Source organism: Triticum aestivum, chromosome 1D, assembly GCF_018294505.1.
Source record: "Triticum aestivum cultivar Chinese Spring chromosome 1D, IWGSC CS RefSeq v2.1, whole genome shotgun sequence".
NCBI lineage: Eukaryota > Viridiplantae > Streptophyta > Magnoliopsida > Poales > Poaceae > Triticum > Triticum aestivum.
Genome location: NC_057796.1, coordinates 437,193,070 through 437,265,158, shown reverse-complemented (window position 1 = coordinate 437,265,158; position 72,089 = coordinate 437,193,070). Strand labels below are relative to the sequence as shown.

The 72,089-nt window shown below is 45.9% G+C and overlaps 1 pseudogene; it reads left to right on the top strand.

Moving 5' to 3' along the window:
• Nucleotides 1-55,126: 55,126 nt before the first annotated feature.
• LOC123160212 (putative leucine-rich repeat receptor-like protein kinase At2g19210) lies at nucleotides 55,127-58,172 on the top strand (annotated as a pseudogene).
• The last annotated feature ends 13,917 nt before the right edge of the window (nucleotides 58,173-72,089 follow it).

Below are 72,089 nucleotides of genomic sequence, written 5' to 3'. Positions count from 1 at the left end.
CTTTATGTGGCGTCGCTCAGACGCCCGACTGCGGCATGTTTGTCTTTTACTTATTATTCATAAGCCCTTTATGTGGTGTCGCTCAGACGCGCGACTGAGGCATGATTTATCTTATTATCCTTTCGAGGCGTCGCTTCAGACACTCGATCGGTGCATTCTATTTCTACTCCCGTATTGCATATTCACATTTTACCTGCATGCGTGCATCATGAATTTTTTTATTTCGTGACTGACGTTATGATCGTAGAATCTTTTGGAGCATGATTACCCACTATTATATTATACCCGTGTTCATAATGTTTGCGAGTACATTCAAAGTACTCACTAGCTTGTCCCTGGCTATTGTCTTGGCCAGATTTCTTACTTAGAGAGGAACATTGCGATGACAGCCCCGGAACCTACGCTACGATGATAGCAGCCTCGCGAAGATAGGAGTTATCCTGGTCAGCTGTTCTTGTGGGAAATGGAGTCCCATAGACGCAGATGAACCACAAACCGCTTCCGCCATCAACCACTAGAAACCAAGTGATGTACTCATAGGCCACAATGGTCTTGTACTACATATTTTGTACTTTTCTTGGAATTCCTGTATCAAGTTGGTGCCTCATCAGCTAACAGTAATCCTGGGGCTGGTGAGCACAAAGGCCATTTTCTGGGAAATTAATATCCCGAAAATCCGGTCCTGACAGAAACGGACGCGTCGGGTCTACACGGAGGGGATCTTGCTATGCGTCTTGCCCGGATGTTGCTCCAAAGTGTTCCTATAGTCTGACCTAACACAACCGGGTGGAGAGGTCCACTGGTCAAAGCCCGTCCGTGCAAAGTCAAAGGGCTAGATCCCATGGTCAAACGCTACAGGGTTAGGCGGGACGGGGCCCCTGGGGGGTAGCAATGCCACCGAAGCGTCGCACCGGATTGCTCTTCGCGTGTCTACGACTGTGACCGGCGGCCTCCGGGGGCTAGCATGCCGCCAAATCTTGCGTAGGCGGCCTCTCACAAGTCTGGAAGTGTTGTGGCGGGTGCAAACGCCCTGTGGCGGGTGCAAACGCCCGCCACGCGTCTCCGGGGTGTGCCCTCCCGCACGGACGGCGCCGCCGCCAGCACCTGGAGGGGGGAAACGGACGCGTCGGGTCTACATGGAGGGTATCTTGCTGTGGGTCTGGCCCAGATGTTGCTCCAAAGTGTTCCTATGGGCTGACCTAACACAACCGGGTGGAGAGGTCCACTGGTCAAAGCCCGTCCGGGCAAAGTCAAAGGGCTAGATCCCGTGGTCAAACGCTACAGGGTTAGGCGGGACGGGGGCCCTGGGGGGAGGGTAGCAATGCCACCGGAGCGTCGCATCGGGACCTCATACATGCGAGGTGGTGTGGTGGCATGTCCGAAGAGGCGGCACGCGTCTCCTGGTTGTGCCCCCCCTCACGGACGACAATGACACGGTCGTAGACGTTCTGCGGTAACGATGCGGCGTGAATATTATTAAATACTCGGAGCGCGATAAAATCATGAGTTTTTTACACGACGTGGGCACATGTGTTGTAGGACTGATGGTAAATTTTCATAATGTTTCGAGATGAAGAAGTATCTGAACAATTCCCTCTATGCATATTGCTCTTCTCGTGTCTACGACTGTGGCCGGCGGCCTCCGGGGGCTAGCATGCCGCTAAATCTTGCGTAGGCGGCCTCTCACAAGTCTGGAAGTGCTGTGGCGGGTGCAAACGCCCGACACGCGTCTCCGGGGTGTGCCCCCCCTCACGGACGGCGCCACCGCCAGCACCTGGAGGGGGGAAACGGACGCGTCGGGTCGACACGGAGGGGATCTTGCTGTGGGTCTGGCCCGGATGTTGCTCCAAAGTGTTCCTATGGGCTGACCTAACACAACCGGGTGGAGAGTTCCACTGGTCAAAGCCCGTCCGTGAAAAGTCAACGGGCTAGATCCCGTGGTCAAACGCTACAGGGTTAGGCGGGACGGGGGCCCTGGGGGGAGGGTAGCAATGCCACCGGAGCGTCGCATCGGGACCTCATACATGCGGGGTGGTGTGGTGGCATGTCCGAAGAGGCGGCACGCGTCTCTGGGTTGTGCCCCCCCTCACGGACGACGATGACACGGTAGTAGACGTTCTGCGGTAACGATGCGGCGTGAATATTATTAAATACTCGGAGTGCGATAAAATCATGAGTTTTTTACACGACGTGGGCACATGTGTTGTAGGACTGATGGTAATTTTTCATAATTTTTCGTGATGGAGAAGTATCTGAACAGTCCCCTCTACGCGGATTACTCTTCGCGTGTCTACGACTATGGCCGGCGGCCTCCGGGGGTTAGCATGCCTCCAAATCTTGCGTAGGCGGCCTCTCAAAAGTCTGGAAGTGTTGTGGCGGGTGCAAACGCCAGGCACGCGTCTCCGGGGTGTGCCCCCCTCACGAACGGCGCCGCCGCCGGCACCTGGAGGGGGGAAACGGACGCGTCGGGTCTACACGGAGGGTATCTTGCTATGCGTCTGGCCCGGATGTTGCTCCAAAGTGTTCCTATGGGCTGACCTAACACAACCGGGTGGAGAGGTCCACTGGTCAAAGCCCATCCGTGCAAAGTCAAAGGGCTAGATCCTGTGGTCAAACGCTACAGGGTTAGGCGGGACGTGGGCCCTGGGGAGGGTAGCAATGCCACCGGAGCGTCGCACCGGGACCGAATACATGCGGGGTGGTGCGGCGGCATGTCCGAAGAGGCGGCACGCGTCTCCGGGTTGTGCCCCCCCCCTCACGGACGGCGATGACACGGTAGTAGATGTTCCGCGGTAACGATGCGGCGTGGATATTATAAAATACTTGGAGCGTGATAAAATTATGAGTTTTTTACACGACGTGGGCACATGTGCTGTAGGACTGATGGTAATTTTTCATAATTGTTCGTGATGGAGAAGTATCTGAACAATTCCCTCTACGTGGATTGCTCTTCGTGTGTCTACGAATGTGACCGGCGGCCTCCGGGGGCTAGCATGCCACCAAATCTTGCGTAGGCGGCCTCTCACAAGTCTGGAAGTGTTGTGGCGGGTGCAAACGCCCGGCACGCGTCTCCGGGGTGTGCCCCCCTCACGGACGGCGCCGCCGCCGGCACCTGGAGGGGGGAAACGGACGCGTCGGGTCTACACGGAGGGGACATAGCTGTGGGTCTCGCCCGGATGTTGCTCCAAAGTGTTCCTATGGGCTAACCTAACACAACCGGGTGGATAGGTCCACTGCTCAAAGCCCGTCCGTGCAAAGTCAAAGGGCTAGATCCCGTGGTCAAATGCTACAGGGTTAGGCGGGACGGGGGCCCTGGGGGGGGGTAGCAATGCCACCCGAGCATCGCACCGGGCCCTCATACATGCGGGGTGGTGTGGTGGCATGTCCGAAGAGGCAGCACGCGTCTCCGGGTTGTGGTCTCCCTCACGGACGGCGCCGCCGCCGGCACCTAGAGGGTGGAAACGGACGCGTCGGGTCTACACGGAGGGGATCTTGCTGTGGGTCTGGCCCGGATGTTGCTCCAAAGTGTTCCTATGGGCTGACCTAAAACAACTGGGTGGATAGGTCCACTGCTCAAAGCCCGTTCGTGCAAAGTCAAAGGGCTAGATCCCGTGGTCAAACGCTACGGGGTTAGGCGGGACGGGGGGCCTGGGGGGTAGCAATGCCACTGGAGCGTCGCACTGGGACCTCATACATGCCGTACGGTGTGGTGGCATGTCCGGAGAGGCGGCATGCGTCTCCGGGGTTTGGCCCCCTCCAACTGACGGCGGCACTGCCTTGGCCACACCCTCCGTGTCGACCGTTTCCCCCCTCCGTGACACGGCGATAGCGACGTTCGTAACGGGGGGCAATCGATATACCATCGGGGTATGTTTTTTTAGATAAGGCATAATTATCTTATGCAAAAACAAAAACTAAAATAAAGTAAAAATAACAAAATAAAGTAAAAATAAAACGGAAAGTTAAATAAATGTATGACTACGGCAAGGCCGTCGGCATATCTGTGCGCACACGGAGGTGCAGTCCCACGGATCGATGACGTGGCATGGCACACGGATCGATGACTTGGCAGAGGGGCATGGGTCAGGTCTATGCCGACGGCTATGCCGTAGGCATACCTCCACCATAGATATGCCGACGGCCGCCGTTACCTCCCGTCGGTGTAGTTTCAACGCTGTCAAACGGTCAGCGCTGACCGGGTAGGTGGGCCCGGGCTATGCCGACGGGCCCCGTAGGCGTATCTCGAGCGGTCCTGACGGCCTCGTCTATGCCGACGGCCCCGTCGGCATAGATGGATGTATGCCGACGGCTTTTCTATGCCTACGGCCTGTCCTTGGCCGTCGGCATAGGTCCATCTATGCCGACGGGGGCCGTCGGCATAGATGAGGCCATCGGCGTAAGCAGTTATTCTGGTAGTGCTTGGCGCAGATGACTAGATTTTGCAGATTGCATCTCTGATGTGTAAAGTACAACCATGTACTCCTTGGATGCAAGATACAACATTGGTTGTTTTTGTTCAGTGGAGAGTGCGACATGATTGATGATGTGTGTAGCACGATTGCGACAGTACCCTCCATGTCCATCTATTTTCATGTTTATGGAAATTATACTGATGTGATGGTTGTTGGCTCTAATTGGGATTGAGGGGCTTAACCTGTCAGCAGTATCATACTTGGAAGTACCACAAAAATGCATGTTTCATCGTATCTGCCAGCGGCTCCGTTTATGCTATTCACGACATATTGTTGATTTATCTCTGTTTTGCTTTTGCCCAGAATTACAGCAAAATCAGCAAACTGCCCACGACCTTGTAAAGAAACTGCCCATGATACCTGAAGAATATGAATCAGACAGGGCAGATGGCTACATATAATGGTCTTACTTACTGATGTTCAGTACATTTTCACTCTTCACTATGTGAAATAAGCAGAAAAGAGTGAAACTGATTATTACAAACTGAAATATTTCTACATATTTTAAATACAACTTTGACAGTAGTTCGCATTTTTTGGAGCCGTTCGTTTGTCTCGATCTAACGTCGCATACATACGTAGTACTCGAAAGTACGCGGATGAAAGTACTCGAAAGTATTCGAAAGTACTATTAGTCTAGGGGCATTTTTGTCCTAGGAAATATATGACAAGGTGGGGCCCTCTCGTCCAATGCAAAACCGCCGCCCGTCTCCTCCAATGCAAAACCGCCACCCCTCTCGTCCAATGCAAAGCCGCAACCGTGGTCCTTCCCCTCTTCCATCACCATTACAACTGCGGCAATCTCCTAGCTTATCCTCCTTCTCGCGGCCGCAACTTTGCTCTTCTCATCTTCCACATCCACCCCCTCTTCCATCCACGCAAGATCCTCGATGGAGCAGCAGATCGAGCACATCGGCGGCGGCGAGAACGCCGACTTCATGCAGATCGCCGGCGGCGAGAACACCGACTTCATGGAGATCACCGGCGGCGACCAGATCAAGATGGCCAGGTTGACGGAGATCCGTTCTTGGTTTCACAACATATTGCAGATGAATTGGATGGCAATGGCCACTTTGAAGCAAATGAAGAGGAGGGAGAGGGCAAAGCTTTCCCCCCACCCGCACAACCGATGCACGAGGTCGAGATCCTCCTCTGGGCGATGGAGCAGGCCGATTCGTCCAGCCCGTGGACCAAGCGGAGGTGGTGGGCGTTCAGATCCAGGGTAGAGCATCCACTGGATCAGGAACCCACGATGCACGAGGTGCCGTTGCAGATTGTGGAGCCTCCAACCGAGTCGGAGATGGCTCCGAAGCGCAAGAGGAGGAGGACAGTGGTCGCGACATCGCTTCCCCGCCGTTCTCCACGCTTCCCTCACCGCTCTCCTCGTCTGTTTAGGGTAATATTGCTGAATTTCATTCATCATTACTTGCCACTTGCTTAATTTGATTCTCTGCAATATGTTCTTGCTACCTGTGTACTTGAATCCGTAGCCGCTGGATGGCAGCTTAGTTTGATCGACGAGGCTGGAATGAGTCTGGGCATATAGCATTGCTATGTTTACTTGCTATGTTTTGATGTGCTGGAGTGGTATCCATGATAGGAAATTTTGTCTGTCACCTCAAGAGTTGTGTTCAAAATTACGTGATGCAATCTGTGTAAATTGAACTTGCAATATTTAGGCTGCAATAAGTGCCTCCAGACAAGTTCAGTACACAATTTTAGAGTGATAGACTCTGGGTTGACACTGAAATATGTCAATACTGCAAGTTCAGTAGATAGCTGTAGGCTTTGAAATATTTCAGTACTGACCGGTTCACACTGAAATATTTGAGTAGTGCAATTGCAGTACACACGGGTACACACTAAAATATCTCAGTAGTGCAATGCAATTTCAGTACACACGGGTAGACACTGAAATATTTCAGTACTGCAGTTTCAGTACATGCACACAACCCCTGAAATATTTCGGTGTAGCAGTTTCAATACACGCGCGTAGCCACTGAAATATTTCTAGGGTGCTGTTTCAGTACAAGCACGTAGCCGCTGAAATATTTCGGTGGTGCACTTTCACTACACGTAGATACCCACTGAAAGATTTCAGTGGTTCACTTTCAGTACACGCACGTACCAGCTGAAATATTTCAGTGGTGCTGTTTCAGTACACGCATGTAGCAACTGAAATATTTCAGTGGTGCTATTTTAGTACACACACACGTAGCCACTAAAATATTTCAGTAATGCACTTTCAGTATAGAGATGTAAACACTGAAATATTTCAGTAGTGCCCTGTCGGTGATCTTGCATCAAAATATTTAGGGCTTCCTAATGATTCAACAAAAAAAATAGACATAAGCAGTGAAATAATTTTAGTAGGGATGTTGGCTTACTCATATTGCCGTGCTATACAACCTTTTGCTTCACTTCCTGTAAGTGCTTCTTGCATGTGCTATGGCCTACATGCTGTTTACTCTCATCACAGTAGTTATTTTGCATCTTGCAAAGGTCTTATTAATTCAACATTGACTTCTATGAACTCTGTATTCAAATTCGTATCCTCCTACAGTTGTTGTGACAGATTTCCTTGGCATCTACATATTACCGCACTGTCATTTTTCCAATACCAACTGTATTCAATCTGAAACTTTCAGTTACTTATATGCTACAAGTGGAATCATGGATAGGTTGCTGAAGATGCTGCGCCTCACAATAAAAGTCCCTTGCTCAACCTCAACATCAGAAGTTGTTTTGCATTTCTAGTTGTCTCAGTATTTCATGTGATGTATTTGAATACCAGAAGTTGTTATGCATTACAAGTTCAATCTGATAATCATAGTACCTGCAGTCTGTGTGGTATCTATTTTGTATGTGTGGGATCAAAATCTAATAGAGTTCTGATTCCTGTTTTCATGGCCTTGATGCTAAGTTAAGTACATGCTGGTCAGAGTGATCGGAGGGAAGGGTTGTCAGGACCCCGATTCCAAGTCACACCGATCTAGCCGGTAACACCTCATATCACTTTGCGGCCTCACGCACGGTATTCCCACGGGTGTCGCCTTACCATGGCCCGGGACCGTTTGCGTCTTTTGGCTCACGTATATGATAGTGTCGCTAGCATCCATATGACAGAGAACCCGGGCCGACACGACTAGTCGTGAACCCAAAGTGGCACTAACTTACGGGGACATGCATACATGAATCAACATCGAGCATGTCAGGCAGCAGCGCGCGAATCCGGGCTGTAGCCCTGGGCTAACAGGACTGCGGTGAACCGGGCTGTAGCAGGCTAGGCAGGACTCCGGATGTCACCGCGTGACATTTCCCCGAAGGGACAGACACAGGAACGAAGTGAATCACATGCCGGCCAGTCAAGTGTTCCGGAGCAGTAGTGCTGGGCTAGCAGGACTCCGGTGAACCGGGCTGTAGCGGACTACTATGGCTCATGGAAGCACAAGACTACATTTCCCCATAAGAGAGGCTACCAAGGATAAACAACTAGGTTGTTGGATCCCACACATACCAAGCATTTCAATCATACACACAATATGCTCGATATGTGCAAATACAACATGGCATCACAACAAGACTCTACGACTCAGAGTATTTATTCATTAGGCTCCGAAGAGCCAGATATTACAAACATGGGTCTCATGACCCAACATTCAGAGCATACAAGCAACAAGCACATGCGGAAGCTTAACTTGTCTGAGTACAGACAACTACAAATGAAAAAGGCTGAGAAGCCTGACTATCTACCAGATCCTGCCGAGGGCACAAGATCGTAGCTGAGGTAACAAGCTAAACGTCGAAGTCCACACGGAACTACTAGCGAGACTGACGTCTCTCTGCAAAACATAAAATAAGCAAACGTGAGTACAAATGTACCCAGCAAGACTTAGATCGGAACTATCTACATATGCATCGGTATCAACAAAAGGGGGTAGTGGAGTTTAACTGCAGCAAGCCAGCTTTGACTCGGTGGCTATCCTGAACTACGACTGCAAGTAACTCTTTTGAGGTGGCGCACACGAGTCCACTAATTCACCATATCAATACTCCACTATGGATCCGCTCCCGTCTCCCTACGAGAACGCCATCCATAGCACTCACGCTTATCTTGCGCATTTTAGGGTATCCACTTTCACTTGTCTATGAACTGTTGTAGGCAACCCAGAAGTCCATTTCCGCGGACACGGCTATTCGAATAGATCATATTAACCCTGCAGGGGTGTACTTCGTCACACACGCTCTCGCCACTTACCACCATGTACACGTCGTGTACCTCGGCAACCTTCAAGCGGAAGCCTGGCGAGGGAGTCGGCCATGACCTGACTAACCACACAAGTCTCTCGTCCAGGTTTATCGCCTATTCAGGTTCCATCCGCAAGGAGATCCAGCCGGGGTGTCACTCGCGGCCCCAAACGATGTGTGCAGGGTTCCCAAGCCCACCTCGACGGATGGATCTACGCTTGGTACACCGTGCCACGGTGCCTAGTCTGTCCCAAGCCCACCTGTACCGGGTACCACTTGGTAGACTACTAACACTACCTACAAACACCAGAAACTAGTTGCAACTCCTGGACAGAGATCAGGTTGATTAATAAGTCGAGAGAGCTTGGAGCGCCCGGAGCCCAATGTGTGGTAGTAACTGTTCATGGATCACAAACACAGAACTCAGTTCCTGAATACGGTTTCAATGAGACAACCCACCATGTACTCCTACATGGCCTCTCACCGCTACCTTTACCAAATCGTGTTCACACACTTAGCTCTCACACAGTAGGACATGTTCACAACTCTCCAATTCATTCCCGATGAATCAGACCCGACACAACTCTAAGCAATAGCAGGCATGACAAACAAGCATGAATGAGTAGGCACATCAGGGCTCAAACAACTCCTACTCATGCTAGTGGGTTTCATCTATTTACTGTGGCAATGACAGGTCATGCAGAGGAAAGGGGTTCAACTACCGCAGCATGTAACAGTTGAATCGTTGTTGTCCTAATTTAGTAAAAGAGAGCAGGAGCGAGAGAGTGGGATTGTATCGGAATGAACAAGGGGGGTTTTGCTTGCCTGACACTTCCGAAGATAGCATTGAGTCTTCATTAGTGTCAACGATCACAACGCCGGAACATCATCTACCGAGAGGGGACAAATACCGGCAACAGAGAAGAAATACAATCAATGCAATGCACAATATGATGCATGATCATGACATGGCAATATGAATGTGTTTTGAGCTAATGCAACTAGCAACATATTAAATGGAGTTGGTTTGAATCCAAGTTTCAAATTCAAACTCCATATGTGGAAATTCAAATGCCATTTACATGATTTGTCCTAAACAGCAAGGTTGAGTTGCTCTAACATGCATGAAACCAGTGCAGTGGATAGATTGGATTTTTCTGATCATTTTTCATATATAATTTGTTTCATTTGGAGCTACGGTTGAATTTCTATGAATTTTAGAAGTTTAGGGCATTTTCTGGAATTTCTGAATTGTTTTTAATCCAGAAAATGATTTTCTACGTCAGCCTGACGTCAGTGTGATGTCAGCAGGTCAACTGACCCTGTCTAGGTCAAACCTGACGTGGGGGTCCTACCTGTCATTGACACGGTGGCTAAACAGGGATTAATTAAACCTAACAAAACTAATTAGCAGGCACTAGGGCCCACTGTCAGTGACTCTAGGTGATTAATTAGGCGCTAATGACGGTGGCACGTCATCATCGCTGGACTCTGGCCGGCGTTGACCATTCCGCACGGCGGAGCTGCAGCTAGGCGGCGCTAGGGGCTGCGGTTAGGTACGGTGCGACCACCAGGAGGGAGCCCATGCTCGTCCGCATCCAACGGAGTAGGCAGCAGCGGCTGGGGTGCACTATACTCGCCGGAGACGAGCTCGCGGCGGCGGCCGAAGCTCGGGTGAGCTCGGGCGGTGGCTGTAGGGCACATGGGAAGGATCTGGTGGTGGCTACGGCTCCTGGAGAGGTGAGGAGGATGACGACGCGTGCGGGAGCGGCTGGTTCGGGCTCTGGCCACGGCGGCGCCATGGCCGGCGACACGGAGCTCTCGGCTCGGGTGGCTAGGCTGGCTAGAGGAGGGGATTGACTGCGGGGAGAGGGGGGAAACGCTCGGGGGCTCACAGCGGTGCCGTAGGGATGTCCAGCGTGCTCGGGGAAGCCCTGTGGACGACGAATCGGCGGCGACGATCTCCGGTGCCCGACGGTGAACACGACGATGCCGGCGACGTTTTCGGGGCTTCTGGCGTTGGGAGGCTCGGTGAGGAGGAAGAGAGGAACGAGGCGGAGCTCGTGGGCAGCTCCAGGGGCGTGGGAGAGGTGGTGGCCATGGCTACGGCGAGCGGCGGCGGCGAACGCGCTCGGTGGTGCTGCGGGAGAGAGCAGAGGAGGGGGAGGGGGTCCAGGGAGAGAGCGAGGGTGTCGAGAGGGAGTGCGTGGCACTCGGGGCTGGCTCCAGAAGCGGCGGAAGCAGGAGGTGGCTCGGGCGCGTGCCCGCGCGCGGTGGCCACACGCCTCGCGTCCTTCTGGCGCGAGGTGGGAGACGGTGGCAGCTCTGGTGGGCTGGGCCAGGTAAGTGGGCCGCCAGGTAGGTTTGGGGCCAGGTAGGTTTCCTGTTGCCTTTATTTTTCTTTCTATTTTCTATTTCTTTTGCTCTGTTTTGATTTAGTAATAATACTAAACCATTTCATAAAATCCTGGAAATAATTATGGGTGACTTCTGAATTATTCCAGTGACCCTTAACAATTTCCAACATTTTTGGAGCATCTGAAAATATAGATTATAGCCAATCAATTTAATTCAAAGACCATAAATGCCTTGGAAAAATGTGCATGACCTCTGGTAAAGGTTTTAACCTTTTTGCATAAATAATGAACATTTTTGAAGGGCATTTTGGGTTTAATGAAAATATTTTTATTTTGAACCTAGTTGAATTCAATTGGTGCTAGGGTTTGGTCATCCCCAATTCAAATTCATTTGAATTAAACATGATGACATGAATGCTTTCATGCAATTGACTACAAGCAATTCTAGGGCTGTGACAAGGGTGGCGCTGGTGGGAAACATTTTAGGGTTTTATCGTCGTGATAACCCTAGAAAATTAATAAAAACATCGAAAATCAATGGAACTAGTCATGGATGCTTCTCATGTTGGTACAAGGGTGAAGCAAGAATATAGATCCATTTGAAGCAAGTCGAGAAAAACCCGTCCTTCCACACGGACCCTTACCTCCTACGGGAACGGCCGCCGGTGAAGGATTGACAACGTGCGCTTCTCGCGTCACCTCCGAGACGTATTTTAAGCATTTAATTGTATTAGAAAATCCATATAAATGCTGACAACCTTACCAAACTAGTCATGCTTCCTTCTCATGTTGATGCAAAGAACTAGAAATTTTTTGGGTCCATTTACATCATGTCCGGCAAGTTTGTTTGTACGTGTTCTTCGTGTGTGTGAATGACATGTGGGATCCACATGTAAAAAACCCATAGGCAAAAAAGAGGCCCAACCAAACTGCCCGACGGAGTTTCGAACCAAGGGCATTAGTTTGTGATCTGGAGGGTGTTACCGCTGGGCTGATGATGCATTTTCATACAAATTACGTGCCCTCAGATTTAAGAAATTCATTTACCATATCTATCATGTGTAATTACTGCTGGTGTCCACGTGTCAGCAGTTTGAAGGACGGCGCGGGGCAAACCGCACGTGAGGTGCCCGGCGCGGGGCAAACCCCACGCGTCCTCACTATGGAAGGCCCTAGTAGGTGAGACAAATCATCCCCCTCGACCCCTCGGTAACTCCAAGAGGCAGCCGCATTCATTTTCTTCCCCAAATCGGGTAGAAAACCCTCGTCCTCTCCCACTCCAGCCATACCACCTCGTCCTCTCCCAAACCCTCCTGGCTTCCTCAGCAATCCACTCCTCTCCTCCCTTCCAACACGTCCCTCCTCCTCTCGTCGACCGTCGATGAAGCGCGGCCGTGAAGATGCGGCGGACGAGCCAGAGGCAACCATCAGTGGAGAGCAGTCTGCTGCCGTGGCTGCCGCCGCGGTTGCAGCGGCTGAGTCTGCCGTAGCGGCGACGGCTGGCGGTGCAGCAACTGCTGTGCCTCTTCCCGCTGCCATCCCAGCCGTCGAGCTACCAGTCGGAGAGCGTGTGCACGAGAAGGTGGGGGAAGATCTGGACGAGGAGACAGCGAGGCTCCATGAGAGAATCGAGGAGGAGTTCTACGGGGGGGGGGGGGGGGGGCGACGTGGACGAGATAGAGTTCGAGATGGTTGTGGATCCCAGGAAGGGCAGCGACTTCGACGAGGATGTCACCGACAATCTCTCGGAGGTACTACTCTTGTTTTTTTCAGATTTATTGTTTCTTCAAGTACTTTGTTTTTTCATGGCATTGGGGTTTTTCTTGTTAAGTACATGAGCATCAATTTCATATGGGCTTGCTAGTTGAAAGGATCTAGCATAGATTTTCTTGCATCTCGAATGGTGGTTTTTGAATCTGAATCATTTTCTTCACGTATTGATGATGTATTTGTAATCATGTACTGGCCCAGCCATAATGTTTGCGTACATATAGGATTGTAGGGATCTAGCATAGATTTTCTTGTTGGATGGTGGTACTTATTTGTAATCATGTACTGGCCCAACTTTGCGTACATATAGGATTTGTAATCATGTACTGGCCCAGCCATAATGGTTGTTCCACCATGTGTTACCTCCAGTAAAAGCCTGAACAACTTGTAAGCAATCCCATTCTACAATAATTTGATGATAGCCTACAGATGCTACCAAAGATAGGCCTTCTTTCATTGCCACCGACTCCATCAAGCAGGCAGATGATGCATTTGGAATATAATGGCAATTTACTGAATTGACACAAAGTTGCCACACTGATCTCTTAAAACACCACCCGTCGACTCATCTCCTTCTTAACTATCATATGATGCATCTACATTCAGTTTTAATAGGTAAGAATCCTGTTCTGACCACTTGATTATTTCTTTGACTCCATTTCTTGTTTTGGCAATTGGTCTGCCTTGTTGCATGAGGACAGAACAAATACCTTGACCTGATGCATCTGTTGTGAAGGCCTCAATTTGAGCATCTGACCAGTGGAATGAATCTTTTTTAGACAACATGCCCTAAATACTCAACTTGTATTTGTAAAACTAGAATTCAATTTCTGAATCTTTTTTTAGACCACAGGAATGAATCTTTTTTAGCATATATTTGTAAAACTAGAATTCAATTTCTGATTCCAATAAATAGACAAAAAACACTTTGTTTTGCATGACTACATTTCCTTTTCGTAGTTAAGTTGCTCCAAAGTATTTTCCTCACCGGTATCATCAGAGTCACAAGATAAGGGATAAAGATAGTAGCCCATAGCTCCTTTATCAATTTCCTTCTAAAACTTATCAGGGGCTAACAATGTTGGAGAATTAGTATTGCTGCTCTCAGAAACAATAATGGTTTCTTGATTCCAGTAGATAGAAGAAACCCCCGAAGCCTTTTTTCTGATTCCAATCAGAATTACACCTATGACAAGTATCAAGTGTCATTAAACCAAGCCACATCATGAATTCTTTCATGTGTTAATTATGTACTTCTTGTGCACTAATCTATCAATGCAACTATTCCACCGTCCATATTTATGCTTGTCAAATTATTTGGGTCAATTATGTATGTGCATATACGCCTTATTTCAAGCAAATAGATGGTTGTCATGTTACACGTCTGTACTTTTCAGACATTCTAATTAAGAGCAATGTAGCAGAATAGATTATCCGAGTTCTTCTTTGTGTACTAATTCACAGGAGGATGACGATGATGTGGGGTATGACATGGACAGCAGGCACAGCAAGAGCCGCTACATCATGAGGCAGCTGATTGCTGGAAAATTCAAGTACCGTTTCTATGGTAAACTTGGCTGCCCCTTTTGTGGCAAGGCGATCAAGGGCGGCATAGATGGCTTGATGTAGCATGTCGTCTCCACTGGCAACTTCTACAGTAGGAAGAAAAAGGCCAGTACTCTGCCAAAACATGCGGCCTACGGGCGCTTCCTCAAGATTGTCAAAGTCAATGAGCCCTACTACATCCCGCCGCACCGCCGCTGAACAAGGGAGACAAGTGATGTGCTGCTAGACTGCTGCTGCTACCCCAGGACTGCCGTGTCCTTTTATGTTATCGGTATTCGCTGGTCGACTCTAAAACTTATGGTCTATGGTGTGTAAGAACTTATGTCCTATGGTCTATGGTGGGTGTGAACTTATGGTGTGCGGTCTGCCGTTTAACTAAGTGTTTGCTGCTAATCTTCTTAAGTGGTCTAAGTTGTTATTAGTGCTATTTTGCTGATGCATGTTAGGCATTGTACAATGGTAGATGCTAAGGGTGGTGCTTAGAAAAATAAACCGGGTTTTTTCTGAAGCACCATTGCCTATTTCTACAGGACAGACGCCTAGTTAAGCGTCTACCCTGTACAAATAAGCACCGATGCTTAAGAAATGCCTGGTTTATCTCTCTAAACACCTCGCCTAATCACCTTGCATTGTACAAGGCCATAGCTACTCAAGTATCGTACGGTGGTGTATGTTATGTTTGCTGTGTTATTCTTCCATTCTAGAATCGTACGGTGATGCATGCTAGGAACTCTACTACTATGACTATGGTAGTTATAGCTTGCCATGATTATGTTCAGTTTATAACTCAGGATGTTCCAGCCATATCTATGACCAGTTACAACTGAACTATGCATTAGTTTTTGCCAAAAGTAAAGCATGCAAATGATTGCCAATTCTACCTATTGCCATTTGAAGCTTTGTACTGAGGATGCATTGGTTATTGCAATAAGTAGAGGATGCTCATGTTTCCCAGAAGTGCCTGTTTCCACTTTCTGGTAAGAACTGAACATGTATCTGTATCAAATTATGCTAAAAGTAGACCATGAGCATGAACATGTATCAATTGCTGCTTCCTATTTGTGTTTGAATGGCCTCAACATATCTGGTGATGGTTTAGGGTCTCTGCGTGACCGTGATGATAACTCAAGATGTTCCAGCCATATCTATGACCAGTTATAACTCAACTATGCATTAGCTCTTGCCAAAAGTGAAGCATGCAAATGATTGCCAATTCAATTTTTGTACTGAGGATGCATCAGTTATAGCAGGAAGTAGAGGATGCTCATGATTGCCAAAAGTACATATATCCACTTTATGATAAGAACTGAACATGTATCAAATGATGCTAAAAGTAGAGCATGAGCAAGATCATGTATCAATTGATGCTCCGTTACGAAGACTTTTATCTGAAACTGACATTGTTGGCTCGTATGCAATGATGCAAACGGGGTCAAGTAATCTGAAGACAATAATTCAAAGATGTATAACAAAATTATCAGTCAACTAATATTAAACAAATTAAGTGGATCGTTTAACATAGGGAGTGCCTACAACTCATTTAGATGAGATATAATTTAGTCTCATTCACCTTGAAAACAAAAATAGATACAATCCACGTCAGCACACACGCATCTTATAGCATCACATCCAATGGCTATAAAAGATGAATGAGACCAAATTATATCTCATCTAGATGAGTTCTAGCAAAACCGTTTAACATATGATCCACTTATGAGTTTAAGCACACAACTTATTTGGTCGTGCATAAAATAAGCACAGTTTAACAAGGGTATCCAATTGCTTAACCACGTGAAGTTGTGCAAACCCTATGCGGGTTCAACTACTAAAAGAGCGGCCGACAATGATTAAAAAAAGCTACGATTAGGAAATACCTTCTCTCGGAGACGGCGGCGCCGAGTTGATGGCCGCGGATAGTGCGTGGAAAACTAGAAGTGCCCCTATAGCACGGTAGACGGCGGCAAGGATAAACGGCGCGTTCATGCGAGGAGGGGGCGGCGAGAAGAATACTGAAGTCCGACCCCTCATGGCGGTGGGCGGTGGCCGGCAACTCCTGTAATCTGTGTGAGCCCACGTCTCCGATCTGATCTTGCAGCGGTCGTGGGAGCTGCGGATGGCACGGCCTGGTGGTTAGAATGAGGCGCTGTAATCGCAGGATTTAGGGAGGGGTGGGCCGCGTTGAGTGATGTGAGATTTCAATAATATCACAATGATATCCCAAAAGATCTAGAAAATATTGTCCTTGCTTTTTAAGTATTAACAATGGTTTCTTCGTGTCCCATATGCCCGAAAAATGCCATACGTGGCAAAACTTGCAATACATGTTGAAAATGGTCCACATTGTACTAATGACCGAAAAAATCACGCATGTGACGAAACTTCGAAAATTTGTTGAAGATGGATGATTTGGAGATGGTCTACAATTTCACTGCAGTATTTGAAATTTATTTTATAATTAAAATTCAATGATGCAAGGTTTTACATGTTTTTCAATTGTTTTCAAACTTAAACTTTTTACACATGTCCAAGAAAGGCAATCTGGCAAGGTTTTACATGTTTTTCATTGTTATCAAACTTAATCTTGTCACATAAGACATGTGTACCTAAAAAAAGGAAGTGTTATTTTAGTATAAGTCAACATGTCACATAGGCAAAAAAAATGTATAGAAAAAAAGCCCACCTACCTAACATGATATTTCACACACCACAACCCGCATACGACTACAAACCCAGTGATATTGGCCAGGATGCAGGCCCGTGGTGGGACTAAACTCAGACGCACGCGCACCCAGCAGTGCATAGAGCGCGGTTGCCACGATGGACTGCAACTGCGCCCCACCACAACTACCCCCACGTCCTAGACGAACCGCCTCCCCCGCGTCCCCATCGCAGGCGTGAAAAAGCCCCAAATCGACTACATCACTGCCTCATTCAGAGAACCTCCATTGCTGCTTCCTCATCTCTTCTGCAAACAACCCATAAACATCTCTCTTCGAAGCCCGCAGTCGTAGGAGGAGGGCAATGGCGGAGGAAGCGTCTGCCAAGCATCATTGTGGCCAGACGTCCGACCAGAGCGGCAACCTTGACGTCGTTTACGTTCCCGGTCAGAAGGGCGAGTACACCGTAACCCTCAAAGGGGTTGCGCTCCACGGCAAGGAGATGATGGAGGTCGTCTGCACCAGCGAACCGGATAAGTCCGACGAGATGATTTATCTTTAGGATGAGGAGGAGCGCCTGCGGCTCGTACACCCACATCATCGGCGTTTGTGTGAAGTTTACCAAAGATGATGAACATCCGCAGATAGCAACAGTTCCGCAGATCAGCGTGGAGGGTCTTTGCCTCGTGTACCACATCGCTGCGGCCACAAAATGGTGAAAAATCCTACTCATTCACCCTCTTCCATTCATCAATACTGCTCCCTTGAAATTTCATTAGACTAGTTTCATACTAGATGTACTAGTGTAGTTTGTGAAAATGGATGCACTAGTGCAGTTCCTCAAAGTAGATGCACTAGAATATATTTTGAACCTGATGCACTTGATTAGTATCTGAAATTGTTGCACAAGATTAATTTGTGAGCTTGATGTACGAGTGTAGTTTCGCATATTGATTCATTAGTGTAGTTTCTGAACTTGATGTAGTGAAGTAGTTTCTGAACTTGGTCTGGTGTTATTTTCACCACCAAAAAACTTAAGAACTTGGTGAAGCAGAGGTATAAGTTATTTTCACCACAAAAAAACTTAAGAATCTGGCATGTACGACTTATTTCAAGCAAATAGATCATTGACTCAATTATATATTCCGAAAAGAAAAATAACATGGTGTACTTGATTTTAATTTCACAACTTTGTGTACTAGTTTCTGAACTACATTCATGCATGACTTATACTATATAAGCATCTACTCCATGTATTATTCACTTATAAACCGTAAAAAACAGAAGATTAAATCTTGAAAAATAAACACTAGTACTCCATGTATTCATCACTTGTCTCTCCCCTAGCAGGCCAAAGCGCCTCAAAGAGCTCCTACAGGAGGAGAAGTTGTTCACCTTTGCCGGTTTTAGCATTAAAAATGACAGGGACAAGCTGAAGTTGTCTGGTTTGGAGATAAACCCCAACAAGCACATCGACATTCAGCGCAACTGGAGAGTTCCATACAACGGAAAACCGTACGACTCCTTGGCTGATGTTGCAGCCAGCGTCATCCACCCATTCTATAGCAAGATGAAGAAGAAGATCGACAGGCAGGCAGACCATAAACTGTGGGGGGACAGCCCACTTTCCAGATTACCTCGTCGAGTACGCAACAATAGATGCGTACGCCACCTACAAGTCGTGGAAGATAATTGACAACATCAAAAGAGGTCTGGAAATTTCAAAAGAGCAGGAAGCGGAGCCCTACTACCACTGCCACTATGCGGGATGAGGAAACATCAAAGTCTGCCTTTGTGTTGCTTGTGCTTGTGCTTGTCCTTTATCTTGCTGTTTGAAATTTGTAGTTTCCTTTTCTTGGGTTAAACCAGCTTGTTTATGTCACGTGTGTCAGAGTTGAACCAGTTTGTTTATGTCCTGTTTGTCAGGGTTGAACAAGTTTGCTTATGTCACCAAGTACATAGTTTGCTTATCTCGTTAAATAAGTTTGCTAGCTTCCTATTTTGTTTATCCATCAAAACAAAAATTCAAGTAAACTGTGAATGAAACTCTGTGGCTGCTCTTCAATACTCCCTCCGTAAACTAATATAAGAGCGTTTAGATCACTATTTTAGTAATCTAAATGCTATTATATTAGTTTACAGAGGGAGTACTAGTTATCAATGGAACTAATCACAGAAGGTTGTGCCATGTGTAGTTTTGGTTCAGAATTGTATGGAAAAGAAAACAATTACTACAATTAGAACTAAACTCCATTAACCGAACCTACGAAAAAGGGTCCCCCAACCCCCCCAGCTTTATACTATAAAGCAACAGCACCAAGCATCCAACAACAAGTCAAGATAGATTCAAGTTCAAGGAAGTCTCAAATAACCGCTGTGGCAACAGCAAAACAAGCCCCAAACATAACAAGTTCATTTCACAGCGATACATGGCCCATTTACTGAACCTAGATATATGTAGATAGGTACGGTAATACACGACAAGTACTCGGAAACAAGAGCTAACATACCAAGTTCATTTCACATCGAAACATGGCCCAGCCAGTTCTAAATGAGGTTGATGGTGATCATCATCCTCAAGTCACGGCGAAGGGTGTTCGCAATAGTGAGTAGGATGCGCTGACCTACCCGAAGATTCTTGCCATGAAGGAACTTCTTCCACCCCGCCCGGTTGAAAACAGTGCGACCGTCCGTGTCCACTGCGTAGGCACAGGTGGTGATGGAGCCTGTTCTGGTAAGGCGTAGTCCAGCAGCCATGCCTTCTTCATGTGGCTCGATGCCACAGCTAACAGATAACCTCTTAGGTAATTTCTGAAAACAGTTGATATGATATATGAGCATGTCACGCGCAATTATCAACAAATCATACACATATATCATTGGATTCAACACTAAGCATATATATCATCACATAGCTACACTAGACGCTAATCATCAAATTACTACAGTAATTAAGCATATCATTAGTTTACTACGTACACTAACCATATCATCGCATATTACTACAGTACATAAGGATATATCTCATTACTACAACACATGCATACCATAAATAATTCTGCACTAATTGAATTCTACACATGGCATATCATCACAGTACTACAACATGCATATCATATCAACTAGTACACTAATTAAGCATGCATATCATGTAATTACCATAGTAAGTAACATACCATGAGATGCTATTTAACATTCGTCTTTGTGAGGCGGGTCACGAATGGCATCCCGACGTAGTCTTCACGTAGCGGAAGCATGTCCCAGAGGTTGCACGTTTCCTCGCTGCTCAGCCTCAGTCTTTGGGCATAGAGTGCTTCATCAAGTGGGTTCTCATCATCATCTGAATCCTCACCATCATCCTCCTCATGAACTTCATTCTCACTATAATAAATCAAATTCAGATAGATAACAGAAATCCTGGGCCTTTCTCCTCTGAAGGAGAAGCTGATCAATTCTCCTCCAATCTGGGTTAGGATTAGTACTAGTTGTTTCGTACATTTGGAAGGAAACCCCTTCAATCTGAAACCTGGCATGGAACAGTAGACATGTAGGCCTAAAATCCCCCTGCGCGTGCAACAGTAGTCATAATCAGTTCTGCTGTAGAAAACGGTGTATTTGTTAGGTATCACCTATTTGATTCGTACGATTTCCAAAATGCAGGAATAGGGAAAATGTGGGATTAGAGTGGCATGTCATCTTGAATCCTATGGGATTGTATGAGTGTTTGATTGTGCATACTAAAAACGTAGGATTCTTTCAGACAGGTTTGAGTGGATGGAAAATTTCCTACAAATTTGTTTATTTCATGACAGTGAACAAGAGGATCAATGATTAATATCTAGAACATGAAAAGTTGACATGCAATAGTAAATTTTTATCAAGGGTGCTTGAGCTTCTATAAATGGTAACTTTTAAAACATGTACTTTGGAAACAACTTTGAATATTTGCTGTTGGAGAAGCCAATCCAACGGTGGACAGATGGGAAATCCCAGCATTTTCAGCCATTCGATATCTTATTTACTACAAAAGAAAAATTCCAAGCATGCGTACTATATAGAACATTCCATTTGTAAGCTCAAGCACAATGCTACCTATGCACAAACAACCTCATAGCACTATGTTTCTCCATTGTTCTAGAATCTTGGATACTTTAACAGCGCAAACTCTTTTCTTCTATGTCACAGCCCCAGATCAGCCCTTGTCTGACTTTGCTTGTTCCTCATGCATCATGTTTAAATTTTGCTTAAACTTCAAATAGGGGTGACCAATCCCTAGCAACCAAAAGAACTCAACTAGGTTCAACTTAAAAACATTTTCAATGAACCCAAATGCCCTTTAGAAAAGTTCATGATTTTTGATAAAGGTAAAAAACCTCTGCCAAAAATGATAAACATATTTCTAGGTCATTTCTGGATTTTTTTTGGATTAAATCATAAGTATTTGAATTGGAGCATTTAATGGCTATAAATATTTTAAATGCTCTAATAATTTTGAAACTAGTTGAGGGCTGTTGGAAATATTTTCAAAAGTGCCCACAATTATTTTCAGGATTTTACAGAATGAATTAGTATTTTTACTAATCCAAAACAGAGAAAGAAAATAGAAGACACGAACTAAAGACAGAAATATAAGAGAGATACCTGGACCTTACCTGTAGCCCAAGTGGCTAGGCCAGCCCACCACTGTGGCGGCCCAGCCCAGCTAGCCCCCCCCCCTGTCGTCTTCCTCGCGACAGAAGGACGCCGGGCGTGTGGGCACCGTGCGCCGGCACGCGCCCGTGCCACCTCCACCTTGCCTGCGTGCCCCCTCGGCGGCCTGGACGACCCTGGAGTCGCCACGCAGCCCCCGACCGCCCTCTCACTCTCCCCGTGCCCCTCCCCTCCTCTGTTCTCTCTCTCGCACGGTTCGAGTGCCACCGTCGCCGCCGGCAAGCACCACCGCGGCCACTGCCTCCCCCTCGCCCCCTGGACATGCCCAGGAGCTCCACTTCCATTCTCCGCGCCTCTCTGTCAACTCGCGCGACGCCGAACCCTCTGCATCACCCTCTGCACCGCCATCTTCGCCGCCTCTGCCCCGAGATCGCCGGTGACCTCCCGTCGTCGTCAGCCCCTCCCCGAGCTCCCCGAGGCCACCGCCGCAACCGCCGTGAGCTCCTCTCTCTTTAACCCCTAGACACGCTGTCCAAGTCGCTCTCTAACCCCGCCTGCCACCACGGCCGAGAGCTCGGCTCCGCCGGCCAAATCGCCGCCATGGCCACGTCCACCCGAGCGCAAAACGGAGCTCATCATCTCGCTCAGTGCATCACCAGCTGCCCGTAGCACCCATCCATGCCTCTTTCATGCACCATAACGCCGACTCGAGCACACCCGCACGCCGGCCGCTGCCGCGAGCTTGATTCCGGCGAGCCCGGTCGACCGCAGCTCCTCCCGCTTGCTTAGTTGGATGCGGCTGAGCGCTGGCTACGCGTAGTTGATCGCCGCCGCTGTTTTGGTCGCCGGAGGGCGTTTCCCGAGCCCCTCCGCCGCGTCCGTCGCCGCCGGCGTCAAGCCGCCGGCTCTTTTGACCTTTTGACCAGGGGTTTGACTTCCCCTAGGTCACTGACAAGTGGGCCAGGCCCTATTTAACCCTAGGTTAGTTTCTTTAATTAGTGACTAATTAAAAGTGTTAATTAGTTATGACACTGACGTGGGGGACCCACAGGCCAGGTTTGACCTGGAGGGGTCAGTTGACCTGCTGACGTCAGCATGATGTCATGCTGACGCAGTATTGGTTTTCTGGATTTAAAATAATTCAGAAAATTCCAGAAAATAGTATAAACTTTTAAAATTCATAGAAATTCAACCGTAGCTCCAAATGAAATGATTTATATATGAAAAATTATCAGAAAAATCCAAAGAATCTGTTTATGGCATCCTCATGCATGTTTGAACAACATACAGCCACTGTATATGACAATTTGAATAAATGGCATTTGAAATGTCTTATATGGAGTTTGAATTTGAACCTAAGGTTCAAACCAACTCCATTTAATATGTTGCTAGCTGCATTAGCTCAAAACACATTCATATTGCCATGACATGATCATGCATCATATTGTGCATTGCATTGATTGTGTTCTTCCTTGTTTGCCGGTGATTGTCCCCTCTCGATAGCCGTGATTCCGACGATGAGATCGATGACACCGATGAAGAGCTATACTATCTTCGGAAGTGTCAGGCAAGCATAACCCCCTTGTTCATTCCGATACAATCCCACTCTCTCGCTCCTGCTCTCTTTACTACATTAGGACAACAACGATTCAACTGTTACATGCTGCGGTAGTTGAACCCCTTATCCTCTGCATGACCTGTCATTGCCACAGTAAATAGTTGAAACCCACTAGCATGAGTAGGAGTTGTTTGAGCCCTGATGTGCCTACTCATTCATGCTTGTTTGTCATGCCTGCTACTGCTTAGAGTTGAGTCGGGTCTGATTCATCGGGGATGAATTGGAATGGTGATGAACATGTCCTACTGTGTGTGAGCTAAGTGTGTGAACACGATTTGGTAAAGGTAGCGGTGAGAGGCCATGTAGGAGTACATGGTGGGTTGTCTCATTGAAGCCGTCCTCAGGAACTGAGTTCTGTGTTTGTGATCCATGATACAGTTACTACCACGCATTGGGCCCGAAACCAATGGACCCTCTCGGCTTCTTAATCACCCTTGTCCTCTGTCCAGGAGTTGCAAGTAGTTTCTGGTGTTTGTAGTATGCTGGAGGCCGTGGACAGCGCTGACCGAGGGGTGGGCTGTGATGCGGTAGGCACGTGGCACGGTGTACCGGGCGCCCGTTTGGTGTCTCGGGAACCCTGCACACATCGTTCGGGGCCGTATGTGGAAACCTCGGCCGGACTCCCTGCGGATGGAACCTGAATAGGCGATAAACCTGGACTAGAGACTTGAGTGTTTAGGTAGGCTGTGGCCGACTCCCTCGCCAGGCTTCCGCTTGAAGGTTGCCGAGGTACACGACGTGTACATGGTGGTAAGTGGCGAGAGCGTGTGTGACGAAGTACACCCCTGCAGGGTTAATATGATCTATTCGAATAGCCGTGTCCGCGGAAATGGACTTCTGGGTTGCCTACAACAGTTCATAGACAAGTGAAAGTGGATACCCTAAAATGCGCAAGATAAGCGTGAGTGCTATGGATGGCGTTCTCGTAGGGAGACGGGAGCGGATCCATAGTGGAGTATTGATATGGTGAATATGTGGACTCGTGTGCGCCACCTCAAAAGAGTTACTTGCAGTCGTAGTTAGGATAGCCACCGAGTCAAAGCTGGCTTGCTGCAGTTAAACTCCACTACCCCCTTTTGTTGATACCGATGCATATGTAGATAGTTCTGATGTAAGTCTTGCTGGGTACATTTGTACTCACGTTTGCTTATTTTATGTTTTGCAGAGAGACGTCAGTCTCGCTAGTAGTTCCGTGTGGACTTCGACGTTTAGCTTGATACCTCAGCTACGATCTTGTGCCCTCGGCAGGATCTAGTAGATAGTCAGGCTTCTCAGCCTTTTTCATTTGTAGATGTCTGTACTCAGACATGTTAAGCTTCCGCATGTGCTTTGACTTGTATGCTCTGAATGTTGGGTCATGAGACCCATGTTTGTAATATCTGGCTCTTCGGAGCCTAATGAATAAATACTCTGAGTCGTAGAGTCTTGTTGTGATGCCATGTTGTATTTGCACATATCGAGCATATTGTGTGTATGATTGAAATGCTTGGTATGTGTGGGATCCGACAACCTAGTTGTCTATCCTTAGCAGCCTCTCTTATGGGGAAATGTAGTCTAGTGCCTCCTTGAGCCATAGTAGTCCGCTACAGCCCGGTTCACCGGAGTCCTGCTAGCCCAGCACTACTGCTCTGGACACTTGACTGGCCGGCATGTGTTTCATATCGTTCCTGTGTCTGTCCCCTCGGGGAAATGTCACGCGGTGACATCCGGAGTCCTGCCTAGCCTGCTACAGCCCGGGTTCCCGGAGTCCTGTTAGCCCAGTGCTACAGCCCGGATTCGCACGCTGCTGACCGACACGTTCGATGTTGATTCATGTATGCCTGTCCCCATGCGTTAGTGCCGCTTTGGGTTCACGACTAGCCATGTCGGCCCGGGTTCTCTGTCATATGGATGCTAGCGACATTGTCATATACGCGAGCCAAAAGGCGCAAACGGTCCCGGGCCATGGTAAGGCGACACCCGTGGGAGTACCGTGCGTGAGGCCGCAAAGTGATATGAGGTGTTACAGGCTAGATCGGTGTGACTTGGAATCGGGGTCCCGACAGCGTTGGTATCAGAGCCTGACTGCCTGTAGGATTACCAAGCCAAACTGGTCGAAGTTGTGTCTAGAAATGCTTTAGTTATGTAAGGGAATTGATTGTGGAAGGGAACGTAAGGCTCTTTTTACTCCTTTACCTTATGCCCTTCTGATCTGAGTCACCCTCTTCTCTTCTACGGGGATTAAGAACTAGGCTTCTCATCTTTCTACCAGGATCACGTGTTACTAATCCGTAGACTCATAGGATTAATGGATTTAAGCCTCAGTTCAGTTCCTACTACTTCCGTATGTTGACCATTGATCCCGGAAGTTTATATTGTGATGTTGAGTGGTTATGCCACCATTTTGTAGGATGTCTCAAATCCTTTGAGCATTTACAGCCGTTATGCTGTCCGAGTCATCCCAGGTTTCTAAACAGTCTGATGCATTTGCAAATTCCTTCCTCCCGTACCTGATGTCCTTTTGGGCCGGATTAAGCACACTAATCGGTTGTTGAGGTACTCCGTTACCTCGTCATGTATGTTGGAGTTATTATTATGACCCTAGGTGTCTTAGAGGACCACTTAGTAATCTAGCAATGCTCGCATCCCCAGTGTGATGATTCTGGCCACTATTCTTGAAAGCATCCCGTGATGCCATTTAGTTAGTAGACATTCTATTTCTGGGTTCTTGAACCCAAGATTCACTCTACTTAACTCGTGTAGCTAGTGTTTGCTAGTTCCCTTAAGATATTAGTAACCTTTGCATTAGTCCTCGAGGTCCGTGGTATTTCATTCTTCCAATACCATGAACCATCATGGCAGAAGTTCTTTTAACCAAAAGATCACAACCAGGGCGCTCTTGAGGAGTACTCCATTCATATTGTGACTCCGCCAGTCCTACCTTTCTGCATGGGTTATCCGGAAGAAACTTGTTGGACTTGGTTCGACATACTAATCTATGCATCCACAACTGAGAAAACCATATGTTCCTTTGAGTTGTCCCTCTTTAGTTATTTTCTGGCCCTCATCTATCAATTGATAGTCAGGAGCAATGGTGCATTTGTGTTATCAATGCCTATTATTCTTGTGGTCCGTCAAGCCATTCTATTCCAGAATGACTAGGAGAAACAAACTCCAGTACCTCGCCATCTCTGGGATTGGGTCAAAGTAGTTGTATTCCACAGATCAAATGCCAATCTAGTTTTTGTTCTGTTCTACCTTGGAGTGTTACCATCTTTATGGCAAGAGTGTCATGAGAATTGCACCACCTCTTATGAATTCTTGATTTAGTGATACTCCTCGCCATCATCGTTCATTCCTCGGTCTCCGTGTTATTATAACCGGAATACCGACAAGTGAATCGTGGTGTGTGAAATCTATACTCCTAGCAACTCTGTTGCTTGGTAGTTAAAGGACAATAATTTCATCCTTAGCGTGTTGGTTATTGAATCACCATCCTGAGGTTGATCGTGCTACCTAGTCCATATTCCCGGTGTACTTTTCGATCAATGAGTTAGGATAGTGTCAGTCCTTGCTTATTCGGTCATATCGTCTTGCCCTGAAAAGCAAGATTGTTCTCGATCTTACTAACATGTCGGTGGTGCGTGATTTCCCGAATATCTTCTCGGAAGTATCACCAGGTTGTCACCTGACCGCTGTGTTGAATTCGTGATCATGTTGGTTTACCTCCAAACCACCCATTCTCCAAGAATCTGTGTTGGATACCCCTGAGCTAGTTGGTCAAGCTAAACAACAACTTGGAGAGTTGGAAGATAAAAGCTTGCCAGCTTAGTTCATTTCAAGGGATATATCTGCGTGTGTTGAAGATAGATGATATCTTCATCGATTGGTCCCTGTGATCAGTTGTTGGATCTATTGTCTTGTCCAAACTTTGGTTTGAGTATGGGCTATCGTCAAATCAAATCAGAGCCAATGGTGTTCGTAATGTTGTCTTACTCGTGGTTGATCCCTCGAGCATACACCATTATATCCTTTGGATCTGACCAATGCTATCACTTGTTCACATAATCATGGAATTCCATCTCCATGGAAACCTGGATGAATTGTTGTTGAGCCCATCAGCAACACTGCTACCTTCTCCATGACTCGTGTTGAACATCCAGCTAGTATTGGAAACTTTATAAGCATTATCATCGTGATCCGTTCATGAAGCCTATGTTTGGATGAAAGGAGTGACTTCCTCTAATTCATGTGCATTTGATGCAAGTTGCCGCCGTGAATCTGAGAAAGCATGTTTCTACCTCCTCTGGAATCGTCCCAAGTCAGTTATGCACGTGCGAAGTATTCCGTGGTCTGTTAGACTGATCATCTTCATTCCATATGAATTCTCTAGCACACTAAGCCACTGATTGATTTGTTCAAGGAAAAGGAGTTGTTGTGCAAATCCTAGGTCATGCACAAGACTTCGTTACCCTAGATAATAGTTCCCCACCTGAACTCGGTAGTATTTTATCATAAGACTACTATGTGGTCATGCTTGTCTGGGACAGCGTGTTCACATGTGTTTGTAGCAGTACCAGCTCATGTTTTGGAGCTTGCTATCGTAGTTCATCCCCTGAGAATCTCGCAACGTCATCTCGTCGATTTGTGTTGCAAACTTTCATTCTCCTTCTAGACTTGATGAGTCTGGAATATCCTGACACCAACCAGATCTGAATCTTGGGCAGATATGATGGTTGGAACATTTTCCAAGAATTATAATATTGGTCTCTCGATAACCGGTAAAGTGGATGTCGTGGCCAACACACCCAGCCGGAAAGACCTATTATGGTAGTATCTTGATTGAGTAAGTTGGCCACCTCCCCATAAGGATTTCTTAGGATTTATTCCACTAGTTATTCCTTATGGATTTCTGCGCACCCGAAGTCCGACCTACTACTTGATGTTCAAGATACCAAACCACATCTAATGGGTTACGCTAAAACATCAAGGAGAACATTAGAAGCGGAGTGCTAAATGTCTCTCGGTCGATCATCCAGATTTGCTTCTTTGGCATTGCTAAGGAAAAATCTGAGAAAGTGATGTCCTCCTTTGCACCTGCATCCTCCATCACCGTTCATCATGGTTGTATGATGTGTTGCCAGGATCCTCGGCACGGATGTTGGTAAAACCTTGATGAATATGGAAATGCTCAAGTTCTTGAAAGCACGCTCAGTCACTAGGTTATGTCCTTGGTATTAACTGGGATGTGCCTTCCATTTGCCGAGTTGTTCTATAACCATAGTTTCCTTTCCAAATTGAGTGTGCCATTCTTTTGAATTCTTTCAAACGATCACTTGTAAATTGCCTTACGCTGGTATAAAGAGTTTCAATGATCTTTATATCAAAAGTAATTCTTTTTGCCACTTAAGGGAAGAATTCTACGAGTCACCTTTCCTAAGGTGCCCCGTTATGGAGTCATGGCAATTAACTCCTCGCTGCTTTGGAACCCATGCACCATATTATCTAAGCATGGGATTGTTGCCCACCAAATCAAACCTCATCGTTTGTTCTTCCATCCCTCTCGATGTGTTTTGTGTCTCAACTCGAGATGTTTTAACATCTCATTCCGCAAGTTGATCTTGTATAGCTCGATCTTCGAGAAGATCAATCCTGTAGAGTTTCCCTCTCTTCCGTCATCATAGTTGGATGAAGCTCTCGAAAGAAATGATGTCAAGATCAAAATGATGCAATGAATCAACATCTTCGCGAAGAGCAATTGGATCATGAAGATCGTGTTAGCTTTGTGTCCCCTCTGTCCTCTTACCTCACGTCTTGAATCTCGGGACGAGATTCTTGTTTAGTGGGGGTGAGCTGTCACAGTCCCAGATCAGCCCTTGTCTGACTTTGCTTGTTCCTCATGCATCATGTTTAAATTTTGCTTAAACTTGAAATAGGGGTGACCAATCCCTAGCAACCAAAAGAACTCAACTAGGTTCAACTTAAAAACATTTTCAATGAACCCAAATGCCCTTTAGAAAAGTTCATGATTTTTGATAAAGGTAAAAAACCTCTGCCAAAAATGATAAACATATTTCTAGGTCATTTCTGGATTTTTTTTGGATTAAATCATAAGTATTTGAATTGGAGCATTTAATGTCTATAAATATTTTAAATGCTCTAATAATTTTGAAACTAGTTGAGGGCTGTTGGAAATATTTTCAAAAGTGCCCACAATTATTTTCAGGATTTTACAGAATGAATTAGTATTTTTACTAATCCAAAACAGAGAAAGAAAATAGAAGACAAGAACTCAAGACAGAAATATAAGAGAGATACCTGGGCCTTACCTGTAGCCCAAGTGGCTAGGCCAGCCCACCACTGTGGCGGCCCAGCCCAGCTAGCCCCCCTGTCGTCTTCCTCGCGACAGAAGGACGCCGGGCGTGTGGCCACCGTGCGCCGGCACGCGCCCGTGCCACCTCCACCTTGCCTGCGTGCCCCCTCGGCGGCCTGGACGACCCTGGAGTCGCCACGCAGCCCCCGACCGCCCTCTCACTCTCCCCGTGCCCCTCCCCTCCTCTGTTCTATCTCTCGCACGGTTCGAGTGCCACCGTCGCCGCCGGCAAGCACCACCGCGGCCACTGCCTCCCCCTCGCCCCCTGGACATGCCCAGGAGCTCCACTTCCATTCTCCGCGCCTCTCTGTCAACTCGCGCGACGCCGAACCCTCTGCATCACCCTCTGCACCGCCATCTTCGCCGCCTCTGCCCCGAGATCGCCGGTGACCTCCCGTCGTCGTCAGCCCCTCCCCGAGCTCCCCGAGGCCACCGCCGCAACCGCCGTGAGCTCCTCTCTCTTTAACCCCTAGACACGCTGTCCAAGTCGCTCTCTAACCCCGCCTGCGACCACGGCCGAGAGCTCGGCTCCGCCGGCCAAATCGCCGCCATGGCCACGTCCACCCGAGCTCAAAACGGAGCTCATCATCTCGCTCAGTGCATCACCAGCTGCCCGTAGCACCCATCCATGCCTCTTTCATGCAGCATAACGCCGACTCGAGCACACCCGCACGCCGGCCGCCGCCGCGAGCTTGATTCCGGCGAGCCCGGTCGACCGCAGCTCCTCCCGCTTGCTTAGCTGGATGCGGCTGAGCGCTGGCTACGCGTAGTTGATCGCCGCCGCTGTTTTGGTCGCCGGAGGGCGTTTCCCGAGCCCCTCCGCCGCGTCCGTTGCCGCCGGCGTCAAGCCGCCGGCACGTTTGACCTTTTGACCAGGGGTTTGACTTCCCCTAGGTCACTGACAAGTGGGCCAGGCCCTATTTAACCCTAGGTTAGTTTCTTTAATTAGTGACTAATTAAAAGTGTTAATTAGTTATGACACTGACGTGGGGGACCCACAGGCCAGGTTTGACCTGGAGGGGTCAGTTGACCTGCTGACGTCAGCATGATGTCATGCTGACGCAGTATTGGTTTTCTGGATTTAAAATAATTCAGAAAATTCCAGAAAATAGTATAAACTTTTAAAATTCATAGAAATTCAACCGTAGCTCCAAATGAAATGATTTATATATGAAAAATTATTAGAAAAATCCAAAGAATCTGTTTATGGCATCCTCATGCATGTTTGAACAACATACAGCCACTGTATATGACAATTTGAATAAATGGCATTTGAAATGTCTTATATGGAGTTTGAATTTGAACCTAATGTTCAAACCAACTCCATTTAATATGTTGCTAGCTGCATTAGCTCAAAACACATTCATATTGCCATGACATGATCATGCATCATATTGTGCATTGCATTGATTGTGTTCTTCCTTGTTTGCCGGTGATTGTCCCCTCTCGATAGCCGTGATTCCGACGATGAGATCGATGACACCGATGAAGAGCTATACTATCTTCGGAAGTGTCAGGCAAGCATAACCCCCCTTGTTCATTCTGATACAATCCCACTCTCTCGCTCCTGCTCTCTTTACTACATTAGGACAACAACGATTCAACTGTTACATGCTGCGGTAGTTGAACCCCTTATCCTCTGCATGACCTGTCATTGCCACAGTAAATAGTTGAAACCCACTAAAATGAGTAGGAGTTGTTTGAGCCCTGATGTGCCTACTCATTCATGCTTGTTTGTCATGCCTGCTACTGCTTAGAGTTGAGTCGGGTCTGATTCATCGGGGATGAATTGGAATGGTGATGAACATGTCCTACTGTGTGTGAGCTAAGTGTGTGAACACGATTTGGTAAAGGTAGCGGTGAGAGGCCATGTAGGAGTACATGGTGGGTTGTCTCATTGAAGCCGTCCTCAGGAACTGAGTTCTGTGTTTGTGATCCATGAAACAGTTACTACCACGCATTGGGCCCGAAACCAATGGACCCTCTCGGCTTCTTAATCACCCTTGTCCTCTGTCCAGGAGTTGCAAGTAGTTTCTGGTGTTTGTAGTATGCTGGAGGCCGTGGACAGCGCTGACAGAGGGGTGGGCTGTGATGCGGTAGGCACGTGGCACGGTGTACCGGGCGCCCGTTTGGTGTCTCGGGAATCCTGCACACATCGTTCGGGGCCGTATGTGGAAACCTCGGCCGGACTCCCTGCGGATGGAACCTGAATAGGCGATAAACCTGGACTAGAGACTTGAGTGTTTAGGTAGGCTGTGGCCGACTCCCTCGCCAGGCTTCCGCTTGAAGGTTGCCGAGGTACACGACGTGTACATGGTGGTAAGTGGCGAGAGCGTGTGTGACGAAGTACACCCCTGCAGGGTTAATATGATCTATTCGAATAGCCGTGTCCGCGGAAATGGACTTCTGGGTTGCCTACAACAGTTCATAGACAAGTGAAAGTGGATACCCTAAAATGCGCAAGATAAGCGTGAGTGCTATGGATGGCGTTCTCGTAGGGAGACGGGAGCGGATCCATAGTGGAGTATTGATATGGTGAATATGTGGACTCGTGTGCGCCACCTCAAAAGAGTTACTTGCAGTCGTAGTTAGGATAGCCACCGAGTCAAAGCTGGCTTGCTGCAGTTAAACTCCACTACCCCCTTTGTTGATACCGATGCATATGTAGATAGTTCTGATGTAAGTCTTGCTGGGTACATTTGTACTCACGTTTGCTTATTTTATGTTTTGCAGAGAGACGTCAGTCTCGCTAGTAGTTCCGTGTGGTCTTCGACGTTTAGCTTGATACCTCAGCTACGATCTTGTGCCCTCGACAGGATCTAGTAGATAGTCAGGCTTCTCAGCCTTTTTCATTTGTAGATGTCTGTACTCAGACATGTTAAGCTTCCGCATGTGCTTTGACTTGTATGCTCTGAATGTTGGGTCATGAGACCCATGTTTGTAATATCTGGCTCTTCGGAGCCTAATGAATAAATACTCTGAGTCGTAGAGTCTTGTTGTGATGCCATGTTGTATTTGCACATATCGAGCATATTGTGTGTATGATTGAAATGCTTGGTATGTGTGGGATCCGACAACCTAGTTGTCTATCCTTAGCAGCCTCTCCTATGGGGAAATGTAGTCTAGTGCCTCCTTGAGCCATAGTAGTCCGCTACAGCCCGGTTCACCGGAGTCCTGCTAGCCCAGCACTACTGCTCTGGACACTTGACTGGCCGGCATGTGTTTCATATCGTTCCTGTGTCTGTCCCCTCGGGGAAATGTCACGCGGTGACATCCGGAGTCCTGCCTAGCCTGCTACAGCCCGGGTTCCCGGAGTCCTGTTAGCCCAGTGCTACAGCCCGGATTCGCACGCTGCTGACCGACACGTTCGATGTTGATTCATGTATGCCTGTCCCCATGCGTTAGTGCCGCTTTGGGTTCACGACTAGCCATGTCGGCCCGGGTTCTCTGTCATATGGATGCTAGCGACATTGTCATATACGCGAGCCAAAAGGCGCAAACGGTCCCGGCCATGGTAAGGCAACACCCGTGGGAGTACCGTGCGTGAGGCCGCAAAGTGATATGAGGTGTTACAGGCTAGATCGGTGTGACTTGGAATCGGGGTCCCGACATTCTAAATGAATGGCTAATGCTTTGAACTTTGTGAATCTGAATGCATAATATGCACAAACATTATCGCTTTATTAAAGAAAACACACACAAAAATCCATTGCTACAGTAGCATAGCAATGTAGGTGGACCTGAAATAATTGACATTAACTGTTGCTTTCATGCACAATGCACGTGTGCCTCGCTAGTACCAACAAGACTATCAATGATGAGAGTTTAAATCAGTAGAACCCCTGTTACAGCTATGCTCTGTTTCTCAATTGTGCAACCCATTATCTGGTTTTGCTATTCATGAAACTATGCTTCGTTCTTCAATAGTGGCAACCCATTATCTGGTTTTGGTATGCATGAAACTGGGCCACATCATCGAGTCATGCATCAGGTCAGTAGTGATGCATGCAGTAACAATTTACGGCCATTGTCTGCCATTAACAACAAACATGGATTAGTTCTTCTCTTGCACAAATCAATCCATGAAACTATGCCACATCAGTAATCATGCATGCCAAGTCCATGCAGCAGTACATTTCTAGCAACAAGATTTTCTATTGCATTCCATTACTAAGCGTAATCATAATGCTCCATATGCACAAAGATGATACCACATTTTCTCCTTTCTTATAGAATCTTTCATACCTTAAAAGTGCAACCTTTTTCTATCTGCTTCATGATTTCCATATAATGAAGTGGACTCTGCATCTTATTTTCAATCTGATTAGCAAACCGTACATTTATTTAGTTGTCAGAAAAACTAGTTTATTTGATGAAAATCATGAAGCCATACAACTATATTGTGAATACATTTTCTGATTGCAGTCAGTAATTCATTGCAGAGTTTCTTATGTACGCACCCTATGTAATTATTAGCAACAAGGATGAGTAATTAAAACCATAATTTCTTATGTTCGCAACCGATGTACCTCAATCCAAAATTTCTCTTTTTTATACATAATTCTTGACCTGATTCATATGTTTTGTTGTCTTCAAAATATCAAGTGAGGGCAATCTTTTGTTTGTTGATGCGGTAGTTTTCCTTTGTAGTATGTACTCATCTAGTTTGAATATCCTTAAATTAGATATTGTCTGGTATCTCTTTATGATAAAACCAGATCATACAAAATATTGTTGCAAGAAATGGCAAGAAATGATCCTGTTTTTGGAATTATCTATTTTCAGTATGAACTAAAATATGTGCTTCAATGCAGTAAAGTGATTTGTTCATACCCTAAAACCTGAACCCTTTAGTTAATTGTCAACTTATATGATACAAATAGGAGTACTTTAGAGGGGAGAACAGCTACGCATGCAAAGCAAAGAAAAAAGAACAAGAAAGATAACAAATAATATGTAAACATATATTGCAATACATGAGGTACATGTTGTGTGAATCATCTGTTGATCATATTTTTGTATTCCTACTTTAGGAATGTACTTGATACTCTTATGAAATGCTACATTTCTGTATTCCTAATCTGACATATCTATCGATCAACTAACACATAGGAAGATGACGAAGACGTGGATGATAGTAAGGAGAGCAGGGACAGCAAGAGCCGCTACGTCCTCAGGAGGCTGCGGAATGGGGAAATCCCATACCGCAGCGGCTCCAAGAGGCTCTACGGCAACATAGCCTGCCCCTTCTGCTGCGCGAGTATCAAGAGCGACTACGACAGCCTGATCATGCATGTCACCTATATCGGCCGTGGTAATGGGAGGAACCGCAAGCCCCACGTCCGGGCTAAACATGCCGCTTTTGGTGCCTTCCTCAGGAAGTACGCGAAGGGGCATCTGCCATTCTACCTCCCGAGGCCTCCTCGTCCGGCCAAGATGCCGAGGATCTGATGCGCTGCTTGGTTGTTACTGCTGGCCCACCCTAGTTAAGACTGTTTTTATGTTATGGTTGTCGTGTGATACTCCTGCCCCACCGTACTGCTTGAACTTATGCGCCAGTTTATCTTTTGGGTTCCGACGGTTTAACATGCTATGTTTAAGTGTTTGGTAGTACATTGCTCATTTCTGGTAATGGCCAACTTCCAATGCTTCGTGCTTAGGTACATGCTAACAATAATAAACATGGTTTTCTGAAGCAGCAGTGCCAATTTGTACATGATAGGCGCCTAATTAAGCGTCTACCCTGTACTAATAAGCGTCGTTGCTTCATTAAACTATTGTTTATCTTGTAAGCACCTACCCTAACTGCATTGCGGTCAACCTTGCCTAATACCTCCACTATGGTGATATATGGTACATATATGTTATGACTCTAACTGAAGATGCTAATGCTATATCTTGCACTAAATTTGGTATGTTTAGAAATAATGACATTCAAGTTATTTCTATGGACAGTTAAACCATTATAAATGAGCTTGTATTAATAGCTGCCAAAAGTAGAGCACACAAATGTTTGCTAGGAGTACATACTGCCATTTGAAGGAAAACAAATAAGCATGCATTAGTAATTGCTAGAAATGTAGCATGCACATGATTGCCAAAAGTACCTATTGCCACTTTTTGACATGCATTTAGGTTGTACTATAAGATATTGCCAAAAGTACATCATGCAAATGATTGGCAGAATGACCTATTGGCAGTTCAACCAAAAGAACTGAGCATGCATCCCTAATTGCCAAAATTATATAATGTTCGTGATTGCCAAAAGTATGTACTGCGACAGCAGAGATTGCTATATTGTGGTATGTTATCATACCCTACTTTTTACGGTCTTAGCTGGTGTTAGCAAGCAATCTTTCACCGCTCGTCGATGCATGTTTGATAAAGTTCAATCACCAAATCGTAAATGGCAAATGTATCATAAGTAGTGCTAACTACAGTGCTACCCAGTCCGTACCTAAACTACCATTTGGTTAAATTGAATGGGCTCGATATAGCTTGTGATGGCTTGCGTGATCGTCTTGATATCGAAGAAGCCACTTGTTTAGCAATGGTCTTGCTATCAAATTTCACTCTGAGCTCTTCCATAGTTTTTGTTTTTTTAGCTTGCACTTCATCGACAAGCTTCCTCGGGCGTCCACGTCCTCTCCTTTTTTTTGGGGAGCTCGGGGTGTCGGGATCCTTTGGGGAGCTCGACGTATCTGATATCTTGCACTCAATAGTACCGATAATTTCTTGGACATCGTCTTGTGAATTGATAGGTTGCGATGCAACGTGGGCTTCATACGTCTCCGCCTGAACAGCAGACATCAGTGCATTCGGTAGCGTCATGACACATGTGAATAAAATAAAATATCCATGCTTTTTCGCTAACCGTTATGGGGTACTTGTATGTTTCCATGCGAAAACTGTTGCAATCTGAACGCAACAAGCTTGAAATTATTTTCCAGCTAAATATATCTAGCTGTGACTACATTTGATAAGCGACACATATGTCAGCACGGCGTTCAGTCATAAGATATTCTACAAGAAAATATAGTGTTTGGCTCACCTGCTCCACTTTGTCGGTAAATACTTCACCGTTCCATGTCAACATGTACTTCAGTGTAAAAAACGCACATGAATGCCAGCAGTGTTTAGTTTAGGTTTTAGTAAACTTGGATGTGTCGGCAAGGAATAATTTAGGAGGTCGTACGTACCCGTCATTCTGTTGCGGTATGTCATCATAGCGTACTACTTCCCAGTCAGTAAATTTGATGGGCTTAGCTGGTGTTACAAAGCCATCCTTCACCGCTTCATCCATGCAGGCCTGAATCGCCTCCACCTAGCATATTACGAGTATTACGAAGGGTTACGGTGATTTGGGAGTTCATGTGCCATGCAGCAGTAAAGAGGCAGCAAGATAAAGCTTACAAGAGTAGTTTCCTTGGACTCGTCAAATTGATTTTTCAAGGATTTTAGGATTTGAATCTCTTCTTTGTCGAAATTGAACACCATTGCCATCCAGTGGTTATCATTCACATTCAACGGGATGTGGACCTGCCGTAAAGTCAAAGAGGACTCATTCCATGGAATAATGTATATAAGGTAACAATTTTGGTTCGGGGACCCCTGAAATATTTCATCTACACTATCTATTACGATATATGAAAGTGAGGAAAACGGGTACCTTCCGGCGTCCCTACAAATTTATTTGCAATACGTTGAACCCACGAGATTCCACGGCCATTTGGAATAACCCCTTTTGTTTGTAAATGCTTTCTGGTTTCATTGGGGGATATGACTGAGGTAGTATCAGTCTCAACTCCGCTGATGTGAGCATACGCCATAATAACCTGCCAAATTTGTAATCATATAATGATGTGCCAACAATTCAAAAAGTTGATGTACAATGGAGTACAAGGGGCTTACATCACCACAGATGTATTTTTTATCGTAAATTGGCTTCAGTTGTTCCACTCTTAGGGGAATGTCTCCGATTTGAACGACTTCAACAGGGTCGTGTGTTCCCCGGATGAAAATGGCTGCCTCTTTGTCCTCAGCAGTGAGCACATAATCATTATTAAACAGAGGCTTCAATGGTGTGATTCGAGGATCGTCCTTGTTTGGCAGGACGTGTCTGGCACTTGGTGTTGGAGTCGAAGTACGTGGCGTGGATGCGTCGAACTTAGGAGTCGCCATGAAGGGATCACTGCACACATTGACTTGTTCCTACAACAACAAAAAATGGTCAATTATAATTAGTTTGGTAATACTACTTATGTGGTGGGCCATAATTATTACCTCGACGCCTGCTTTCTGTGACTCGGATTGTCGGCTGACTTTAGTTTGGTTTTTAAATTCCTGTAACAATTATAACAATAATGAATATCGAGGAACATATTAATAACAATAAAACATGCACAACATGACATACCTTCAGTTCCCTCCTTAAGTCCTTAATTTTGTCCTCGAGCAGCGAGAGCCTAGGATTACTGCCAGATTTACTCTTAATGTCGATTAACTCTTTGCTCAGGGTGAGGAATTTCGCGTCAAATCTATGCTGAAATTCCATTAACTGTCTGCCTATCTTCTTTACTTTCTCAGCACAACGTGCATTCAGGGCTGCAACTATCATTTCCACCTATACAAACGAAATAACACCCCGTTCAGAAGAAAGAAAAACAAATGATTTTCGATGCGACCTTTTACTGATCTTGGAAAATGAAAATTGTATTTGTTGGGCTTACCTGGTGGCTACTCATATTTTGACCTTGTGATTGTGCTCGTGATGAATCACCTTCATCCACACGTACAATTTTTTTGCTTCCTGGATCCTTTCTATTGTTGGCCTCTGTTTGTCGAGCACAAATTTCCATCACAACCTTTGAATCAGGTACAATGAATCAGTAGTAGCAAATAAAATAACCGGATATATACATGGGTCAAATCTAGAAACACACCAGTCCGTTATGAAGACCTCCTGAGGTGTAAGCTTCTGCTCTTATTACGCACGTGCATTCGTCCCATCGTGCGACCAACGGTGGGGGTATAGGAGTATACATCAATTTGCCGGAACGCAGGTGCTCCCAGTACCAAATCTTCACAATAAATTACTTCGTCAATATAGAGATACATAGAAAAGAAAAAGAATTGTACAATGTTAACTAGTGATGTTGCACTAACCTGAAGCAGAGGTAGATTTCCCTGTAGAGATACTTGATCAAGAGAGTTAAATTTGTGTATGGACTTGAACAAGTGTTTCATTGCGAAACATCCCCAGTTCAATCTAGGAAGTCTTTTAATATCCGCAACAAGTTTAAGGTATTTCGCGTCGACATAAGATTGTGTTGTTGGTGCTAAAACTGTGCCAATAGCGAATAGAACGAACCGCGCCAGGAAATCATTGTCCGAAGTTTTGGAACTTAAGATCTCTGTCTCAAGGTCAGCCAGATCAATGCTCCCATTTTTTTGAAATGTGTTAAACAAATCTGGATCCGCTGCGCTTTCCAGCTTTTTTTATCAATATCCTCCCCTTCTATCGCAAGGCCAAATATATGGTGCACGTCTTCTGCGGTGATAGGAATGGGTGTTTTACCTATGGTAATGGACGATGTCTCACAATCGAAGCTCTTTGCTAGTATTATCAACATAATGCGCCGGAGTTTAAATTCAGGAATCATGTTTAGACACCCAAGACCGGTATCGCTTATGATTTTCTCTATGTGTTCTGATGACAACAATTTCATGACTCTGGCGAGCCTTGACGGTGAGCACACTAACTTCATATGGCCGTGCTTCCTCAAGATTTCATGCAAAAGGGGCAATAGATTTTATCGAGTATGAAAGAAGGGTCTGCAAGTACAATTTTCAAACGAAATGTCAACTACGTACCTCCTCGGTCATTTCGGAGACGTGTTTTTCTCCATTAGCAGCACGTTTAACAGTAGTTTCCATTTTACTAGCACCTATGGAACAGAAGCAAAACCGGTTCAATTTATTTGACCTTCACGTTGAGAAATGTGTAACAAAAATAAAATCTTATACGCAGGCACGGATGAGTTTATTAAATAATATGAACTACATGTAACTTTAAGCACACTACAGATTTTGGTCATGCATAACATTGGGACAGTTCAACTAGGGTTTTGGGATTGCATAAACATACGACGTGTTATTTCATGAAAGAGATACCCTTGTTGTGGTATTACCTCTTCGGACGTTTGTGTAGTGTGGCAAGATTGATTACAAGATAGTTATTAATGAGAGCTATGATCAGGTAATCTTGACGATTGGAATAACTTGTGGGAAACCTATTAGGGCTTTACTAGTAGACGTGCGTGTCTTAGAAAGATTAAAAAGAGCTATGATCACGTAACCTTTTGTCGTCGGCGTGGCGGCCCAATGCTCCAGGCGGATAGTGCGTCCCACACTAGATGTGGATGTGTGGCGCTCGACGGCAGCAACAGGAGCAGCGGCGCGTTGACGCGCGTAGGAGGCGGCGACAACACCACTGCCGTCCGACCCCTCGGGCGACGTTCCCAGTGGGCGGTGGGCGGCGGCTACAATCTGATCTTGCAGCGGTCATGGGAGGTGGTAGGGGACCTGGATGCCGCGGGTGGTTACGAGGGAGGAGCTGTAATCGTGGGATTTCGGGAGATCTGGGCGGCGTGAGTTATGGGAGGTTGAAATATTAGCATGTAATTGGCCAAAACAAATGTAATGTTCCGAAGAAAAAACAAATGTGCCATCGAGAAAGGAATGCATTTTTAAGTGGTAAAATATGTTGTTTGTTCTGAAAATGCCCGAAAATTGGCCGTACGTGACAAAACAAGCAACTTTGCTGAAAAAGGTTGAAATTTGAAAGTACCCCAATAATTACCATGTCTTGCAACCCTGCAAAGTTTGGTTGATTTCAGGTAGGTCAACAAACCAGCATGTGATTTCGGAGGGTGCTAGTCAAGGCCGCAAGGGTGTGTTTAGGGGCACCCCCATGTTTAGTAGATCATCTACAATACAAAATGATGTCTACTAATTCCCATGGAATCCCATGACCAAAACAAGCTGTCATGCGAAATGCTTCTAAGTTTAGCCTAAGATTTACACATGAAAAAACTTGCAAACCTAGATGAAAATGGTTCAAACTTGGCACATGACCCTGACATGGCCATGGATTGTAACCCTACAAACTTGGCGGTCATTTAATATAGGTCAATAAACCAACATGTGCTTTCGGAGGGTACAAGGATAGCCCGGAAGGGCCCGTCTCGGGCCACCTCCTTCAATACACCATGTACATAGGATTCCAAGTTATTTTGATGCCATCCCATGAACCAAATCAAGCATGCATGCACAGTGCGTTCAAGGTTATACATGATTTTTTCATTTCCTCCCAGACAGTCTACCCGTAGACAACCATCGAAAGTGGTAGCACATGATGCCTTCAAGCTTCATTTCCTAAGGGTAGACCTAATTGACACCATACCAAGTGCGAACATTGGTTCAAACTGGATTCCATCCATGGAGTCGATGCGGTACACGCACAGCCTCCGTCCAGAACCTTCGTGCTACACTGTCGAATGTACAAACCAAGTAGATCATGCTTCATGTGGAATGAACCCAAGTTATGACATGCAATGGAAAATGTTACATTACAGGCTTCCAGGACAACATTAAAATGAGTTTCAACAAAATTTGCAAGTTTTGGCAATTGCGGCCACTTTTCAGGCATTTATGACCGAAAAATGGAAGAAAATGGAAAATCTAGTAGAAACTTACAACCATTGTTCATGCATGCTTCATTTGGTCATGGGAGGCCATGAAATATATTTGACAAAATATGAAGATGGTGTGAACATGGAGGTTCCCCGACACAAGCCCTTCCGGCCGAGCTAGGCGCCCTTTGAGAGCAGATGCTATAGTACTATCCTGACCTGTATGAAATCGACCCAACTTTTTGGGGTGAGTATTGAAGTCCATGTTAGGCCTCCATGCCATGTTTGAACCATTTTTTGTAAAGTTTGCAATATGATTCACGTGTGACCAGTTTTCGAGTATTTTCGGCCGAAAAAATTACCGTACATGCAAAATTTTGTGTAAACTGAATAGCATTTTTGCATGCTTTCTTGATTTTTTCATGAGATGCACTTTAAAAGCTTGGGGGAATTTCACAAATTTCATGTTGTACTTGCTTCACAAAGTTGACAGTGCAGTTCGAAGGTTCTAGACGGGAGCAGTTGATGTGCCCGAGCTTTCATACGACATGGAATCCGGTGTAGGCCAATGATCCAACAAGGCTTGGTGTGTCAACTAGGTCCACCATAAGACAAACAAAGTGTAATGCATCATGTGCCCCCTCATTTCGATATGTGGCTAGGGGGGTAGACCATGCAGGCGATGTTTCTTTTTCGCTTCAAAATTACAGAAGGATTATAAATGTTGGACAAATTAAAAACCATTGTGAATGCATTATTGATTTTCTCATGGGATATCATGAAATAAAGTTTGCATCATTTGTGGATATTGTAAACACGGAGTTGCTCCAATACGCGCCCTTCCTTTGGGCTAACATGGCATCCTCTGAGAAGACACATGCTAGTTTGTTGACCTTTCTTGAATCAACACAAATTTTTTGGGGTAGCAACTCATGGTCATGTTAGTCCTCCATGCCAAGTTTGATGTATTCTTAGTAAAGTTTGCAACTAATTAATGTCACGTGGGGCCAGTTTTCGGGCATTTTCGATATAAAAAAATCCCAATACATGGAGAAGTTGTCGAAACTGAGAACCATATTTGCATGTTTGCTTGATTTGCTCATGGGAGGGCATGAAAAAAAGTTGGAATCATTTGTATGTGGTGTTAACATGGAGGTGCTCCCGGACTCGCCCTTCCGGGCTAGCCTGGCACCCTCCGAAAATGCCCGATGGTTTGTTCACATATCTTAAGTCAACCGAACATTTCTGCGGTGACAATTCATGGCCATTGTACGCCTCCATGCCTAGTTTGAACCATTTTCGGCAATGATTGCAAGTGTTGTCACGTGCGGCCACATTCGGGCATTTTTGTCCGAAAATGAAAAACTTCGCTAAACTAAAAATCATTTTGCATGCTTGCTTGCATTGGTCATGGCATGTATAGTTGTGAAACTTATTTGGAAAATGGACAAGGCCAATTTTGGAATTATATATCGTTCATACTTGTTTCGAACCAAAATCCTAGTTCACCATTATGAAATGTATTTTTTTAGCACAACATAATGTTTTTTTATCTTGATGATATATGTTAAAAGATCCCATAACTCACGCACGCCACCTCTCCCGAAATCCCATGATTGCACTACCTTCCTCCTAACCACCCATGGCATCGGGGCCTCCTACCGCCGCCACGACCGCTCCAATATAAGATCGGAGACGCCGGGCGTACGCGCTTTTCGAAATCTCTGGACGCCGCCGCCGCCATCGTCAGCTTAGGGGTCGGAAGTGACTGCTCTTTTCGCCCCTCCTCCTTATGTCCGTCTCTCGAGCGAAAATGGTTAAGGAGATCAGCGCGGTATGTATTTGCACTATAGAATCCGTCAGATCTGAATTCAACTGGTAGCACTAATCTTTAAGACTGTACGTACTAGTAATGAGATTGATCTCGATTCGCAGTGTGGCATTTGTTTGGACACCAAGGGTTTGTGCCCCGGTGAGCATCGTATGAGGGAGTTTTGTACCATCACCCTGCGCGCGGGATTTGCAAACAAGACAGTAAGATCCAGTCTGACATGACGCGTAGCAAATATCTTGAGAAATTTAGTACTCCGTCTGATCCAAAATTAATGTGTTAGATTCATGTAGATACGCATGTATCTAGTCATGTTTTCTTCATAGATACATCCTTATGTAAAAAAAATTGTCCACAAATTTTTGGACGGAGGCAGTAATATTGAACGAATATTGTACTCGGACCCTTTGTACTCAGTCAGTTGTTCGTAATGTTTACTGCAAAAAGAGTTATATTGCATGTTCATTTCTTAGATGATAAAATGGTTTTGTGTACGTGCATCTAAATTTAAATCTTCTATGGGGTTATATGATAATACTGCTAAGAAGTAGTGAACTATACTATGCTAGTCATCTATGATTGGACAAATTCTTTAGATTAACAGCCAGTTCATATATATATTAACAATCGTACATATGCTATTCAGGTAATCCCCTGCTACGACAGATACAGTTTCACGCAGAAATTTGGAGTGCCCTTGGGAAAATATGGGAACTTTGAAGCAAGTTTCAGTACCAATGAGGGGTTTGAATTCCCATGTGAGATTACCAATGAAAATGAGTTCACATACATTTTATGGGAGTCTTGGAAGGAATTTGTTAGAGTTTACACGCTACATGTGGGTCAGGAGATTACGTTCAGTACTGACAATTTAGAAGTACCAAGTAGCGTTGTGACAACTGGGAATTTACCTGTCATACATCCGAGTAAGACACTTTTTTGCTCCTGCAAGTTTTATTACTCTAACTTTATCATATACCATATATAATAAATTAAATTGTCTGTGCTATAATATTGTAGCATACTACCAATTGTCCAATGAGAAAAGAGATATTATTGACAATGTCGCTGTAACTGAGGGGACAAGCTTAAACTGGAGAATGATGGAGTATGTCATACGCCAAGTGATGGACCTTGACAAGTTAGTGGAGCGTCATGACGCTGGAAACTATGATCAAGGAAGAGCATATGCATTCGTCCATACGTTGACATGGTCAGACTGCAACAAGAACTTCTCGGTAACCATCTTTCTGTTCTTCATTTACTTTGTGTCATTTCAATATGTTTTTAGCTTTGTTCCAAATTAATTGTTCTTCCTTTACTACATAACAATAAGTTGCCACGTGTTGATGTAACAAATATTGTTTTCAAACAGAAACTGCCTAATCGTGTTGTCCCCGATGAAATGAAGGAATATGGTGCCATAACCATTGTTTGTCATCCACACAGTACTGTGTCAAGTACATACACCATTTCTGATATTGACGGTCGTGTCTGCGTCAACAAATGGAACGAGTTCATGAAGAAGGAAAAAATCTTGTTGTTAGGACAGAAGGTGCTGATGTTGCTGTACCTGGGAGATCATGGGATTTATCTGTTTGTTTCCCATGTTCCTGATGTGCCTCTAGAGTAATTTTGGCAAAACGTAGTGTGCGAAAATAAATTAAGGGATTTTTAAGTCATTGATGTAATGGCGTACTTTATTTTTATATCATGATACTCTTGTGTTAGTGCACAACATAGTGGGCAAGAATTTAAATGGTCGTTTACGTTTTTCCATTCGATTGCCTTCATTGCAAGTCGGTTTATTCATTACTTTTTTTAGCAATTTTAACATGCTCTGTCTTACCCCTTATTTTCTCATAATAGTCAAGAAGGTAAGAAATAATCAAAACAACTATTTCATGCAATCATCGTGTAAGATTTATTTCTTACTCTTACGTGTCATGTTAAAAGAGGGGTGGGGGTGTAAGAGGTGTCATGTTAGAACACCTCTTCTTATTAAGCTGTTATTACATGTGACCATGATAATCGCCTTGATACGATCACAAATATATTATTTCTTCACAATCAACATCACACACAACACACACAACACCATTACACTAGCCGTCAACAGCTTCAGCATGAAAACAATTTGTCTCCCTAGTCCTAACATCGTATAAGCTTGGTGCTTTGTAATGGTTGCCACATTGCTCTGACTGTAATTCTTTTCCCACTGTTTTTTTGCGCGTTGTAGTTGTTCCCTTCTATCCTGTGCCGCAGCCATTGCATCAAGGGCATAAGCACCAACAAGGACACTTGTACCAACAAGATGATCCATGTACTCTAGTTCCCAGCGCCAGAAATCACATGGATCTTATGAATCAAGTGAACTCAAATCAAACCAGCACTAACGAAACAGTAGAAAAAATTACTCATGCAGTAAATCTCAACCCAAAGTGTAAATGGATTGTACATTGTGGTGCTTGCACTTGTAGAACACCCAACCATCGTGCTCTTCGGTACTGGAGAGATATAATCTAACCATTTCTCCACAGTCAGGGCAAGGGATCAGGGGCACATCAACTGATCGGCCCCTCAGCGCGCACCTAATCGAGCTCGACGACGACATGGTTGATTTGGTGTCACGCGACTGCGGCAATGACAGACGGTGGTCGTAATCCTTTGGTAAGAGAAGAACTAGGGACTCCTCCGCTGGGCTAACAAACCCTAACACCAGCACCAGAGCATCGTGCTCCCTCTAAATAGGCTAACTAACAAATCTTCCAACCGACTAAACCACCCTAAAATCACGGACGGACCATCCATGCGCATTACTTGTAAATATATCGTCAGATATCATGGGAGATATGTACCCTTCCATCGTACCGCATATCCCTCCATTCTTTTCTTTCTGCATATCGCTCCTTCCTTAACCGCCCAGAAAGTTTTGGTGTCCAGAGGTAGCCGTCGCTAGGATAATCGCCATCGCTCTGCGGAAGCCCACGCCGACGCCGGAGTAAAAAGAAAAAGGTATCATCCTCCACGTCTCTTCCCATCTCTTGAAACGTTCATACTTTTTTCCGTTGATTGGACCAAAAAGGAGGTTGTGATGAGATTAGAGATGCCATATTTGTGTGCAAGATCTTTGGTATTTGTTCCTGGCGGATTAGTTTTTCGTCGAAGGTACTATTTTGGTGCAAGATTGTGTGTGCTTGTCTTTACTTGGAGTAAAGGCTGTTATGAGATTAGATGTGACTGCAAGTTCACAGTAGTTCATAATACGATCTGGTTACGAAAATATTATGTTGGTGGAGCTAATTTTCTAGCTCTTTCTGCTATACTGGATTACTATGAATGATTTGCATAAGGTTGGAGTGAAGAATTTTATGCAAGAGCTTTGCGATTGGTTGTTAGGGGATCCTGATCATACGATCTAGTTATGGATATATTTTTTTGTCGTTGGATTTTCTTTACAAGACCTTTAGGCTATGTTCCATTAGTAGGAATGATTTGGATGATGTTTGATTTAGCCACTTAGATGTGGCGTACAAAGACTTGTTATCAATACTACAGTAAAGGAGGTGCTGTTGAAGGAGTTGCTGGATTATTTAGGACTGATTTGGATGAGGTTGTTCATACCAAATTAGGAATACGAATTTTAGGAGATTAGAGCGTTTGCTGGGAATTCATGACTCAGTTTGTCTCACACATACCATGCTATTCTATATTACGAGGTATTTAAATAGTCCTATGTTTCAGTGAGAATCGGTATATTTTGACAATCTGGATCTCATTAATCGCATTCTACTATCTGGTGTTGTAGGCACCATGGATTCACATGTGCATGGAAATAAGTGTGCGGAGTACGACAGGTTGTTGCGTGAAGCCCGCCGGGAGATCGACGCGAAGGTCCAACACAAACATGATGAGATGGACAGGGCACTCAAACAAGAACGTGTGTATGTCGATAGGATGCTTAAGGATGAGCGTGCTGATATGTCTCAAAAGATTAAGCAGTTGCGTGAAGAGATGGAAAAAAAGTTAAATCAGGACCGCGAGGTCATGGAAAAGAAATTCCAGCTGGCGTACAAGGAGATGCAGCTTAAATTGCAAAAGGACCGGAAGGTTGTCGACGGCCTTATACGGACAGAGCGTTTCAACATGGACGCGAATGTTTTGCAGGCACGTGCCAATATGGACATTAGGCTGCAACAGGAGCGCAAGGACATGGACTACAAGGCTATGGTGGAGCAGGTCATGATGGAAGGAAAGATGCTGGAAGACCATGCGATGTTTCAATCCCACGTTCAATGCCACAGCAGTCAACCGCAAGAGCATGTCTTCAGTACTCCCCCTGTGAGTGCCTTGCAACGATGCTATTCAGTCACGATCACGACCGATATTGTGTATGAATAGTTTTTTTGTGAGTAACTCTGTGTAAGCTATTCATATGCAGTCCAAGAAGCATTACCCGGCACAATCTCCAAAAACTAAAGGCCTAGTGATGTCGGTGTCACCCGTTGAATGCCACAGTTCTCCAGTCAAAGAACATGTCTTCAATTCTCCACCTGTAATTACCTCGCACCCATGGTAAACATTCACATCCAACATTTTGTATGACCATATTTAATTCGTGTGTAACTCTATGTCGGCGGTTCATACATAGGCTAAGCACATCCCAGTGACGGAACAATCCCGAATCCTCACAGATGAAGTTTACATCCCATATAATAATGAGGTAACTTTGTCGCGATGTTGCTACGCACATCCAAAATTATTTATGGAACTTTGGTGATTGCAATGTATTAAATTTGATGTGAGATACTCGTATGTAGGTGCTGGTAATGGAATTTTACATTCATAGGGATTGTGAGCTTTCGCATGTCCCGACAGGATACTTTGACGAAAGTCCCATTGAGATGAGATTGTTTGAACCCGGCCTATTGGACTATGATTATCTCATGAAAGAAGTGGCTGGATTTGGTTATAAAAAGGATTCAGATTTGTACCACTTCTTACCTGAGCATGCGTGCAACCTGCCAGAAGGAATGTTCCTGATTTCAGGACCAGGTGATTTTGCAAAGATGATTTCCGGTCTGAACGGCGGAAAGAGATGTCATTTTTATTTGGTGTATAATCGTCCACTAAAAGATGATTATGAGGGGTGGTCGGACATGCTTTCAGAGGTTCCTATTCTTCATGTTACATCAATTTTACGGCTTCATCATCCTTAAGTTTGTCCTAATACGTTTGTATGATTTTACAGGAACTGCGCATCCAAGACTTGCAGCATGAAAAGGCTCTGGCTAGAGAGGTTGAGGCAAAGGAACAACTGAACTCCTTAGGTTACATTGATGTACCGTGTAAAAATATGGGAGAAGGTGGGTCGTCGCAAATCCTGACGCGAACACCAACGACCAATACGAAGAAGTCACTGGAATTTGGCACCGGAGACGAGCTTCCGTAGGAGGGCTAATGTTATTGAAATGTTTTAAGCTGGAGACAACATTTTTTTGGTTTTTTTACGAATATTTGCAGTTATGGAACAATTCATTCACGATGGAGGTCTTGTAACAACTTTTTTGCTAGAATGTGATTTCCATTTCCGACGCGACAAACATGTGTTTATACCCAACTGTACACTCCGTTCGTTCCTAAATATATCTCTTTTAATATATTTCAGTATGAACTACATACGGATGTATATAGACGTATTTTAGAGTGTAGATTCACTCATTTTGCTCCGTACGTATTTCATACTGAAATCTCAAAAAAGACTTATATTTACGAACGGAGGGGGTAGTTGTTAGTGAGCAGGTGCTGCAGGATCATGTACAACTGCGACTGAGTTTTTTTTGCTGCAAAACGGTGCAGGAAATAAACCAAACGGACATTTTATGTGGCACAACGTGACAAAAGTGCTGACGAATCATGCTCGGGATCCGCGGAGTCAGACCTGACGAGATCTGCTCCGGGATCGGTGCGGTATCAGGGCGCATCGAAGCGCAGGCGGATCCCCGCCAAAGCGCATGAGAAAGGGCCGTCGCACGCGCGCGTGTCGTCACCCGGAGACAGGCCGACCGAATTAACCAATGCGGGCCCCGCACATGTACGCCTGTTGGGCCCAGTTCAATAATCCCGCGCGATCCGCCTACTGTGCAGTTCCATGCATGCACGTAGGTTTCGCACGTCCGCCATGCCTCCTCCCCCAAAGCCCGACCCATTCAAGCAATTCAGGGCGGGCCGGCCCACGTCGCGCCGATCTCGTGCCAGGATCATGTCTTAATATTTGTAGTCCCACCTCGCCCCCCGAGCAAGTGCTGCACTGGCTTAAATACCTTCATCTATTTGCTTATTACAAGCGTTGGTCTTCCTTGCGCTCTACGTGGAGGATATGTAGGATGAATATGATTAATCATCTGTATTCATCCTGTATATTCTTCAATTGGAGAGCAAGGATGACTAATGTATTTTTTCGGCTTTATAGAAAATGCAAACCAAATATCGCAAACTCATACTGTTACAAGGGTGTTGACTATTAAAAATAGTGTGTGCAAAAAATAGAATTTGAAATAAGATGTAATATATATTTTTAATAAAGTTATATTATCGTACTTATTAGAATTTTGAAAATGTCACTTATTTATAAGAAAAGAAAATATAAATATTTAAAAAGCTGTGTTTGACAAAAATACCTTTTGAATTTTTTGTATGTTATTTTTCGAGGCGTCATGTAACTTTCATGTTATTTTTTGAGTGGCCAGGTAATTTTTATGGAAACAAATGGAAAAGGAAGAAAATAAACAAAAAGAAAAGCATGGGCTAGGCCTGTGAAAGCCCATCTAATCTGGTCCATCGCATGGGCGCACCAGGGCAGAGCAGACGGTGGTGGGAGTTTAGTCCCACCTTGCCGAGCGAGAGGGAGACGCACAAGCTTATATACCCGGCTGTGCCTCCCCACTCAAGCTCCTCTCATATGCAGGCAGTACTTTGCCTAATGATCATGCTCTCTGCCCCGTTGGGCCTACCAGTAGAAGAGTAATCTGCACCACGGGCCTGCATCCTGGCCCATAAACTGTTGGGTTCCTAGTCATATATAGGCCGTGGTGTATGAAATCTCCTGCCTATGGTAGGTGGGCACTTTTATGCATATTGATATTAGTTTTGATCTTTTTCATATCACCAACAAAGTTTAACACATGGTCACTGACTTACCTAGCTTTGTTTGTGCAAGAGATCATGTGTGCCAAAATTGAGGTGATTTGGAGGTGGTCAAAAAAATCACCGCATTTCGGAGGGACCATTTGGTCTAACTTAAGCCATTTTTTGAACAAAGGTGATTTTTTCCACCACCTCCAAATCACCCAAAATTTTTTTACATGGTGACCCACATGTGCCAAACATTTCTATGAAAAACAAATTGAAAAAAAATATTTTACAATGCCCCCTAGAGGTATAGACCGATGTTATGATCAGTCAGTCTAGAGGGCAGTATAAATTCACAACAATTCAAAAAAAAATAAAACCTTGGAAACCTAGCTTTGTTTGTGCAAGAGATCATGTGTGCCAAAATTTGGGTGATTTGGAGGTGGTCGAAAAAATCATCGCATTCCGGAGGGACCATTTGGTCTAACTTAAGCCCTTTTTTGAACAAAGGTGATTTTTTCCACCAGCTCCAAATCACCCAAATTTTCTTTTACACGGTGACCCACATGTGCCAAACATGTCTATGAAAGAAAATTTGGAAAATGTATATTTTACAATGCCCCCTAGAGGTATACACCAATATTATGATCGGTCAGTCTAGAGGGCAGTATAAATTCAAAAAAATTTAAAAAAATATAAAAACTTGGAAACCTAGCTTTGTTTGTGCAAGAGATCATGTGTGCCAAAATTTGGGTGATTTGGAGGTGGTCGAAAAAATCACCGCATTCCGGAGGGACCATTTGGTCTAACTTAAGCCATTTTTTTAACAAAGATGATTTTTTCCACCACCTCCAAATCACCCAAAAAAATTTTACACGGTGACCCACATGTGCCAAACATGTCTATGAAAGAAAATTTTGAAACAATATATTTTACAATGCCCCTTGAGGTATAGACCGATGTTTTGATCAGTCAGTCTAGAGGGCAGTATAAATTCCAAAAAAATATAAAACCTTGGAAACCTAGCTTTGTTTGTGCAAGAGATCATGTGTGCCAAAATTGAGGTGATTTGGAGGTGATCGAAAAATTCTCCGCATTCCGGAGGGACCATTGAGGTGCAGGAGAGTTCGTGGCCGCAGAAGATCCCGTAGCCCTTTCTGGAGACAGGACAGCGACATAATCTGAGGAAGATTAGCCTGCAGCAGCCGGTTCCGGGCGGTCCTGATCTTCTATGGCAGCGGGCCGAGGCGCTGGTGAGAGTGGAGCCGCAGAAGATCCAGGGCGGCTCGCAGACTCATCATGAGCCCATGATGCCGCAGGCCCACTGGTCGATCTGTCGCGGATCCGCAGCTGTCACCTGGCGCTGATCCCGGAGACGTTTGCCTGGGCCTCTGCGACGGAAATCCCGAGGAGGTTATGTTCCCCACGCCGCGGCACACGCGATATAACTCGCCTGGAACGATTTCTTCACCAGTTTCTTCAACGTTTTCACTGTTTTGTTCGCCTGGCTCCCCTGTAGCATGGTGAGTTGTACATGCAGATACAAACACACTGTGATAAGAAGTCGCAAGCAGTTTTCCTTGCACTCTACGTGGAGGATATGTAGGATAAGTATGATTCATCGTCTGTATTCATCCTGTATATTCTTCAATTGGAGATCATGGATGATAATGTATTTTTTGGATTTATCGGCTTTTATTTTGTTTTCGGGAGCGAAATATAATTCCTCCATTACATCTATTTCCAAATTTTATCGTGCAACATAAACAAGCTATACGCTGGCCGAGCGCTGCGTGCCGCGTGCAACCAATCCGCGCCGCTGCTGCAGGACGGTTCGTCCTCGATCCGATCTGCCTCCACGAGAGCTCCCACGTACACGCCTGGCCTGGCGCCATCTGCTTCGCAAGTGCTGTTGCCTCCGCTTCTTATTGCCTTTCTCCAATCTCACCGAGAACCACGCCGCAGCGGCTGCATCTCAAACTCGATACTTCCTCTAGATTAACATTTCACAACCTCCGAAGAACCTAGCTCATGATACCACTTGTTAGAATAAATCCGAGGCATACCGTTGATCATCCGAGAACCAAGCAATCACACGAGAACAACACTGAGATTTGTTAACGAGGTTCACCGATATGGCTACATCCCCAGGGCCTGACTATGGGCGCTCCTCCCCATGACACCGCTACAATACCGCACCAGGTCGCCCTGGACGCCGACACAAGCTGCCGGCTTCCCCTGCGTTCCGATGCTATTATGTTGGCATAGGTTACATCGTGTGTCTACTCCCACTATATATGAGAGGCCTAGGATACGAGTGTCCTACTAGGACACGACTCCATATCCTATCTAAACACAATACTACTACAAGTCCAACTGTAATCTATCTTGTACACTATATTTGACACGACTCTAACAGCAGTTGCGCTCGCCGACAGGGAAACTGCGCACGGTGTGCCAGCCCCGAGCCAGCCTCGCGGTGATGTACTCCGCAGAGATGTTACGGTTAGTGCCTGCATCGGTAAAACCAGCGTCCCCGGTGAACCCGCAGCTTGGTCGTGTTGTCAACGTAGCCGGCGGCATTCTCCGGCAGGCCGCAGTCTATGCTTATGGAACCTGCATGTATATACAGGTGCGCACAACAAAATTTAGTACTTTGTCTGATCCAAAATTAATGTGTTAGATTCATGTAGATACGCATGTATTTAGTCATGTTTTCTGCATAGATACATCCTTATATATAAAAATTTGTCCATAAATTTTTGGACGGAGGCAGTAATATTGAACGAATATTGTACTCGGACCCTTTGTACTCGGTGGAAGCCGGCCAGCAGTTAACCACTACTTGTAGAACTAACATACCCGGTTGGGGTAGGCATGCAACCAGAACATGCAACTCGATCATATGTAGGATTAATTAGTGTAACACCACATGTGCACATGCCAAGCTGTTCATATGAGCTGACACGGTTCCTTTGAAAATAGTGCTCCAAGCTTACTAAGTTTAGGCATGCAGAGACGAGCAGATCACATGGGCGATGGGTTGACTTGCATGCGATAGTTGGTCAACCGCCTCTCACCGGTGCGCCACAAGACGTGCATAGCTGCTGTGATCGATTGACCTTAGACTTTTGGCTTTCCTGACTTCTTCTTCATGAGCGGTTTGTCACAATGGACAGTTCAGGCCAGTGATGTCTGTGACTATCCTATGATTCGTGCTTTTTGACATTCGATTCTGTGACATTGTACAGCTTGCATTAGCTTTGATTAAGGGCGGGAACTAGCAATACTCTATGCACGTACCATAGTGGGGTGGGTTGGAGTTATCCTGGGACCGTGTTGGTTTGGCGAGGCCCCTCGTGCATGCAAACGGCGACGAGGCAGCAGCTATCTGAAGACGGACTTATGAAAGATGACGGCGACGACACATGTGAGTGCGTCAGACCGGTTTGTGCCTTAGACCCGGTATGTGGCTCGGCTGGGGCTTCCGGCTTTTGATGATAGGTTTAGGTGAGTGGTCTGGGTATTTGGCCCAGCTAGCATCCCTTCATCATATGGATAGGAGTAGTGGCATATGTTGCCAAGATAACGGATTTAGGCATATTGTTGTAATACTTTGTAAGGTCCTCGAGAATAATCGATAAAGTGGCCGCATGCGTCTCTCAGATGCAGAGGCCGGGGGTAATCCTCCGTTTCTAAAAAAAACATCTTCTCGGTGTTCTCCAGGTCTAAAGAGCATGAATCGATCAATTTGATCGGATGGATCCAAACCGAGAGCCGCCGGGACTTGGACTCAGAATTTTGCTAACAAAAAGAAGGTGTCTCTAATCAGTGTCTTGATGATTTTCATTTCAGTATCAGTCAGATTTTCGAATTTTTGTATTGTACAAGACCAGTAAGTGACATAAAACTCACCCAGATGCATGCGATTTGACGGAATGGACAAAAGAAATTGAATGACACGAACGAAAATCACCTAGCTGAAAGATAGCAAAGGTGGAAAAAAACTGAGCAGAGTTCGGAGTGTGTGGTCCTTGGCTCTTGAGAACAAGATCAGAATCTTCATGTGCTCATGCTTCGGTTGTGGGGGAAGTCCACCACCACCAAAGCTAGCCAGATAGCTCGACTCCTTTCCCGCTATTGAGAGCAGTCGGACTTGGACTCGAGGGTATTATCCATTCATCCTTCTTCGTTGTTTCTCCCACCATCGCGAGCTATGTCGAAATCTCCTGTGGTCAATTTCAGGCTCTACGCGCAGATGTCAGGTCGAAGAGGGGGGCATGGCCATAGCCCGCCAAGTTTGTGGCCAACAATTAGGGATGCAGGCGGGCATCCCGCATAAGCCCGCCTAAACATGAGGTTAGTTCAAACTAAGCTAAATCTGACGGGAGGAATTATAACTAAGCTCACATATTTTGACTTGGAAGCGGGGCGGATCGGGTGCCGCTCTGCATCCCTACAAATAATGACGTTAACCCATTCCAAGGAAAGTCAACTCGACAACCAAATATTGTTCACAGTTTCCTAAACCAAGTGGCCAGCCAAGGCTAGAGAAGGGCCCACGGGCCAATCACTTACTTAGCGCTTCATTCATGCTAAGTTGTGCGATAATCATTGTGATATATTAAGTTGGGGTTGTACATTACTTGGTTATTGACCGAGTACAGTTTTTATATAGTCTATACTAGGTGCATGCATGTACAGGGAGACATGGATGGAGCGCCTATAGAATCGAACATATTCTTTCTCGAGCAACATAACATATTATCGTTTGACAGACTATGTCCGCCATATATCACGGTCCATTAGTTGCTTGCATATGCAATGGGGCAATCAACCCAGCGAACAATGGCCGCGACACCATGGTTGCTACTTCTTCTCGCATCGCTGCCGATGGTGGCATGCTCCAAGCTTGCGCCCAGCCTGACAACAAAGGTGCGTATGCATGCTCGCACAACGTTTAATCTCATGCAACGTTATTGATAGCATGTGGCCAGAAATCACAACGGATGGACTGATGGCATGCGGACTGCCGTTTAATGCAGGATTCATAACCATAGATTGTGGTCTTTCGGAGGAGATGGGCTATGTGGACAACACCACCAAGCTCTCATACGCCCCCGACGCTGGCTTCATCGATGCCGACACTGGCACGAACCATATTATCTCACCGGAGTACGTCATCCCGGCTTTGGCCAAGGTTTGGTACAGTTTGCGTAGCTTCCCAATTGGCGTGCGGAACTGCTACATGCTTCGCTCCCTCATGCCCGGGCTCAAGTACATGATCCGAGGCAGGTTCATGTACGGCAACTACGACGGCCTCGACCAGCCACCAGCGTTTGATCTCCATATCGGCGTCAACTACTGGCACACATTGAACATCACGAAGCCGATTGATTCGGTGTTCGTTGAGGCCATCGTCGTGGTGAAGGAGGACTTCATGCTTGGACCTGAGGCCGTTGAAGAGAATGCTCTACCCGCAGGTGACCCCGGCGCAGGGTCTCTGGTCCTATTTGCCAGGCTCAACTTCGGCCCGACCGATGAGACCTTCCACGTCAGGTATCCGGATGATCCACAAGACCGGATATGGATGTCTTGGGGTGACAACATGACGTGGATCATGATATCAACAGCCAGCGGGGTGCATAACATATACAACAAAGGCTCCTTCGAGGTGCCCACGGCGGTGCTGAAGACGGCTATCAGCCCACGGAACGCCTCGCGGAACTTAGAATTCAGCTGGCTGCCCGAGCGCACCCCCATGGACCCGTCCCCAGGGCACATTATCATCCTCCACTTCGCCGAGCTTCAGGTCCTTCCCAGCAATGCCATGCGCGAGATGAACGTCGTGCTCGAAGACAAGCCGTGGTATACAAGCGGCTTCAGGCTGGATTACCTCTATGACATCGGCTACAACCTCTCCATCAAGGCCACTGCTAACTCGACATTGCCACCCATTGTCAACGCGGCCGAGATCTTCACCGTACGTCATCCCCACCACCAACCTTGGCACGGACTCCCAGGATGGTACGTATGTGTGTGCGTGAATGAGCTAGCTGTATGGCCATGCACATCTTTTGTGGTACTTTACAATGTGATTAACTGTAGTTTCTGCAATCATGGCGATCAAGGCGAAGTATCAAGTGAAGAAGAACTGGATGGGTGATCCGTGTGTTCCGAAGACTATGGCATGGGACAGGTTGACCTGCAGCCAGCCACCTGAAAGCCCTCCAAGGATCACAAGCGTGAAAGTACTTCCACATCTGTACCTATGATCACTTGTGTTCATGAAATAATTAACGGAAAATAAAAAAAGGTCGCATATAACTGTCGTGCAGCATGGAGTGAAACTGAGCCACTTCATTTGCTCCCTGCAGAAACCTGTCCTCCAGTGGACTAAATGGTGATATATCATCATCTTTCGCGAATCTCAAGACAGTACAATACCTGTACGTTGGAAAATTTTCTACTCCCTCAGTCCCATAATATAATATGCAAGTTTTCACAAAAGTCAAACATCACAAACTTTGGTCAAATTTATGAAGATAATTATCTTTATCTACAATATCAAATATATTTCATGATAATTTTTTCTACAAATTTGATCAAAGGTTACAATGTTTGACTTAAAAACAAATGTGAACATACTAAATTTTCGGATGGATAGATCAAGTATCTATATTGGCCAAGTTTGTATTTGTTTTTTGCTTGCAACAAAAAATATATGAAATAAGATCTTGTTTTGTATCTTGCAGGGACCTGTCAAACAATAACCTTACAGGCTCAATTCCAGATGCTCTTTCGCAATTACCTTCATTGATGTTTCTGTCAGCCCGAAAAGTTTCTGTCAAATTTTAAACCATTTGAAATGAGTTGTCATTTGAATAGGTCGAGTTTTTTGTTTCCATAGACCGGCAACCAGCTAAATGGATCGATCCCCTCTGGACTCCTCAAAAGAATTCGAGATGACTCTCTGGATCTAAGGTACGGTCCATTTCAATTTCTTCCCATTCTATCTGGCAATGATACTTAGAATTTCATTAATATCTTTCGTTGCATATTTTTTTAGATATGGAAACAATCCAAACCTCTGTGGCAATGGTAATAGATGTCAGCTGCCTGATAAAAGGAACAACAAGCTAGCCATCCACATTGCTGTGCCTGCAGTTCTTGCGGTGATAGTATTAGTAACATTGCTACTGTTTTGCTTGCTAAAACGAAAGAAGCAAGGTGAGGCTTCTGTCTCAGCACAACAATCCATTGGTAAATTTCCCCATATGTCAGCGCGAACTAATATTAGCTAGTGCCATTTGCCACCTATGAAGTATCAACGAACAACTCCATAACGCCCCGGAATGAGATGATGACAACCTATGCACTGGGAAACAGTGTCTGTACCGACAGTTCGCTGCAACGTCTTGAGAACCGTCGGTTCACGTACAAAGAGTTGGAGATGATAACCAACAACTTTCAGCGAGTGCTTGGACAGGGCGGGTTCGGGTATGTCTACGATGGCTTCTTGGAGGACGGCACCCAAGTGGCGGTGAAGCTGCGGTCTCATTCTTCCCATCAAGGCGTCAAGGAGTTCCCCGCAGAGGTTTACTTTCTTTCATACACTTAATGTTTCAGAGTTCAAGAGATTTCGAGTGAAATATCATAAGTTGTATTTGAACATTTATCTAGGCTCAAATTTTGACACGGATTCATCACAAGAATCTTGTCTCCATGATTGGTTATTGCAAGGATGAAGAGTACATGTCTCTTGTCTACGAGTACATGTCGGAAGGAACATTGCGAGAGCATATTGCCGGTATGAAAGTTATTTAGCAGTACCCACTAGTAGGAAAAGGGGTTTTTACCCCGGTTGGTAAGGGCCTTTTGTCCCGGTTTTCGAACCGGGACTAAAGGGTCGTTACTAAAGCCCTAACCCTTTAGTCCCGGTTCTTACACGAACCGGGACAGAAGCTCCTCCACGTGGCCGCTGCTGCCAGCCCAGGCAGGGGGGCCTTTGGTCCCGGTTGGTGCCACCAACCGGGACCAATAGGCAGGGCCTTTTGTCCCGGTTGGCGTCACCAACCGGGACCAATAGGCATCCACACGTCAGCATTTCAGGGGCTGGGGTTTTTGTTTTTTTGAAAGGGGGGGGGGGTTTGGGGGTTAATTTAGGTGTTTCATATATTGTCTTAGCTAGCTAATTAATAGAGAGAAGTGTCCTCTCTTATCTCCGTGCTTGGTCGACGCTACGTACTATATACGTATGGAGAGGACTAGGCACGCTAGCTAGTAAGCAAATGAAGGAAACAGAAGATCGTCATGAACATATGCATACAGAGAGAAGTGATATCGACCACCTCTCGTTCTCCGAGAGATTGGTCGAACAACAAGTTCTCGTTTATCTATCTGACACTACCGGCTACATATATACAATAATTATCTCTTACAATATAATCTCCTAATTAAATTGTAAGAACACAGGGTCCACATAGTATTCTCCGTTTTCGGCGATCACGTGGTCAAGGAAGAATGCCGCTAATTCCTCTTGAATTGCTCGCATACGATCTTCTGCTAGGAGTTCATCCCGCATCCGAAACATCTAATTTGAAGAAGGGGGTCAATACATATATATATATATATATATATATATATATATATATATATATATATATATATATATATATGAATAAATGAAATTCGACACAAATGATGGTAATAAAATAAAATTGTGAATATTATTGCTTACGCACTTCATATTGTTCGTCAGAGTAACCCCGCTCACAGGTCGTGTGGCGGATAGACTCGCAAACGTAGTATCCACAGAAATCATTCCCTTGTTCCTGCCACAACCACTTTACAAGAAATAGAGGTCAATCTAACTGATAAGCAAGCATGCTAAATGGTATTGATGAAACTAGCGCTTGAATCACTAGGAGATGTGCGGAACATGCTACTATAGTACTTACTTTCGGGTGTCTAAGTTGCAGCTTCTTCGGCAGTCCCGGAGCTTTTGTGGTGAATTTTCTCCAAACCCTGCCAGACAAAGAAAACAATTACTTGATATCAGGAAATGAACAAAGTTGCTGATATGGTGGATAATGATCGATTTAACTTACTTCTCGAGCATTTGAGTCATGTCCGCATAGTCCTGGGGATCTTTTCGTCTCGAGTCTAAGACAGTTACTACTCCCTGCTCAAGCTTAATCTCTAGGAGAATATAGTGGAAGCTGCGCATGCATGCATAAGTCATCAATTACATTACCATAACCTGGACTAATAAGGGAAACCGAATATGCACAAGACAGTAACACTCACTTTAAGTTCTAAGGAAAGAGTATTATATCTTTATTTGATTTAATACCAACGATCGTAGCAAGTTGGCCTCAGCTTCTTTGGCATGTTTTTCAACCGTATATGCATCTATGAGATTTGTGTTAATGAACCCAATATCACCGATTTGTCTTTTCTTCAATTCGGCGATCTTCAATCTGCATAATATAGTGCGGATAATTATAAATACATGCAATGAAAGAGCTGACCTATATAGAGAGACTTAATGACAGAAGTAGTACTACTTACAGACAATAGCAAGTGATCGTTGATTTTCCGCCCTTGCTGACGAGGCGGAGAAGGAGGAGGCTGGCTGCTCTGGCACGCCGGCGCAGACGGAGAAGGAGGCGGAGTGCCGCCACGCACCGGAGAAGGAGGCTGAGTGCCCTGATCACTCGCCGGAGGAGGAGGCGGAGTGCCGCCACGCGCCGGAGAAGGAGGTTGAGTGCCCTGATCACTCACCGGACGAGGAGGCGGCGGCGGAGTGCCCTTACTCACCGGAGGCGTCCAGTTCGGAAGGTTAATGAGCTTCTTCCGCCATAGGCACGGAGTCTTCAGAGCTAAACCCAGCCGAGTCTCCCCTTCACCGGTAGGGTGGTCAAGCTGGAGGTCCTCAAATCCCTCCGTTATTTCATCCACCATCACCCTAGCATATCCTTCTGGAATCGGCCAACAGTGGTAGGTTGCGCCGGGTTCAGGAGGTAAAACAGATCCAACAGCCGCCTTGACTTTGAAGTTCTGCCATTCCGCCATAAGGTGGCAATGTTGAGACTCCGTGATAGCATCCACGGGGTAGCTAGCAGGAGCCATCAAGACATGCTCCGGCTGAAGCAGCTCGGTGGAAGCCACGCTGCTTCTCCGCTGAGATGGCGGGGTAGCTTCTGGGGTAGTTTCGGCATGTCGATTGTCGTCTCGTTCCTCTAGCGTTTGAACCCTTTCGTGCAGCTTCTGAATTTGGGTCTGCTCCATTTTTTCCTCCTCTCCTGGCTTTTGTAACCGGCTGCGTCCGGAAAACCAGCCTTCCACGGAACGGAGCCTGGCGTGCCTCGTGTCCGTCCTGGGTGCTCAGGATTCCCGAGGGCCATTGTGAGCTCGTCGTTCTCTCTGTCTGGAACGAACGTCCCTTCCTACGCTGCATCGATATATTGCTGAATCTTCTTGACTGGTATTCTCAAAAGCTCGTTCGTCCAAACGCACCTCCCTGATACAGGGTCCAAGGTTCCGCCAGCCCCGAAGAACCAAGTCCGGCAACGGTCTGTCCAGTTCATTGTCTGTGGTTCGATCCCTTTTTCAAGCAGATCATTCTCAGCCTTGGCCCACTTAGGCCGGGCTTTGAGGTAGCCACCTAACCCCGTGCGATGGTGAAGCTTCTTCTTCGCAGCATTCTTCTTGTTTGTCGCTGACATCTTCTTACTCTTTTCCGATGTCTTGTGGGCCACAAATGCGGGCCAGTGTTCTCTGATCTTCTCATACCGGCCGATGAATTCTGGTGTCTCTTCTTTGTCGACAAACGTTTTCAGCTCATTCTTCCACCTCCTGAATAGGTCTGCCATCTTCTTAAGAGCATCAGACTTGATTAATTGGTCTTTAACTGGCTTCTCCGGATCCTCCTCTGGCGGTAGGGTGAAATTTGCCTTCAGCTCAGTCCAAAGATCATCTTTCTGCATATCATTGACATAAGACACCTCAGGGTCTTCCTTCTTAGGCTTATACCATTGCTGGATGCTGATCGGGATCTTGTCCCTAAATAGAACCCCGCACTGAGCAGCAAATGCATCCTTTGTCCGGATGGGTTCAATCGGTTGGCCGTCGCGCGCGATTGCTGTGATCTCAAACCTTTCATCCGAGCGCGACTTTCTCTTCGGGCCTCGTCTCTTTACCGAGGTTGTGCTCGATCGGGAGGGCTAGAACAAAGAAGAAAGACGAGTGTTAATTAATATGTGTACATACCAAAACAATGAATGCATCAATTAGCTAGTCAGCACAGGCTTAACTAATATATTTACCTGGCCGGACTCTGTTCGGTCACCGGAGCCGTCACCACGGGCTCCTTCTTGCACCAGCATTGGGTCACCGGAGCCATCATAATCATGTCTTTCCGCCTCCACTCTTCGATCATCGTAGCCTGCTTCTTCACCCTGTTCTTCCAGACCATCATTGTCGTTAAGATACGACAAGATATCACCTCCGGCTAAGATTATGTCCCACAACACCTCTTCTGCTTGCTCGTCTCGTCCGTGCTCCATTGTTTCTGCAAATATTACAACATGGCAAGTATTACACAAACATGACAGCAGGTGGATATATTAGTGCAAACGTAGACCTAGCTTATTCCGGGTTTGGGGTGGCCTCGGCAACGCTTCAAGGCTAGGGGCGTGGCGGGAGGGGGTAGGAGACCGACATCTTTTTTCTAGGGTTTGGGTGTCCTCGAGAGTTTTGGTCGAGCGAGAGGGCCGGGGGGTGCTCCCGTGGTATAAGTTATCATGGTCGAGAGGGGGTATAATATCGACCATCCATCATGTCGAAGTTATCTGGGAGGGAGTTATATATATCGACAACGACGACATACATACATGGGAAAATAATGTTATCGGGGAGGGGGTATATCGACCCCCCCCCCCGCGTGTTCAAGTTATCGGGAGGGGGTTATATCGACAACGACGACATACGTACATGGGAAAATAATATTATCGGGGAGGGGGTATATCGACCCCCCCCATGTTGAAGTTATCGGGAGAGGGGTATATCGATGACGACAGACCCGATAAAACATAAGAAAACAAAGAAGAAATAAAAATAGGAGAAGAAGAAAGGAATAGAGGAGAAGATCGAAGAGAAAAAGAAGAAAAAAAAGAGGAGAAGAAGAATGGAATAGAGGAGAGAAGAAGAAAAAATAGATTTTTTTTATTTTTTCTTTTTCTCTTCTATTCCTTTCTTCTTCTCCTCTTCTTTTTCTTCTTTTTTCCTCTTCTTATTTATTTCTCCTCTTCTTCCTCTCCTCTTCTTCTCCTTTCTTCCTCTTCTTATTTTCCTTTTTCCTCTCCTTCTTTTTCTTCTTCTTCCTTTCCTAGCTAGATATATAAAACTTTTCTAAAAATGTAACTTTTGCATATATAAAACTTTTCCATGGATCATCATTTCTCATATATATCCATCTATAGCCACATACATATATAAATGGAAAAAAAATGCTATGAACAAAAATACATATATACTTGGTAAATATTCTATGAACATCGTTTCTCATATATATCAATGCATACATCCATGGATCATCATTGCTCATATATCCATAGTCATATATAAAAACTTTCTGTATATGAACAAAAAAACATTTTTTGACATATTTAGCACATTCTAAATTTTCCTAACTCTTTTACAACCACAAAAATTACTCCAACTTCATGACAGTACCCACACTCCATTTCACCAAAAACCTTCTGGTCCATAGTTAAAATTTTTCAAATTTCATTCAAATGAAATTTGAACCAGATTCAAATTCCTTGCTGAAAACCTATTCTAAACCAATCCAAAAATTCTGAAATTTTGCCATCACCTTCGTCTTGCATCAGTACCTCACCACAAAAAATATCATAAATTCTAAAAATGCCCAAAGCCATCTGGCATTTGATCAAACACCCTCTATATGCACTGTTCATATCTATAAAAAAAATCAGAATTTCAGAAAATTGGACGGCGTCTTGCTACTGCTCCACTCCTTCTCCTCTCCTCTCCTTGTCCTCTCCTTCTGCTCTTCAATGCGTCGGGGCCGGCGGCGACCATGGAGCAGGGGCGGCAGAGAGCAAGGGGCACTCGGGCGCAGGAGCGGCGCTCGATCGGGACCTTGGGAAAGGGGGGGGCTCACTTCGAGGGGGGCGGCGATGGCAGGAGTCCGGCGACGAGGACGGCGGGATCGGGGCGGCACGCGGTGACGGGGACGGCGGTCTCGGGACGGCAGGCGGCGACAGGGACGTGGAGGGGTGGGCTCAGGGAGGCACGCGGCGACGGGGACGACGAGGACGGCGGGCTCAGGGATGCCGGCGACGAGGACGGCGCTGGCTCGGGGAGGCGACGGCGTTGGCGGCGGCGTAGACGGCGAGGTGGAGCAGCCTGACGACGGGGGGGGGGGGGGAGGCAACTGGCGATGAAAACTGAAAATTTTCACAAGTGTTTGATATATAGTCCAAGCATTATTCTCGGTTCGTGGCACCAACCGGGACTAATGCCCCCTTTAGTCCCGGTTGGTGCCACCAACCGGGACCAAAGGCCTCTTTTCAGCAGCCCAAAGGGCGGGAAGCGGTGGCCTTTGGTACCGGTTGGTGGCACCAACCGGGACTAAAGGGGGGGGCATTGGTCCCGGTTGGTGCCACGAACCGGGACCAAAGGGGGCACTGGTCCCGGTTCGTGCCACCAACCGGGACCAATGGCCTTACACAGCGGCGTGGTGGTGGGAGTTTAGTCCCACCTCGCTAGCTGAGAGAGAGCCGCACCTGTTTATAAGGTGCGGTGCGCCTGAGCTGTCGAGCTCCTCTCTAAAGCAGGCTTACGGGCCTAACCACTCTGTACATGCCTGTGGGCCTACTGGGCCTTCTGCGGGCCTGAATCCTGGCCCATGGATGGGTTTCTAGTCGTATTCATGTCATGGTGGCCCAGTAGGTGGCATAATTTTTATTTTTCCCTGTTTTTTTGTTTTCTTTTTTTCTTTATTTATTTTGTTTTGTTTCTACTTACCACAAAAAACTTATTTATTTTATTTTATTTTGTTTCTAATTACTTATTTATTTTACTTTATGATAATTCTTTTTGCTATTAAAGTTTCTAACAAAAAAAGTTCTTTCTGAAAATTATTTTTGCTTTCAATGATTTTGAACAGAAAATACTTCGATAATTTTAGTTGCATCAATTTTATATAATTTTAGTTTCAATAATACTAGAGGTTGCTTATAATGTTTTCAACAGAAAATACTTTGATAATTTTAGTTTCATAAGTTTTATTTATGTTATTAAAGTTTATTTTATTTTGTTTCTACTTATATATTTTATTAAAGTTTATATTATTTTGTTTCTAATTGCTTATTTATTTTATTTGTTATTTTTCATGCACATCATGAATAGATAATTAAGTGACCAAATTAATAGAAGTTTATCATCACATTAAAACCAAAGTACATACATAGTTCTCATCTAACAACATATATATAGCTCTCCAGAGCATCTAATTAATTAAACCATACATTGAAACTATGTAAAACATTTCACTGCGAAAACAAATTTGATCATAATCGCAACCAAGGTAACAATTGATCCAACGGCATAATGATACCAAGCCTCGGTATGAATGGCATATTTTCTAATCTTTCTAATCTTCAAGCGCATTGCATCCATCTTGATCTTATGATCATCGACGACATCCGCAACATGCAACTCCAATATCATCTTCTCCTCCTCAATTTTTTTTCCTTCAAGTAATTGTTTTCATCTTCAACTAAATTTAACCTCTCGACAATAGGGTCAGTTAGAATTTCCAGTTAAACCACCTCCTAGATAAATAAAATCTATGTCACGTTGGTCGGCATATTTGTCATAAACAATAAATGAACCAAATAGTTATAAAAAGATAATATATACCACATCCGAATCATAGACAGGACGAGGGCCGACGGGGGCGGATACCAAAACCATCGCACTACGTACTAAGAAGGAATAATAAAAGTAACAAAATTAGACAAGTATCTATCTAAAGTAAGAATTTTTTTCTTTCAGAAAGAAGATAAGAACAAGGGGCTCACCACGGTGGTGCTGGCGACGAGATCGGCGTGGGCGATCGACGGCGGTGAAGACGGGGACGGGACGTGACGGACCGCTAAACCTAGACAAATCTCGGGGAAAATGGAGCTCGGAGGTCGAGTTTCGAGAGAAGAAAGATTAACTAGTGTGGCTCAGACATTTCATCGAACACCTCATGTGCATAGGAGGTGAGCTAGAGCACCCATATGCCCTCCCCTCGCCGGCCAGAAAAAACAGAGCACTGTGGAGTGCTCTGCTGTGGCGATGGGGTATATATAGGCAACTCATTGGTCCCGGTTCGTGGCACCAACCGGGAATAAAGGCCTTTGGTCCCGGTTGGTGCCACGAACCGGGACCAATGCCCCCCTTTAGTCCCGGTTGGTGGCACCAACCGGGACCAAAGGCCTTGTGCTGCCCTGCGTCAAAAGTTTAGTCCCACCTCGCTAGTTGAGAGAGCTCGAGAGTGGTTTATAAGCGCTGCTGCGCACACCCTCTCGAGCTCCTCTCAACTGCAGGCTTTCGGGCCTAACCGTTCTCTTTGCCTGTGGGGCCTACTGGGACTTCTGCAGGCCTGAATCCTGGCCCATGGATGTGTTTCAAGTCGTATTCAGGCCGTGGTGGCCCAGTAGGTGGCATAATTTTTTCCGTGTTTTTTGTTTTCTCTTTTGCTTTATTTATTTTGTTTTGTTTCTACTTACAACAAAAAACTTATTTATTTTATTTCATTTTGTTTCTAATTACTTATGTATTTTACTTTATTTATTTTATTTATATTTATTTTACTGCTGCTATTTTTATTTATTTTACTGCTGCTATTTTTATTTAATTTATTAAGGTTTGTTTATTTTATTTACAATAGTTGATTTTATTTTATTAAGGTTTATTTATTTTATTTACTAAAAAAATGAACATAGATGCGCCTATAGAGAAAATTCAACCTAAATTCATAATATATTTCTATGAAATTCAAAGAAATTTACTGTGAATTTAGGTCAAATTCCCTGTATAAGGGCATCTATTTTCACTTTGAGAGGAGCTCAACAAGGCAGAGAGGGACGGGCTTATAAACCGGTGTGAGCGCCCTTCGGTTGGCGAGGTGGGACTAAACTCTGACCGCTACTAGGACCAACCCTTTAGTCCCGGTTTGTGGTATGAACCGGGACTAAAGGGTGAGCCTCTGGTCCCGGTTCAAGCCACCAACCGGGACCAATGGTGGTGGGCTAGGAGCGAGGCCCATTGGTCCCGGTTTGTCCCACCAACCGGGACCAAAGGGGCCGGACGAACCGAGACCAATGCCCCCACGAGGCCCGGCAGGCCCCTGGCCGCACGAACCGGGACCAATGCTCACATTAGTCCCGGTTCGTGATTGAACCGGGACTAATGTGAATATTGCCCTGTGACCAAAGCCCAGTTTTCTACTAGTGACCTTTTCTGCTCTCTCCGTACCAAATAAATGTTGTGGTCGTGCCAGCTCGACCACGTCATTTATTTTGGAGCGGAGGTAGTACTTACAAAGATTTCTGTTCGTGATTGACTGATCGTCCATTCACTCCTTTTTCTCAACCTCCCTCATTTTAACCCTGACAAGTGCCGTCACTCTCCCAAATCCTCCTACGCCTTGTGCCACAAGCTTCTGTTCTCGTGAGATCCCATCTTGGGGCCTTTTTCGGCACTCTGCCAGAGGGGGATTCGATCACGGAGGGCCTCTACACCAACCTTACTGCCCTTCCAATGATGCGTGAGTAGTTTACCACGGACCTAAGGGTCCATCGCTAGTAGCTAGATGGCTTCTCTCTCTTTGATCTTCAATACAATGTTCTCCTCGATATTCTTGGAGATCTATTCGATGTAATCTTCTTTTGCGGTGCGTTTGGTGAGATCTGATGAATTGTGGATTTATGATCAGATTATTTATGAATATTATTTGAGTCTTCTCTGAACTCTTTTATGCATGATTAAGATAACTTTGTATTTCTCTCCGATCTATTGATTTTGTTTGGTCAACTAGATTGATCTATCCTACAATGGGAGAGGTGCTTTGTGATGGGTTCAATCTTGCGGTGTCCTCACCCAGTGACAGTAGGTGTAGCGAGGCACGTATTGTATTGCTACCATTAAGAGTAAAAAGATAAGCTTTTCACCATATTGTTTGGATATATCCCTCTACATCACGTCATCTTGCTTAAGGGGTTACTCCGTTTTTGTTAACTTAATACACTAGATGCATGCTAGATAGCGGTCAATGTGTGGACTAATAGTAGTAGATACAGGCAGGAGTCGGTCTACTTGTCACGGACATGATGCCTATATTCATGATCATTGCCTTAGATATCGTCATAACTATGCGCCTTTTTATCAATTGCTCAACATTAATTTGTTCACGCACCATATGCTTTCTTCAAGAGAGAAGCCTCTAGTGAAACCTATTGTCGGTGTCAAAACCGGCGGATCTCGGGTAGGGGGTCCCGAACTGTGCGTCTAAGGCGGATGGTAACAGGAGGCGGGGGACACAATGTTTACACAGGTTCGGGCCCTCTCAATGGAGGTAATACCCTACTTCCTGCTTGATTGATCTTGATGATATGAGTATTGCATGAGTTGATCTACCACGATATCGTAGAGGCTAAACCCTAGAAGCTAGCCTATGATTATGATTTTTGTTGTCCTACGGACTAAACCCTCCGATTTATATAGACACCAGAGGGGGCTAGGGTTACACAGAGTCGGTTACAAGGGAGGAGATCTACATATCTGAATTGCCAAGCTTGCCTTCCACGCAAAGGAGAGTCCCATCCGGACACGGGACGAAGTCTTCAATCTTGTATCTTCATAGTCCAACAGTCCGCCCAAAGTATATAGTCCGGCTGTTCGAGGACCCCCTAATCCAGGACTCCCTCAGTAGCCCCTGAACCATGCTTCAATGACGATGAGTCCGGCGCGCAGATTGTCTTCAGCACTGCAAGGCGGCTTCCTCCTCCGAATACTCAATAGAAGATTTTGAACACAAGGATCGTGTCCGGCTCTGCAAAACAAATTCCACATACCACCGTAGAGAGTACAATATCCCACAAATCTAATCTGCTGACAAATTTCATAGCGTGACACCACGCCACGGCCCGGTCATTATCCGAACCGTTTTTCTCAACCAGCCACTGCACATATTGTGAGGCGGTTTTCTTGGCACGTCTTGTCGAAGCAGAGATCGTGTCCCCTTATCATGGGATTCTCATCAATAGGGTGTGGGTAACCCAACCGCGCCATCAATCACGGAGCTTGGGGAATAAGCGAGTTTACCAGGCAAGTGGGGTGGCGCAGAATCCCTGCTGCCTTTATAAGGGGATAAGGACTCCCTTTCGCACCCACGCCTTCTTCTTCCCGATCCATTTCCCTTCACTAGAGCTCCAACGCTCGAGCGTTCGTCTTCTCCGCCCACAAAGGCCTTCCGAAAATGTCCGGATCCGGAGCAGGAGGCAAGTGGATGGCCTCTACCGTCCGGCAGAAGGATATCAAAAAGCTTCGGGAGGCCGGGTACCTGGCCAAGAAAATCAGCCACCGTCTCCCGACGGCGGGACAGATCGTCCCTACTCTGGAACCCCACGAGAGGGTTGTATTCCTCCCTCATTTTGTCCGTGGGCTAGGGTTTCCCCTCCACCCATTCGTTCGCGGCATCATGTATTATTACGGGATCGATTTTCATGGTCTATCCCCCAATTCCTTCCTCAACATCTCGACATTCATCGTCGTGTGTGAGGCTTTTCTCCGCATCTCGCCACACTTCGGCTTATGGCTGAAGATCTTTAATGTGAAGCCCAAGGTAGTGAGCGGCGAGCACGCCGAGTGTGGGGGTGCTATGGTGAGCAAGATGCCCAACGTCACATGGCCAATAGGTACTTTTAATGATTCCGTCAAAGAGTGGCAACATGAGTGGTTTTACATCACTGAGCCACGTGGCACGGAATGGGCCGCTGCTCCCGAGTTTCGATCCGGAGCCCCTCTGCGGCTTACGTCCTGGTCCAAGAAGGGCCTGAACTGGTCTTCGTCCGACGAACTGTTTGTGCTCCAGACGCGCGTTAAAGATATGGAAGACAAGAACATCGAACTTGTCAATGTAGTCCAGGTGATGTTAGTTCGCCGGATCCTGCCTTGTCAACACCGGACTTGCAATCTATGGGAATTTGATCCGGCCAAGCACCAGACCCTGCGAGAGCTCTTTGGCTCCGCGCACAAAGACATCTGGAAGGTGCTTTTTAAGTCCTGCAAATCATGGCCGGACTCAGCCGAGGACCGCGGGTACCAACTGTCCTGCCCTGCAAGCTCGGTAAGTCATTATACGTTTTATCCGCATAACCCAAGGGAAATGCTTAATGTGTTTTCCACAACTCTCCTAGGGCTGGACGAAGAAGGCGGAGCGGATCCACTGTCCGGCCCCGCTGCCCGAAGAACCGGCCGACCCACTTCTGACGTAGATGCTGGTCCTGGCGCCTTACAAGGCGCCGAAGAAGAAGACCGAGAAGGAGGCCAAAAAGACCCGGGGCGGCCTTCGTCGCTGCAGCACTTCGGACACAATATCCGAAGGCTCCAACGCCCATTCTGCCTCCGAAGAGGACGAGGAGGAGGAAGACGAATCCCCGGCGGGGGGAAGAAAGAAGAGGACGGCCTCCATACACTTGGAGGCCGAGTCGCCTAAAAGGGGAAAAACTCCTCTTCCGGAAGAGTCCACTGCCGCCGCCGACAGCAGCCAGGCATGGGATCCCAGGGCCCAGCCCCTGGTGAACTCGTGAGTGTCTAAAATCCGAACACATTTATGCGTCTAGACTCATCATGGCATAATATTTTAACCTGAGCCATATTTTTTGTAGTCCGGGGAGGTCCCGCACCGAACAATCCTCATCAGAGGATTTGCTGAGCTCGGATGCTATGGAGAGCGGGACGCCCCCGAAGGCCCCTTCCCCCAAATATGTGAATAACAGCGAGGCTTCGTCCCAGAAGGACCCCGGCCAAGGAGGGGGGGGGGGAGATCGTGAAGGCGGCGCCTGGAGGTCAAACTTCAGGGGCCGGAGACATGGGGGAGAAGATTCCCATGGGAGTCGACGGCGGGGGCCATCTTGAATTTGGCCCTCAGCCGAACGCGATTCCGGAGACCAATACGGCTCCAGAATCAAGCAGGCGGCCTCCCTCGGCTGGAGGGGGCGTGCCTGTTCCACCGGCAACCTCTGTCCAACCAGAGGTGTCGGATACTTTGTTGGCGGCGCTGAAGAGCACCTCCATCATCGATGAACACCGTGCCCTTATGGGTGCGGTGATTGAGAAGATTCAGTGTGCTGAGAGTAGACTGAATTAAGCCTGTATCAGCCTTATAAGAGGCTTTCAGGTATGTTTTATGAGGTTTCGAAGAGTGTCATAGTATGGATAGTAGCCCCTGATACACTGTTCGGTGAAAGAAAGAACCGGACAGAGGATCAAATTTATGTTTGCGGGAAGACTCACTTGATGACATCTATCTCTCTTCTTTTACAAGCAGGCGTCTGCAGCCGCTGTTGCCTCTCATACCGCGGAGGTCTCTGGACTGAATCAAAGTCTGGAGCGGGCCAAAGAAGAACTTGGCCAGTTGAAAAGGCAGCTGGAAGATAAACAAGGTATGCGCAAGCCTTGTTCGCGTTCAGTGTGAACGAAATTCCAGTATGATAAAATATGTTTCATGATTTGCGCCAGGGGCGATGACCGAAGTCAAGGCTCTGAGTAAGGCTGTTACCGAGGCCGAGGAAAAGGCAGCCGCAGAGAAGGCTCTTAGTGAGAAGCACGAGGCCAGGGTTATTGAAGCTGAGCAGGAGCTTCAAGAGGCCGTGAAGAAATGCGAGACCTTGGAGCAGAGTTTAACAGAGAAAGAATCCGAACTCGGCAAGGATCATCAGGCCGCACGCGATGCCTGGGGGGAAACCCAAGGCGCCCTGCAGGAGATCCAAGAGGCGAGGAAGATCACGGCGGGTAAGGCTTTTTTCCATGTAAAGCAAGTATTTGAGGAGAAAATCATGTTTCTAATTTTGAGTTCGGATTTCTCCAGGGGTATTTGCGGAACTGCCCCGCAGCATATCGGATGCCACCCAATTCTACCGAGCCGAAGAAAGGAACACTGCGGATAAGCTCTTCTGGTCGCAGTATCTGGCACCAAATTATCCGGTGCCTTTTGCCGATCAACTGAAACAGCTGATCGAACTGCATAGGGCGGCCGAACTAGCCATGAAGGATTTGATTATCCGGCTATGGCCCGCCGAGCCGATTCCAAGCAGCTACTTCGGGCTCGTGAAGCGGCTCGTGAGTGCCTGCCCTCGACTTGACATCGTCAAGTGGTCGGTCTGCATAGAGTGTGCACGAATGGCCTTCGCCCACGCAAAGGTGCACTGGGGGAAGATGGATGCCGAAAAGCTGATGACCGAGGGACCGCCAGAGGGAAAGGAGCACCGCAAGCCCGAATTATATTATGAAAGTGTCCTGAAAGGATCCTGCCTTGCGGCGGAGCAATGCACCAAGGATATTATCACTAGTAGGAAAAGGGGCTTTTACCCCGGTTCATAAGGGCCTTTAGTCCCGGTTCTGGAACCGGGACTAAAGGGTCGTTACTAATGCCCTAGCCCT